Source organism: Ambystoma mexicanum, chromosome 3p (genome assembly GCF_040938575.1).
Source record: "Ambystoma mexicanum isolate Mex_15411 chromosome 3p, UKY_AmexF1_1, whole genome shotgun sequence".
Taxonomy (NCBI): Eukaryota; Metazoa; Chordata; class Amphibia; order Caudata; family Ambystomatidae; genus Ambystoma; species Ambystoma mexicanum.
In genome coordinates this window covers 294,609,858-294,681,946 of record NC_090925.1, presented here as the reverse complement: position 1 = coordinate 294,681,946, position 72,089 = coordinate 294,609,858, and positions in this window count along the sequence as shown.

The following is a 72,089-nucleotide window of genomic DNA, read 5'->3' as shown; positions in this document are numbered from 1 at the left end:
ATTGGCCAATGCATGGCACCATGATGAGCGGGAACTTGGTAAAAGTGTCTCTATTTACTGAAGGGATGGCACAGACCCCAAAATGCTAATGTGGGAGATGATTGGGAAAGGGGAAGATGGGCTCCAAACACTGCCATGACCCCATCCCCCGTTATCTTAACCATTTCATTGATGATGCATGTGCCCTTCCCAATGAGTGCAGCAGCGCTGCCACCCTGGACACCGGAAGAGTTGCAGTGCTCAATTGGGATCTGAATGTTGTCCATGTAAACTGGTGGTGCTGTGTGGGATAAAGAGAGGATTATCAGACCAAACGTTGGTAGATTTTAACTATCATCCACACATGTTCTCCTACCTTACTGAAGGAAGGGGCGAGAACCATCTAGTCACCCACATAAGGGTGGCAAAGGTTGCCTTGCTGTGAATCAGACCCAAAATTGGTGCCATGGTCTTTATCAAGGCATGAGAGTCCAATTTCTGACTGACAGACAAGTCCCTAAACTTTCAGCAATTCCCCTGTACATACAATAAAATGTACTGTGCATGTCCAAGGCCCGTAAAGAATCTCCCTTACTCACAAGATGGATAATACACTGCAATGGGGGTCATTACGACCCTGGCGCTAAGTGGTTAACGGCGCCGTAAAAGGCTGCAGCGCCGTTAACCACTTAGCGCCTTACTACGAGGTCCCTTTGCAGAACCTGACCTGAACGGCTGGTCTGGACCAGCCGTTAAAGTAGGGACCCGCAAAGGGACCTCGCAGGCAATTACGGTACCGCAATTTGCGGTACCGTAATTGCCGCTTTCCCCATTCCCATTGAGCCCTATGGGGCAAAAATGGGAATGGGGAAGGGCCATGTTGAAATGGGGAAATACAGCCCCGCCAACCTTGGAATGGGATGGTATTTCCCCATTTCACCATGGCGGACTCGTTAAAACACCGGCACCAACCATGGTGCTAATAGCGCCATGGTTTAGCGCCGGTGTTGTAATGAGGGCCAATGTCTCAACCCTGTTGGGCTGAATGAATACATTTCACATTTCAATCCTAGCACTCAATGCCAGTCTCTTGATTGTATCGAGTCCAGAAAAGAGGATACAATACAATCTCGTTGCATGCTAAGCTACTGCAATTGCGGTGATAACTCCCTTCATTAATGCCGGCTGCTTTCCTGTGAGTAGGGCGAGCAGCTCTCGTATTGCCTGTCATTAAGATTTGCTGCATTCCTATGAGAAGAACAGTTCTCTTAGCTCCCTTTATTAGCATCTGCAGCATTCCTGCGAGTAGAGAGCAGCCCTCTTGGTGTCCTTTGTTAATATCTGCTGCTTTCCTAGAAGAAGAGCAGCTCTCCTTGCTCCCTTTATTAGCATTTGCTAGATTGCTATGAGTAGAGCAACTCTCGTAGCTCCCTTTATTAGGATCTGCTGCATTCATATGAGTAGAGGGAGCAGCTCTTGTAGTTCCCTTTGTTAATATCTGCTGCATTCTTATAGGTAAAGCAGCTCTCCTTGCTCCCATTTAATATCTGTTGGTTTCCTATGAGTAGAGCAACTCTCTTTGCTCCCTTTTTAACTTGCTCTGTATTCCTCTGACTAGAGCAGCTCCTGTATCTCCCTTCATTAACCTTTGTGATCAACCAGAAGTAAGGGCATGTGCAGTCTTGAACTTCGTTGATGCAGAAAGGAGAAAATCAGAAGACAAGCCTTCTCTGTCTATCCCCCAGACTCTGGAACCTCCTCCTCATCAACACCAGACTCACATCCTTGCTTCTAGATTTCAAGATGGCGCTCAGGACCCTCCTTTTCAAGGAATGGCTCCTCCCTAAAACTTAGGTCCACACACTCTCCACTCCCCCACATAACCTGAGACTGAGTGATCTGCACCCCCCTTTTCCTCCCATGGATAATGGTAGATTCCTTGCTGCCAATTGTCTGCATTTCCCTCCCCGTTGTTAGCTCCCCACTCCCTTGTAATTCCCTCACTGTGTTCTCCCCCTTATGATTTTCAAAGCTCTCAGTTACAGAGTGTGACAGAGTGTCTGGTGTGCTGAAGGACCTGAAGATGCAGATGTTGTCGGTAGACTTGGAAGAGAAGTCTTTTTACCAGCTCTAATCCACTCTTGCTAATGCCCACATACTTAGCCATCTCGTACAGTGGAGCGGAGCGGAGTGTAACAGAGTATCTGGGTGCCTGGGATAAGCTCGCCAGCTTTTCCTAAAAAACATTGGATCTAAAGACTCAAGGAAGCACTGTGACGTCGGTGGCAGTAAGTGCTTTATACTTTCTGACTGTTTGGGAATTGACCATTGGAGTACACATAGCAGTACATTACTAACGTAACCCTGTTGGACACTCTTGGTGGGGCTGGCGGCTGATAACATTCCCCCCCTACAATTTCCTCACCTACGCTCTTGATGCCGAAGCGCCACACGACTACTGCTGTTGCGGCCGGCGATGGGAAGATGCTGCCAACGCACAGACCATTCCTGGTCTAGTCAGATTCCAGTGGACGGGGAGCTGGACACTAGGCCCATGGCTGAGGCCATAGATTACTCACGTACTCCAGTCACTAGGATGGGATCCCTGTGTAGTTCCGTGGCGGATCCCCCTGCTGGGGAGGGGCAGTCCTTATGTGCTCCCTCTTCCATCCAATCCCTGTGTGGATGCCCACAAAGAACTTTAAGACTAACAGAGCCCAATAAGTGAGGCAAAGTACCCAATAAATTTACAAACTATTATTTCTTGAAAACCTCTGAAAGCAAGGAGACAGCAAATGATTTATGTGCAGACCTGATGGAAGAACTGGGCGCCAAGTCTATTGAAATGCTGGTAAAAGCCATGATTACACCAGGTTCTGACTTACTTATGGAAATATCTGCTAACTCGCCCATTACAAGTGATGCTGCAAGCTCTTGTAACAGGAACATAGAAATGCTTGGAGGCGAATCTGAACAAATATCCATTGATTTGGCACCTGCTATACTAGATGAGTCTCTTTGGGCCAGCTGTGGATTGAGTTACAGTAATGCCAACACCAGCGACCTTACTAACCCTTTTCCAGACCTTTTGACGTCCAATCTGTCTGCCGTAGCCAGTGCTGTTGAGTAGCTAGCTGAAGACCGGAGCATTGTGTCACAAGATCTCGAGGCTAGTAGCTCATCTGTGGCTATGTTCTCTATTTTGGAATCTCTATTGACTGATATAACACAAATATGAAGTCACGGCTGAAAAATGGAATGTTGTATGTGACAACTTTGAAAAACGTGCTCACCCTCCTACCCAGTGACAAGAGGAGTGGCCTCAATGTGTTCATGTTAATGTTAAGGTATTTATAAAGCGCACCGTCACCAATGCAGTTGGTCCTCAGGCGCTGTGGCAGATCTTTAAAACAAGAAGGCGGACGGGTAGGGTTAGTCGGGTGAAGGGGGAGTAGGAGAGTGGGAGAAGTGGTGTGCTGTTGGCGGCTTCAGTTCGGTATATACAGTGCGCTGAGCTTTGGTGTGAGTATCGGACCGGGCAAGACCTTGAGTGCTGTTGGTGCTGTTTATGTTTTGTTTGTTTGTTGTTGATGCGGTATGGTAAAATGCGTGCGGTTTCCTTGGTGAGATGTGGTTGTGTGAATTTTCAGGTGGGTGAGGTATGCAGAGATTTGAAAGTTGGGTTAGTGGGGTGTGTATCCTGGTTCTAGTACAACTTATTCCATGTAAGTTGTATTTCTATGGGTGGGGTTTTGCTGATTTCCTTTGTTGGCCGTCTGACTGAGCAAAGAGCAATCAGCAGTCAAAATTATCCTTAATCTCATCCAAAATTACTCCTTCAGGAATTGTGTTCGGAACAAGGGAACAGCAGTGGCAGAAATGGAACCCTCTAGTGAAATTCCCAGTGAAGTAGACACGACCACTTGGTACAAACTGCCCAGAAAGAGGGTGGTGGTGAAACAGGCTCTGATGTACGAGCATCTTGCAGACAAAAAAAGAAAGACAGCAAAGTCTGGGGGTCCTGCGTTGGTGCCGAAGCAGCGCCCTGGGATGGCAACCAGTAGTCCCTCTGGCAGAGTAAATCCTGAAGTAAGCAACGGGAAGAGAGAACTTCAGTCATTGAAACTCTCCGATCCTGCCGCTATTATGTCACAAGAAGTGGAACAACTAGAGGAAGACACCACTGACGACCCTAGACAGGGGCCAGTTATGACTTACCCTAAAGGTTCCAAGGGAGAGGTCCAACCCCACATGCGTGGGAGAGTGGGCACACATCTGCAAGGGTCTGGAATCTCCTGGGGCTGGGCTATCCAGATGCCCAGAGCCCAGGGGAAGATGAAGGAGGACAAGGTGTACAACTTAGAAGGTCTCTATGAATCCAACTTGGGAGCAGTGCATGGAAGCTTGACTAGCACCATGACTCAAATGGTTCTTGGGGAATGGGGATGATACGCATCAACTGGCATTGTCAGCCGCTAATCAGCACACGCAAGCAACTACGGTGAAGGCCATGCAGTTGAAGTGTTTTTTCTGCAAGGGCAGCAGTTTCTTTTTGAATCGCTCACGAGTTTTGGCTCTATTAACAGTATAAATATCAAGTCTGTTGACATGTGCGAGTATCATAATTATGCCGCATCCATTGTACACTTTTTTTGATGAGAACATCTTGACGTATCATGGAACACAGAGATGCCATTTATAAGCCTGTTTATGACTGCTCCATCATCAACCTGGAGGGCTTATTGGGCCTAAAATGTCCTTGTTCTGGCAATGGTAAAAAACCTGCGTCTGAGCAGCCCAGAGTTAATACTGAGGGGCCCCAGGCCCTGACAGCTCCGCCTGAGCACTTGGCACAATTGATCCAAAGGCGACTTCTGGAGGGGGCGTGGAGAGGTGGGGGTGATGAATCTCACTGGGCATGATTGGCCACACTGGTAGCACCAAGTTTTTTTTTTACTCCCAACTATGGTTCTGATTCCTTCCATTTGATGTTGAGCGAGGGCCATGACCATTTATTCCAGGGGGACAGCCTATTCAATTATCTGGATGGACTTAATGTTGTTTCACTCCAAGAAACCTGGTTAACGTTCCCTCTGGTGTAGATGGTTGAAACATTATTACACGGAAGGCGAGCAAGAGGCCTAGAGGACCGGCCAAAGGAGACCTTGCTTTGGGAGTTAAGAGCCCCATGGGGATTGTGGAAGTACCTGTGCAATCAGTAAATATGCTTGTTGCCAAGGTAACTCCTCTGCAGAACCTGATCCCTTCATCTCCGCAGGACATATTGTGCATTCATATCTATGTACCTCCCTATGCTGGGGAGGTATTAGTAACATTAAGGGAAATGGAGGCCTTGCTGGGGGATTTGAAGTATGAAGGGCCCATACTATTGTGTGGAGATTTTAATGCCAGGATTCTCCTGCCACTTGGGCAGGTTGCAGGAGATGTAAACTGTATGAATTTGGTGGTGCAGCGGGGAGGCACAACCAAGGCCCACAAATGGGGGATGAGTTGGGCCTGCTTGCTGATATCATACGGGTTCTCTGCCATGAATGATGTGTATCCTTCTGACAACCCACCCAACTTTACCAGGGTGGGATCAGGGGGCAGCAGCATTTTAGACTTTATGTTTGTTGCAAACTACCCTGCTATGGTGGAGGCATGTGCATTTACCAGGATTCGGAGAGTGACCATTGCCCCGTACTGGTGGATATGAGGCTGCAGCCTACTTTCCCTGAGGTAAGCTATAATCCAGGGCTGAGCCACATTTCATGGAATTACTCAAACTTGGATGAAGTAGTGAGGGTGGCGAGCTCGGCTCTGGCTTTGTTTGTGGCATAGGCTATGGGGGCACTGGGCATGAAGCATAGTCATATCATATCCCAGTTTGAAGGCTGCATGGATTTGATTCAAAGTTGTTCCGTGATACCTCCTACCCTGGTGAGTAGAATGGCACTGGGATCAAGAATGCTCATCGGCATCACTATGACCATGAAATCAGGGATAGGAAGAGGCAGCTGAGGGGGGAACTACACGCAATAGCAGCTACAGAGCCTCAAGCTTTGCCTCATAGCGCAAAGGTTAAAAGGGCTAAACTAAAATATAGCAAATGGCTAAAGCAGCACAGGTACATGCTGGAGTGTTGTAGATGGTAGGAGCTGGCAGCCATGAATAAGGACTACACTGCATTCTGGAAGGTTGTTAATGGCAGAGAGCTAAGTACCAGAGATACAAACAGAGTACCCACGGCTGGATGGGTAGAATTCATCCAGCAGACCCTGGGAGGAAGCAGGGTGGCCATGTATAGCGGGAACCAGGTGGCGAATAACTGGGCATATGATCTATTGATGGTATCAAGGGAGATATTAGAGTCAGTAAAGCCTCCAGGGCTCCGGGTCCAGATGGGATTTGCAGTAATGTTGTCAAGGCTGATCCATCAGCCTGGGCAACTGATCTGAATCAACCTTTCAGGAGTATTGAAGCCTTTCAGTGCATACCGGCATCATGGCAAGATAGTATCATAGTGCAAGTCCTAAAGAAGGGCAAGCATGATGACCCAAAGTACTATTGCATGCTGGCTATGCTGGATGTTTCAGCTAGCATTTTTGCAAAAATCCTTTTTGATGAGATGTGTGAAGAAAAATGTAAAATCGTTCCCGTTCTCCAGATGGGGTTCCGCAAAGAATCCAGTACCAGTATCAGTACATTAGCCTTAATCACCACAATCCAACAAGCATGGATGGTGAGGAAAGCCTTGGTATACAAAGTGTTCATTGACTTAAGCGCTGCTTTTGATACCGTTGACCGTAAAAGGCATTGGAGCAAGCTGCAGGGGCTAAACATTCCCCCCAGACTACTTAGGATGATTGTCCTAGTGTATTCCCCCTCCCAGGGTCAGGGTTAGGGTTGATAAACATGGGGGATTTACTACTTGGATACCTACTTCTAAGGGTCTAAAACAAGGTTGTACCTTGGCCCGATGTAGTTCAACCTTTACTTGGCTGACTTGGAGGCGGCCTTGCATCATCCTGCTGCCATTCCTCCAAAGCTGTGATCTAAGCCTCTCCAGTGGTTAGGTTATACGGATCACTTGGTCATTCTGGACCTGACCCCTGGAAGGTTACAAACTACCTTGAATAAACAAAAATAATATGCTGATGACAACTCTTTGACCATTAATATCTCGAGAACTAAGATAATGGTCTTCAATCCTGCAAGGAAGAGGACTAAACTCAAACAGATCTGGGAACTAGAAGGAACTAGTCTGGAGGTAGTAAAATCGTATAAATACCTGGGTATCTATTTGTACGCCAGGTTAAGTGGCATGGACCATTTGGACTACGTCAAATTGAAATCTAGTGCCTTAGTTGGAGAAATGTGTGCCTTTGCGCAAAGAGGTGGAGGACAGTCGGTTGGCGCAATGTCACAGTTATACCGGGCCACGGTAGTACCTATGGTATGGAATCATGGACATTAGCCAGAATTTGCCAACTGGAATGAAGAATGATTAAGATCTTGTTGCGACTTCCAACTCACACAGCATTGAAGATGATCTTGCTGGAGTTTAATCTCCTCTCTATACATCGCAAGATGGATCTTGGAAATCTAAATTTGCATTGGAAGCTGAGCAATGCCCCAGAGGGATTCAATTATATTAATTCTATGGAATGTTTCTATTGCGCCAACACACCCAAAGGCCTCAGGGCACTCACAGGACATACAACAAAAACACAGGTAACCCTACAATAGAAATAGCCTTGGTGCATTTAGTCAGTTCTTTTGTCAAAAAGAGGGTATTTAAGCCTTTTTAAATTGTGAAATAGAGGGAATGGATCCAAGTTCACGTGATAGTGCATTCCAGGTAATGGGGCCCATGAATCAAAGCTGAATCCTCCAATCTGCTTCAGGGAAAAATGAGGTTGAGCCAACAGATTATCCTTATTTGAACACAACATGCGGCCAATGGGTGCTTTCGTAAATCCAAGAAAAGAGATAAGACAGGCAGTCATTAGACAGACATTTATAGACAAAGCTAGAGGTCTTAAATTGGATTCTCTGTGAGACGGGGAGCCAGTGCAAATTCCGACTGGCTGTAGAAACATGAGCCCTTTGATCAAGTCCACATACTGCACAAACTGCTCCGTTCTGCATCCCCTGCATCTTCTTTAAATTTGCTTGAGAAGTGCCCGCTAAAAGACTATTACAATAGTCAAGTTTAGTGTTTATTGTTGCTGCAGCAATAATGGCCCTGTTTTTCCCCAACAAATAAGGGTGAATTTGCCAAAGCAAATGCGTCATATAGGCGCATAAGGAATTCAGATATGCAACATTTTTTGTAAAGGTTAATTGCATGCCAAAAAAGACTCCAAGCATTTTGACATGTTCTGACACAGTGATATTATTGCCTTCAATCAGAAAGCTGTCATACTAGGGATTCTTTTTTTTTAGTTTTGCACCAGTATCGAGGATCAGGATTTCAGTTTTTTTATCGTTCAAGGCCGGTGAGTTTTTTCCCATCCATATCTTTATGGCACCCAAAACCTCTCTTACCCTAAATCTATAAAATAGTACCCGGATAATTCCAGGATGATCTGGGTGTCGTCCGCATAGTTTGCAAACTGCACACCCAGACCATCCAGGAGGTCAAATAAAAGTCTTGAGTAGATATTAAACAATAAAGATGTCAGGCACAAGCCCTGAGGAACCCCACAAATTAGAGGAGTCTGTTGTGATTGACATTCATCCATTGCTACTCGTGCCATCCTTGGGCTAAGAAAAGTTTTTAACCACTCTGCAGCTTTATTTGAACACATTCCCACTTTGAGCAGCCTATCTGTCATCAGTTCATGATTTACCAAATCAAACACGGTTGACAGGTCGTGTAGTAATAGTAATGCTTGACCATCCTTGTCAATGACTCCAGCAATCTTAGACTTCTAATCCAAGAGCTCTGTCTCAGTGCTGTGTTTCAAACGGAAACCTGATTGTCCTGTGGCAAGAATTCCCTGTTGTTCAACGAAATCCTGATATTGTTGGGCTGTAACTTGCAGGGTCACCAGGATCTAAGTTCTCCTTTTTCAACCAAGGCATAACCCATGCCTCTTTTAGACAGTCTGGTACCGGACCTTCAGAAAATTAATGATTTATAAAACATGTTACCCAGGAAACAAAGTGTAACGCTCACCTGATTCCCGCAGAGGCGCCGGTCTTGACTGGGCGACTACCGTATCTTCAAAGGTGATGTGCAGCACCCGGTTGGCTCTTTGGGCTGGACCTCTGTGCCCTGTATGCCTGACGTGCAGAGTAAGATGTCTGCAGATAGAAAATACGGGGTTAATGAACTGGGGTTATTGGGGTGTCCCTATCTCTTTCCTCTTCTCCTCTCCTGTAGACCCCCACAGGTTAACGCTCTCACCTTAGGTAAGTGAATGCCGAGCTCTCCATCTGCCTCGGGGCAGGGTGCTGTAACCAGTTTCTTCACCGGATAGGTAGCGCAGGCCTCTTGACTTCAGAGGACTGCTGTCCGTCGTTTACTGCACGAACGGTAAGTTTCGAGTAACTCAAATGTCTTTAAAGTCTTTAATAATGATGTCTCTTGTTTTGCAGGGTTCCGGCGATGGCGGATGACGGGCTGAAGTGCCTTGAAGATGGAGCCCGTGTGATGAATAGAAGCGCCTGGAAGCACGTAAGTAAGCGCTTGTTGCCAGCTTCACAATGCGCTCTAACTGTCTTTTTATTTTGCAGGTACAAGTTCGGAGTGGCTGCAGGGTGCCGGGATACCCACTGGGTTAGATGTGGAAAGGAGTAATGGCACGTGAGTATTAAAGTTCCCCAATGTCTTTAAACGCACCTTGTTTTGTCTTTCAGATGCGGGATGCAGTGCCGACGGCCTCCGGAGCGTGCGAAGAGTTGGTAAGCTTTTGTCTTTCAGATGCCGGAATACAGTGTGAAGACCTCCGGAGCGCACGAAGAGTAGGTAAGCCTTTGCCTTTCAGATGCCGGAATGCTAACCTGTTCTTTCTTGTCTTTATAGGTGTTGCTGAAGACTGGATTCAGGATGGTAAGCCTTTTTCCTTAGGCCCAGGATCAGATGCAGAAGACACGATGAGCGTTCTGCTGCAGAGGATGCAGAATAACGCAAAGCAAGATTCATCCACCGGGTGTGGTTTAAATAGCCTCCTGTAGTGCTTAGGTGTCTCCTTCCACAGCCACGCCTAAGTAAGAAAAGAGTTCCTGGTAAGAAAAGAGTTCCTGCCTTCCAGAAGAGTTCCAGTGTTCTGCATCTAGGGAGTGGCTCCAGCCCCACCCAACAGGAAAAGTAGTTCCAAACAGAAGAGGATCAGAGGCTCAACTGGCAGGCAAGTAAGCAGCATGGTCTGCTGCAGGTAAGTCCACCCAAGCATTATGAGCCCGGCGCTTCCAGCGCTGGGACTGGGCATATTTATGAGCCTGGTGCCACTGGCGCCAGGACTGGGTCCAAAAGGTCCCCATTGGGACTGGTTGGCACTCGGAACCTGGGTTATGGATCTGCTTCCAAGGGAGTTGGGAAAACCCTGACCTTTTGGAAGCAGAGATCATGACAGTACCCCCCCTCAAGGCCCCTCCCAAACCGGGCTTCTCCGGGGGTTTTGGCTTGTCAGGAAATGTTCGGTGAAATCTTTTGATTAGGCGAGGAGCGTGGACATATTCAGCAGGTTCCCAGGATCTCTCTTGGGGGCCGTAGCCTTTCCAGTCAATTAGGTAGAATAGTTTAGATTTGGAGATCTTGGAGTCCAGAATGCTTTTCACTTCAAACTCGAGTTCTCCATCAACTAGGATAGGTTTTGGAGATTTGGTTAGTCGGGTTTGAGGTTGCACGGGTTTTAATAGAGAGACGTGGAAGACTGGATGTATCTTCATGTGCGGGGGCAAGTCCAACTTGACCGCTACTGGGTTTACTATGGTAGTGATGGAATAGGGACCAAGGTATCTTGGGTTGAATGTGCGTGGCCCTTTTAGAGATAGATATTTGGTGGATAACCAGACTTGATCCCCTACTTGATAGTGAGGGGCTTCCTTCCGATGTTGATCTGCTCCTTTCTTGTATTGTTCTTTAGCCCTTTGAAGGTGAGAAACAGCTTCCTTAAAGGCTTGGGTGATTGTAGAATGCAGGTAGTCTACTGCTGGTGTTTCAAGATCTTGGAGGGGATCCAACTCCGAGGTTCGAGGGTGACTGCCGTACAAAAGAAAAAACGGGGTTTTCCCAGTTCCCGAATGGACAGAGTTATTGTAGGCATACTCGGCTATCCAAAGGATATCTTTCCAAGTTTTTTCAGTTTGTTGCAGCATGCAGCGTAAATACTGTTCCAGAGTTTGATTGGTCCTCTCGGTTTGTCCGTCGGTCTGAGGGTGGTGACTGGTCGATAGTCTCACATCAATTTGAGCCGACCGACAGCAACTTCGCCAAAAATGAGAAATAAATTGACTACCTCGATCCGAAATTAGAACCGAAGGAAAACCGTGCAGTCGGACGATGTTTTCGAGAAATTCTCGGGCCAGAGTTGCTGCTGTTGGCAAGCCTTTGAGCGGAATGAAATGCGCCATCTTGGAGAATAAGTCCACGATTACTAGAATCGTATTGTATCCGGAGCATGGAGGTAGATCGGTGATGAAGTCCATAGAAAGCGTATGCCAAGGGCGAGGTGGGATGTCAATAGGGCGTAAGAGGCCTGCTGGTCTTTCCTTTTGACTCTTGTTTTGGGCGCATACTCCACAGGACATTATAAAGTCTCTGATATCTTTTTTCCAAGACGGCCACCAGAAGTAGCGCTTGATCTTTTCTGAGGTCTTGGCTATACCGGGATGACCTTCCATTAAAGAGTCGTGATAACAAGAGATTACTTTTTTCTGTAAATCTGTGCTGGGTAGGTATAATCGTTCTTGGAAATACAATAAGTTGTCCTTTACTGCAAAGTCCTTTCCCTGCAGATGCCAATTCTGTATGTCTGCTGGAGTTACAAGTTGCCTGGCTTTATCCTTAACTTCCTCTATGGATTCTGTGGCGATTACACCCAGAATTCTTTGTTCGGGAATGATTGGTACAGGTTTAGGGTTGATCAAGTGTTCTTCCACTCCCATCCGAGAAAGGGCATCGGCTTTACCGTTTTTTGTACCAGGTCGATAGGTAATTATGAAGTCAAACTCGGCAAAGAATAATGCCCAACGGAGTTGTCTAGAGGATTGGGCTTTTGCGGTTTTCAAATATTGCAGGTTTCGGTGATCCGTAATCACAGTAACGGTGTGTCGGGCCCCCAGCAGATAATGCCGCCAAGCCTTAAAGGCAGACTTGATAGCCAGAAGTTCCTTGTCAGTAATCGTGTAATTGACTTCAGGAGGCGAGAATTTGCGGGACCAAAATGCCACGGGATGCAACTGATTGGTTACCGGGTCCTTTTGTGATAGAACTGCCCCCATGGCAAGGCTTGAAGCATCAGTTTCCACGATGTAGGGGAGTTCGGGGCGAGGGTGTTTTAAGATTGGTGCAGAGATAAATTTAGTCTTCAAATCCTGGAAAGCTTGTTCCGCCTCGGTAGACCATTCAAAACGTTTGTTTTTCTTTAACAAGGCAGTGATGGGCTGGACTATTCGAGAGAACTCGGGGATAAACCTGCGGTAAAAGTTAGCGAAGCCCAACATGCTTTGTACACCTTTTACGGAAGATGGTGATGGCCATTTGAGAACTGCATCGACCTTCTTTGAATCCATACGCACTCCGCCAGGCGATAATATGAATCCCAAGAATTCAACTTCAGTCACGTTGAAAACACATTTTTCCAACTTAGCGAAAAGTTTGTGTTGACGCAATCTTTCGAGGACCATTTTCACGTGTTTCCGATGTTCAGATTCCGATGAAGAATAAACGAGAATGTCGTCGATGTAAACAACAACACACACATCTATGAGCTCTCTGAGGACATCGTTCATAAAATATTGAAAGGCGGCCGGGGCATTGCAAAGTCCGAAGGGCATGACCTGATATTCAAATAGCCCATACTTGGTGCGGAAGGCCGTCTTCCATTCATCGCCCTCTTTTACTCGTACCAAGTGGTAAGCTCCTCTAAGATCCAGCTTTGTATATATGCATGCTTTTCTGACTTGGTCCAGGAGTTCAGGGATCAAAGGTAACGGATATCTATTCTTAACGGTGATCTGGTTCAGGGAGCGATAATCGATACAAGTTCTAAGGTCTCCTTCCTTTTTTGGAACGAAGAACAAAGCTGAAGAGGCAGGGGACTTGGAAGGACGAATAAACCCATTTGCCAGGTATTGATCCAGGTATTGTCGAAGGTGAAGGTTCTCAGGCTCGGTGAGGGCATAAATTCTACTACAAGGAGGAGTAGATCCAGGTATCAGGTCTATCTGGCAGTCATAAGACCTATGAGGAGGTAGAGAGTTAGCCTGCTCCTTCCGGAAAACATCTTGGTATTCTAGGTATTCGGGAGGTAACTGGGGAGTCTCTGAAGAAATTGCTGCTAGTGCAACACCAGGTGGAGGGTGACAAGTAGAGACACATTCTGGAAACTGGACCGTTCTTGCTCGCCAATCGATCAGAGGATTGTGTTTCTCTAACCAAGGTATTCCTAGAATAATCTGGAACTGAGGGGCCTTGATCACATCGAACACGATCTTCTCATGGTGTCCATCTTGACTTACTAGCGTCACCTCTTGAGTGGTATGCGTTACTGGCCCGGAGGCTATCTCCGTACCATCCACCGTAGTAATGACGTCCTTTACAGCCTTGGGACAAAGAGTTAGATTCATCCTCAAAACCATTTCATGATCCACATAATTGCCGATGGCACCGCTGTCGACGTAAGCTTCAATTGCATGTAATCGATCCGGATTATCAGGGCTAATGAGGACCATAGGTATCACGAAATGCGAGGTCACGGAACTGGTTTTCACGCTCGGCAAGAGGACCTCTATTCTTGTCGGGCGAGGTCGTTTCCCTGCTCAGAGTTTGTAACTGTGGTAACTGCAGCTCCTACTGCCTTCTTGGCAGGTTTCACCGGACAGTCTCGAAGAAAGTGCCCTGAGTTTCCGCAATATAGGCATAATTGCAACTGTTTTCTCCTTTCCCGCTCCCTTTGTGTTAGAGGACCTTTCAGACCCCCTATTTGCATGGGTTCCCCGGAGTCTACTCCTTTGGAAGGAGTTGGCGGTTTGGAAAATACTCGGGCATCAAACTTGGAATGATCGGCCTTCCTGTTCTGCAGTCTGTGATCTATTTGAACGACCAAGTCTATATAATCCGAACAGTCTTGTGGGGGATTCACTACTTGGGCTAAAACGTCTTTGAGCTCTCCACGTAGACCTCTATAAAACAGCGTAATCCTTTTGTCCTCAGGCCATTGAGTTTCCACTATTAGTCTATTGAAAGATGCAATATAAGCCAAAAGGTCTTGATTACCCTGTCGCAACGAAAGAAGCTCATTGTCCAAGGCCTGCCCCTGTGCATGTCTTGTGAACAGTTTTTCCATACTAAGCTGAAAGGCTTGAAAATCATGGAGAACCGGATCATCTTGATTAACTAGAGGGATCGACCAGTCTGCCGCATTGCCACTAAGGTACGAAAGTACAAAAGCTACTTTAGCTTGATCAGTTGGAAAGGCTGCTGGCCGGCATAAGAAGTGCAACCGGCACTGATTGATAAATACCGCAAACCTCTTTGGGTCACCAGAAAATCGTTCGGGCGGAGCCAGAGGTACATTCCCAGGTAGGTTGATCTGCACTGGATTCATAGAGGATGTTGAAGGAAGATTTGCCCCTGATGCGGTTAGCGGGGTCTGTCCGGCTTGTGACTGTAGCAATTGTCTAGCAAGATCATCTGTTCTCTCCTTGGAAATAATTAGTTCCCTTCTTAGAGCGTTCGTTTCCTGACGAGTTGCATGCACTTCTGCCCTTAGTTCCCCAAGTAACCGGGCTAGGTGGTCAGTATCCGAGGTTTCCATAGCGCCTGGGCGAGAGTTTTGCGGTAGGCTTTGCGTTCTGTAACGCTCACCTGATTCCCGCAGAGGCGCCGGTCTTGACTGGGCGACTACCGTATCTTCAAAGGTGATGTGCAGCACCCGGTTGGCTCTTTGGGCTGGACCTCTGTGCCCTGTATGCCTGACGTGCAGAGTAAGATGTATGCAGATAGAAAATACGGGGTTAATGAACTGGGGTTATTGGGGTGTCCCTATCTCTTTCCTCTTCTCCTCTCCTGTAGACCCCCACAGGTTAACGCTCTCACCTTAGGTAAGTGAATGCCGAGCTCTCCATCTGCCTCGGGGCAGGGTGCTGTAACCAGTTTCTTCACCGGATAGGTAGCGCAGGCCTCTTGACTTCAGAGGACTGCTGTCCGTCGTTTACTGCACGAACGGTAAGTTTCGAGTAACTCAAATGTCTTTAAAGTCTTTAATAATGATGTCTCTTGTTTTGCAGGGTTCCGGCGATGGCGGATGACGGGCTGAAGTGCCTTGAAGATGGAGCCCGTGTGATGAATAGAAGCGCCTGGAAGCACATAAGTAAGCGCTTGTTGCCAGCTTCACAATGCGCTCTAACTGTCTTTTTATTTTGCAGGTACAAGTTCGGAGCGGCTGCAGGGTGCCGGGATACCCACTGGGTTAGATGTGGAAAGGAGTAATGGCACGTGAGTATTAAAGTTCCCCAATGTCTTTAAACGCACCTTGTTTTGTCTTTCAGATGCGGGATGCAGCGCCGACGGCCTCCGGAGCGTGCAAAGAGTTGGTAAGCTTTTGTCTTTCAGATGCCGGAATACAGTGTGAAGACCTCCGGAGCGCACGAAGAGTAGGTAAGCCTTTGCCTTTCAGATGCCGGAATGCTAACCTGTTCTTTCTTCTCTTTATAGGTGTTGCTGAAGACTGGATTCAGGATGGTAAGCCTTTTTCCTTAGGCCCAGGATCAGATGCAGAAGACACGATGAGCGTTCTGCTGCAGAGGATGCAGAATAACGCAAAGCAAGATTCATCCACCGGGTGTGGTTTAAATAGCCTCCTGTAGTGCTTAGGTGTCTCCTTCCACAGCCACGCCTAAGTAAGAAAAGAGTTCCTGGTAAGAAAAGAGTTCCTGCCTTCCAGAAGAGTTCCAGTGTTCTGCATCTAGGGAGTGGCTCCAGCCCCACCCAACAGGAAAAGTAGTTCCAAACAGAAGAGGATCAGAGGCTCAACTGGCAGGCAAGTAAGCAGCATGGTCTGCTGCAGGTAAGTCCACCCAAGCATTATGAGCCCGGCGCTTCCAGCGCTGGGACTGGGCATATTTATGAGCCTGGTGCCACTGGCGCCAGGACTGGGTCCAAAAGGTCCCCATTGGGACTGGTTGGCACTCGGAACCTGGGTTATGGATCTGCTTCCAAGGGAGTTGGGAAAACCCTGACCTTTTGGAAGCAGAGATCATGACACAAAGGAGGGCAAACATTCTTTAAAAATGGAGGCTGGTTTCACCTCTGACCATGACCCACAGGCAGCCCACACCACAAGGGACCACCCAACACCCCTGACCATGGCCCACAGGCAGCCCACCACCACAGGGGACCACCCAACACCCCTGACCATGCCCGGCAGGCAGCCCATCCACCCTGACAATGACCCACAGGCAGCCCACATGGCACCATGCACATGCAAGCCCCAACTCATGTCCCCCCAACAGTGATGGACACCTGCCAGCAGGCCCTGACTCATGACGGGCACCTACCAGCAGGCTCGAACTCATGTCCCCCCACCAGTGATGGGCACCTGTTAGCAGGCCCTGACCCATGCCTCCCACCAGTGATGGCAGATGTCTCCCCACCAGTGATGGGCACCTGCCAGCAGGCCCCGACACATGTCCCCCCACCAGTGATGGGCACCTGCCAGCAGGTCACGACCCATGTCCCTCCACCAGTGATGGGCACCAGCCAGCAGGCCCAGACCCATGTCCCCCGACCAGTGATGGGCACCTGCCAGCAGGCCCCAACTCATGCCCCCCCCACCAGTGACGGGCACCTGCCAGCAGGCCCCGACCCATGCCCCCCCACCAGTGATGGCAGATGTCCCCTCACCAGTTATGGGCACCTGCCAGCAGGTCCCGACGCATGTCCCCCACCAGTGATGGCCACCTGCCAGCAGGCCCCGACCCATGTCCCTCCACCAGTGATGGGAACCTGCCAGCAGGCCCCGACTCATGTCCCCCACCAGTGATGGGCACCTGCCAGCAGGCCTTGACCCATGTCCCCCCACCAGTGAGGGCACCTGCCAGCAGACCCTGACCCATGTCCCGCCACCAGTGATGGGCACCTGCCAGCAGGCCCCGACTCATGTCCCCCCACCAGTGACAGCCACCTGCCAGCAGCCCCGACTCATGTCCACCCAACCAACACATTGTCAAAACATACATGTATGTAGCAAATGTCCACCCAAATGCCTTCCCCACGCTGCCCCCCCACAGTGCGACTCCACACCAATCCATTGGCCCCACTTCCCAGTACAGGCCCCATGGCATGTCATTCACAGAAGCACACATGCATGCACCCAAAGACATGCCCAACATGAGCACACAGCAGCGACACATGACTGAGGCAATGACTACTGACACATGCACCAAACTAATGAGAGCAGACAACACAAATGTGAACTGATGAAAATGTATTAAAAAATGAAATCAACCAAACAAATAGCAACCATGCCAAGGGAAAATAAATGAATGTGAACATAACTGAAATGCAAAATCCATAAAAACAGTGATCCCAAGAAAAAGCAAATCCTCAAAGTGGTCCATGTCCACAAAACAAACTAAAAATCGGAATCCAAAGGGTAAATAAAAAAAAAAAAACATTCCATCGTAGGTGTGAAAAACATAAAAGAAAAAAATCTGCAGTTCCAGTACTATTAACAATGAAAGTTATTAGGGTCCATGATCCCAAAACCAAATGAAACCTAGTAAAAACCCTACAAAATATGTACAAAAAGTGGATCAATGTCCATTGACTCCAAAATAAAAATAAAATGAAAGGAAACCTAAGCCCAATAAACTAAATAGAATGGTGACGGGCTAGTCCTACAGCTCACCATTCTCACCAAGAGTCTTGGCAAGGCATCATCGAACTCTGAGTCTATGTCCCGGAGGCGGGACTGGGCTCTTTCCTCGAGGGCTTGCAGGGACGCCGACATGCTCTTCACCAACTCCCTGCGAGTCTCTGAGAAACTGTGCCCGGCTCAATGCCCGCCACATGGAGTTCTCCGCCCTGAACATGGTTGAGCCGTGCCCTCTCTGCCCGCCACCGCTCTGCATCCATTTGCTGGCCCATCCGCTGCCACACGGAAGACACACATAGTCCAGGGTCCACCCTACCCTTCGGCCGATGCCTGCCCCCGCGATGTTGTATGCCCCGAGTCCAGACACCTCCTACATCGAGCCTGGTGCTGCTACCTTGATGTCATCTGCCTATGCCACCACGACTGTCTCCGGGATGCTGACGATCCCCGTGGCTGTCGTGGACGTGCCCTGCTGGAAGTTGCCTACACAGCCTCCATTGCCAGGGATCCTGTTGCTTGGGTGACTACCTCTGCGGAACCTCTGACTCCCGGCTGTGGCAGGGATGTGATCTTCACCAGCCTGGCCGCAGTGGATGAGGCAGGTCCACAGGGTGCCCTGGTGGCATCTGGGCCAGAAGACGGCATGGTGGACAACTGGCGCATAGTGGGTGCAGAGGGGGAGAGAGTCGCAAGAGCGGCCAGCACATGGAGGAACCCTGCGACAATGAGCCGTCCTAGCCAGTTCAAGGTTCAAGATGGCACTCAGTTGATCGTGATGATGTGCGTTGTCCTTCCTGGAATCACGCACATCATCACGAATCACACGTGTGCGCATCGAGACACCGACTAGGACGGGCTCAACCCTGTCACGGATTGCCTCGTCCGCAGGTAGAGGAAGGTCATTTGATGTGGACACATCCTCTACCTGCGGACGGGCCTGGAATGAGGCATCCCTGCTGGTGCAGAGAGATGCAGTCGCAGAATCAGGGACAGGATTACGCACATGCACCTCTGCGGCAACCTGTGCTGCCTACTTCCCCTGCCCCTGGACTGCACCACTTGCACCAGTGGAATCACCCCCACCAGGCACCACGTGTGGATCTAATGCGGCCTCCTCCTCACTCACCACCGACCTGGATGCCTCTGCACCGTCTTCCGCATTGTCCTGTCCCTGTGGGTTCTCACCTGCCCCTTCCGCTCCTGAAGAGCCCACTTCCAACCTTGGCCTCTTGGGCCTCCCATCAGCAGCTGCGGCCGTAGTGGCAGACGCGGCACTGGTCCCCTCGCTCCCGGAAGATGCCATAACCCGGGAGGGTGACTGGGCCTTGTGTCTCTGGCCATTGGAGGCATCCCCGCCGCTCTGCCCCACAGCGCCACCTCCGTCCTCTTCTTCACTCGCCGCTGTGGAAAGGGAGACATTGAACACAAGCATCAGGTTACTGAACATAGTCTGCTAGACACAAAGCAAATGCACATGAGTGGCACTGTTGTATGTCATAGCCATCATCACCTTCCACAACTCACGGGTCCTTGCAAGCAACACACATGCACATACACCACCACACAGTCATGCATCCGTCTGTGTCCAACTCCCATTGCAGTGCAATCATGGACCGCTAGGCCACAAGAGTGAAAGCACACATCGAGATGTGCATGTGTCATGCATCCATGGCGTTTCCCTGTCACACACTCACCACTCAGTAACACGCACATGTACACCATGCATGTCCATGAGGGTGACATCAGCATCCATGATTCACACAACAGACATGGCCAAGTACAGACACAGGCATGCAATCATGTGTGCATCGTCATATGCAGATGCACATCATGCATAGCTACATACACACCATTGTCGTTGCACATGCTTGAAAGGACTCACATGCTTCACTGTCAGGTCCCTGCACACAGACATCCATACATGGGGCATGCCAGACATACTTCCAAGGTGTACGCACCAGACACACCTCAACATGCACTACGCCGGAGATGAGCACATGGACACTACCACTCGACTCCGGACGAGTCTGCATCTCGAGGACTTGGTGGTGAAGCGTTGGGTTAATGCGCTCCAGGACCCTCATCTGGATGTTGGTCAGCTGGTCCCGGCACCCCACTTCTCCAGGAGCATCAACGAGGAGCCGGGCCTTCGTGAGGGCCCTGGACCTGAAGTCCTCCCAGAGCTTCAGGACACGGTCATAGTCGCGGGATGCCACCCCTCCGCATTGATGGCATCCACAATGTCCTTCCAGATCCTCCTCCGTCCATCCCTGACGAGGTACGAACTTGAGAAGAGGGCATCATAATTCCCCAGGACTCGCTCCACCAGGATGCCACCTTCATTTTCAGTGAAGCTGGCAGCCCTCTGCCTCTCTGACTGGGGGTTGCCACTGGCCCCAGATGGTGTTGAGTCGGACATGGCAACCCCAGAGGCAGGTGTGGGTGGGTAACTTGGTCCTAGGGCTGGGCTGTGGAGTGATGGTACACTAGTCGGGAGTCGTCTGGGTCAGCAGAGGTGGTCTCAGATACAGGATCCCTGGCTATGGCTTCTGTGCAGGCACCAAATATCAGGGCGCGTTGGCAGCAGGCAAGCTGGCAGAAGCAGATGGCTTGTAGGAGGCTGCTCGGGGCTCTGGGGGCAGGTAAATGGCCTTCTGGGCAGGAGCGTGGTCTTCCGTGTTTTGTCAAAGCTCAATGCAGAGTGATTTAGCACATAAAAAACAGCAGATCAGCGTGTAATCTGAGGAAAGGGCCTTGGAGCATAAGCACGTAAGTGACGTGACACGCACGGCCATTTCCCTCGGTATGGGTTAAAAGTGAGCGCAGCGACACATGTGTTGCTACTTCTTGTTGTTTCACGTGCCATCACTTCACAGCGGTTTGAGGACGTACCTCTTCTTTTGGTGGGGGTCTTGCCTACGCGTGTTTTTCTTTCCCACGCTAGTCAGACGGTGAGTCACTCATGCTATTTTTCCCACTGTGGGTCCCCCTGTGTATCGCATACCCATGTTTGAGGTCATAGTAGCCTGTGTGTCCCATTCACATTTTATCTCCCTGGGTGCCACCGCGTACTGCGGGAGGTTAATTCCACACACGTGGGCTACCAGGGGTTGCGTGCACGGTTTTATTGCAGATTTGGGGTGCCTGAGCATTGTGTGACCTTTCATTTTCTCACCAGGGTCACATACAGCCTTGCAGGAACACAGGCGTGCTATTTACATCACGTACCCTGCCCCCTTTACCCCAATTGCCCAGGACAATTGTTGTGTACACCTCCCATTGGCACTAGTACATCCGTGCCATGGTGGGGAGGCCACGAAAGGTGTGGAGTCCCTCAGTGGGCATGGACAGGGATGTGGCCAGGGAGACCAGGGAGTACGGGGAGTCCAGGGTGGCCAGGGTGGCTGCAGAGGGGAAGAGGCAGGGGTGCGCCACTTGGGCAGGATGTTCTGCCACGTGTTGGTGCAGTCATGCCACCACCCCCTGTGGCTCCGGGAGATGCAGCTCTTGCGTCTGACACTGGTGCCCATGTAACCCGGCAGTCAGTTTCATCTACTGTCACGGTCCCAACAGTAGTGGTAGCTGCAGGTGCAGCTGTGGCGACCACCACCCAGGCTCAGGGTCGGCCAGCGCATGTTGTGTTGGCACCTGAGGACTCCCAGGCTGAATTCCAGGTGGTCAGGAGGTACAAGCAATGTGCACGCAGGGATGCTCTGACTGAGGCACATGTCACTGGGGCAGTGTTGTCATCTGCTGCCCCAAGCAGCCAGGTGTTGGCAACTGCATGGCCAGATGCAGCCAACACCACCCCAGCTATGAGTCTGCCAGCCAAGACTGTGTCGGTCACAGACCTTGGCACAGCAGCTGTTGCTGTGCTGGGTCCTGTCAAGAGCACCCAGCAGCCTCTGACGCAAGTCAGGGCTTTCGTCCCGGTTCCACCTGCCACTCCCTGGGTCCAGTCCGCCAGCACCACTGCCCCTACTGATCAGGGCAGCATTTGCCAGTCAGGGTCTGTACCACTGCCCAAGAGGAGGAAGGTTGCTCCTGCGCAAGTAGCTGGGACCCCAGACACGGCTCCGGCCTCCGGCACGTCGAGGACGAAGCCTTTCAACAAGCAGGAACTAGATTTCCTTGTGGGCTACGTGTCAGAACATGAACGCAATATACTAGTGGGCCCACATTGCCATACTACACCAGCATTGGGCACACTCGCAGCATGATGCAGATGGTGTTAATGCATTCGGATATCAGGTGCGCACAGCTCAGGACTGCAAAAAGCATTGGGATGACCTCTGACGCTGTGCTAAGCAAAAGTGTGTCTCCAATTATACCATCACTCAGGTGACTGGCAGTGGGCCACCACCTGAGAAGGAAGAACTCACTCTGCACGGGGAGATCGCTGCAGAGTTCATCCCGGAACAATTGGTCGAAGGAGTGGGAGAGCTGCAGGATTATGATGCTACGTCCGGTGAGTGTTTGTCCAGCCCATGTGTTGTTTGCTTGTGTGATGTGTTGTGCTTGACTGCCACTACATGCTTTGTGTACATGATTCTCATGTGCGAGTCATGCAAGGCTTCACTAATGCGTGCCTGTTGTGATGCATGCTGGACATTTGAAGCAGATGGGGACTGTCCTCATCACCACACATGCACCCTACTCACATGCTAGTCACCCGGCTGCCCCTCCGGTCCATGTTCCAGCTCACTGACCTGTTTGCATGTAGCCTGTGGTGTCTTTCCACTCATCACACAGACTATGTCATCGCATGACTGATGTGCATGTCTGTTCAGCCTGCATGTGTGTACATCACGCGGGCATGCTTCCTTGCCCCTCTACCCCCCTGCACCTCAATTTCACCATGGCACTGGTGGGTAACATGTTGGACTATTGCAATGGCCTGTTCCACGCTCCTGTGTACATGCCCCCTTCCCCCTGCGAACCTGCCAGACACATACTGTGGGCTACATCCTTTGTCCTTGATGCAGGGTGTCTCACTCGGATTGTGCAGATGGCAGATGCACCCCGGGGACAAGAGTGCCCATTCATGCTCCATGTCCATTCCATGCACGCCCCTATGTCTCCTTGGCAGGATGATCATTGTAGTATGTGTCCAGGATTACATACGTATCAAGGCATTTGGTCATCCATTCCTTGCTCACTCGGGCTCAGTCCTGCACCACGCGCATGTTTAGGGTGTCATTGTCTGTGTGGGGAACAGGCCTCCCCCTGTTGTAGGCCCCCTGACTCTGTTCAACTGGTGTAGTGGCTTCTGCACACATGGGTGTACTACTGACGGTTCATCATGTGTCCTGCTTACTGTCCCATCCTCATCTTCTGTGGTGTCAGTTGACTGTGATGATGCAATCGACGCTAGCCAACGCTGTCTGCCAATACACAGTTCTCTGGTCAACCTTTCATTCCCATGCAATTCCTCCCTGCATTTTCACTAAGGGGGGTGGGGGAGTTAACTGTAGCCATGCAACCCAGTGCATGCACATTGCACATGATGGATGAACTTGCCCTTAAACTGCCATCATGTTAAGTGTTTGACATCAAAACGTAGTTGTTGATGTAGATTGTTGGTAAAGTGCACATGTACTGCACTGCACCCACCCACTTGTGAGCCATGTTACACCGTTCTACATGCCTACTCACTGCTGCAATGTCAAAGTTGTATGTTCAGATGTTCATCCCTTCACTGTTATGAAACGCACTAGCACAAGTGCATCCTGTGTCACATGTACTGTGTACTGGAACACCGTACCGGGTGTTCAGCAAATTTGTCAATCTGCAGGCAATACTAACTGGTATATCCCACTGATTGATTATAGCCCATAAAAAACGTGTGTATGTGTACACTTTCACATACATTAAAGCAAGCAGCATTGAAGCTGCTTGCTTCGCTGTATAGGATGATGTTCATATACACCATACGGGTGTATAGGAACATGGGTGTATTTGCCCACTTTCACATACACATATGCAAGCAGCTTCAACGTTGTGCAATACAACATTGCAGCTACTTAGGCGTGTGTGAAAGTGTTTATTTACACATGTGTTCTCAGCAGCATTTTTGTTAAATAACTAATATGTTGTTATTTTACAGAAATGCTGCTGACATCTCAGCATTGCGCCCGTTATGTTAAACTTGGCACAATCCTGAACGTGTATTGTTGTGCACTACGAGTATGCCCATGCCCACTTAGCAATACATGTGGAGCCTGGGTGTGGTGATTTGACACACTGAATCATGTTTTCTGGCACATTCAATGCACAAAATGTTGAATCAGGCCCTGAAGGGTGTTCTAGAAGCTTCATGGACCGAAAGCTCGGACCGTACTGGGCGTTATGGTCCCTCATACCTCGTTGAAGGAACCTCGCTTTGCTCGGGACATTCACTATGTCTTCAGGGCCCATGACGCCTGGTATAGGCCGAGCGGCATATGGATGAAGCTATATTGGTGATGATGATTTAGTGATGCATGTGTGCATGCATATTACGTGTGTCATGGTGTGTTTTGATTCACTTGCCGCTGTGGCCATTTGTCTGTACAAACAAGCATATGCTATGTGCCATCTCTTTGTTGCCATCTGTCATTTCTGCCTGTGATATGTGCCTGCCAGAGATGGTGTGTAATGGAGGTGGTATACTACATTCAGTACATGTGTAAGCTTCGCAATTTACAAGCATCCATTTCTGCTTTCGGGATGCCATTGCATATCAATGCCACTGGATGCATGCCGGAATTTGAGTTGTGTGTGACATATCTGCTTCATGTGTTGGCTGTCGATGTAGTGATGTCTATGTGTGCATGGGTTATGTGCTGCTGACATGTGTACTCATGTTTGTTATGTTCACATTACAGGTGATGACGCAATGGAGCCAGAAGATGGTGATGTCATTCCAGGCACGAGGTTGCTTTTACATCAGCAACCCGGCACAAGTGGGGGTCGTGGGGTGGTAGGCCACGAGAACGCATTTGTGCTCCAGACCATCCTGTCCAGGGCTGGCAATCAGTCAAGCTCTGATGAACATTCTGAGCACAATGTTGAGTTGGATGTGCCCGTGAGTGATCCTGATGTGGATGATCTTCTGTCTGCGACACCAGCGCTGAGGGGCCAGGCAGTGTTGGAACGTCCACCTGTGGGGGTTCTGGATGCACGGTCACACTCCACACCAGTTGCTGATGTGCCTGGGGCATCATAGAGGGATGTAGTCCAATCCATCAAGGACCACGGCTCCTTGGGTTCTGCAGGTGTAATGTCCAGCAACGCAGTGGCTGTGCGCCACCGGGGAATACTGAGTGGGAGCAATCCATGTATGCCAGTTCATTGCAACAGGGGGCAGCTATTGAGAAGATTGCTCAAGGCATGGTAAGTGTGGCCCAATACATGCTCCCCCCTGATAGGCAGCTGGCGCTCCAGCAGCAGGCAGCGCAGTCCACATGCTGCTCACTCAGGCTGGGCATGGCGGCCTCAAACAGGGCACGCTGGGCTGAAATGGTGTCTCTGCATGAAGCACTTGCTGCTCAGGCAGAGGCACACGGGGAGCCCCTGAGGGATGAACACCAATCCCTCAGATCTACTCTGGGTGTGCTCAACATGTCCCAGAGGCAGCGGTCAGAAGTGAGGTTGGAGCAGCTTGAGAACGCCATCTCGGCTGAGCTACGTGCATGCCGGGAGGTGATCAAGATGTCATGTGAGGCCATGCAGGCAGAACTCTGTGTTACATGTGCTACCTTGCAAGAGGAAGCACACATATCACTTGAGGTGCTGCATGCTGACCTACATGCCATTGCCACACAGGACCAGGCTTACAAGACCTGCATGCTTGCTGCTGTGGAGGGCCAAGCTGCGGATAGGTGTGGTCAGGTAACTGTGCCACGTCCACCTTCTGATTTCCATCCAGAGGGTGAGTAGGACGACCACTTATCTTCAACACAGGTCGGGCCGTGCAGGCTTTGAGCCCATGGAGGTTTTTTTTAATCTCAACATCATCGCATGTGGGTGTTGATGTGCACCCTGTACCTCCCCCCTCCTGGGTACACCCCTTCCCCAGGTCGTATGTGGCCATTTTTATTTTTTTAAATAATATTGTTTGTCTATTGTGCATTCATGTGACGGTGTGGTGTGTTATGGTTTTTGAAAGCATCCACTGTGTGTTCCAGCTAGTCCCATACAAGCTTGTCTCGTGTATGTGTTTGTGGCTTGGGGTCCTGACACATATGCCACTCCTGCTTCCCCTTTCCATGGGCTTGCAAGGATGGTTCAGTGTGACAGCAAATCACACAGGGGCATTGGACTTTTGTCATATCTGTGGCCAGTCTGCAGTCCTACTTGTGTATACACCCCTAGTGGGGATTATGGATGTTTTCTCCACGGCATGTCTGCAATCAATTTTAGTGAGTACATTTTTGAACTGTGCTTTTATTGAAGTTCATTGTGATGCTTTTTCATTTCTTGCCTGAATACGTGCTTGATGCACTGCATGCTGTAGACGGTAGCATGCACCCTTTAGCTGTCAAAGCCACACTGATGGTGGGAGGGGGCCGGGTGATGACAACATCAAGTTGGTACGTGTTAGGTTCACCCCCTGGTAATTGTGACAAAGGTGGAAACATTAGGAATGTGACCGAAGAACCACAACTCATAGTCAAGTCCTCACCTGCGATGGTCGCCTAGACTACTTCTACATTCCGTTTTCTTTGGATGGCACATTGTATATGTCTTCCCTCTTGGACTTCTCTGCTGTGTTACGGCGCAGTTTTCCTACTGGACTCCAGCTCTTTTACTCGTTTTTCACAACCTGGTGACTTTGGCCCTGTTTTTCTTCCTTCTACTGTCCTTGTTGCAGATCTGTCCACCCGTCTCTCAGGCAGTTCTTTACGCGTACTTGTACGCTGCCTCGGTTAGCCTCGGTATACTTCTGTACCACAGCATCTCTCTCTCTCGCTCTCTCTCTCGCTTCTCCTATCTTTCATCTAATACATCCATACCTTTATGTTGACTTCGGCCTTTTACCAAAGCTACTCAACTGTTCTGGCTCTTAACTTGCTGTCAACTGTTTCTGGCGATATCGCGTTCACTCTGCCTTTCCGGACTTGTGCTGTCTCTGCCTTTCTCCGTTCACGCTATCAAGGATTGATTGGGTTTCAGCTCAACCATCCAGTTGTGCCAGCCTCCTTGGTTATTTCTACTCAAGTTTCAGCTCTACCCATCAGTTGTGGCATCCTCATTGATTATTGTCTACTCAAGTTCCTACCCATCCTGTTGAACCATTTTACAACTGTGGAACCTTGGAAGTTATTCTATCATTGAACTTGGACATTTACTTGCCCATATTCCACAACTTCAACTCATCTACTAGAGACTCTTCCAGGGTTTTTTGGTGACTTGAGGCTTTTTCCCTGGTTCGGGGGTTTGGCTCCTTGGAGTTCTCTGCGAATTGGTATTTTTACCGGTCAAGGTGGCCGCTGAGGGAGCTAGACCCTATTTGCATGAAAGAAAGAATAAGAAAACCAAGGAGAAGGGGGATCCCGAAGCCAGGTAGAATAGAAGGAAGAAGCCGACGGACCCCAGAGACAGTTCTTCTGAAGGACAATGTGAGGAAGAAATGAGGGAGGCGCTTCTGTTGTCTGACAGTACACTTGGGCCACAGTGATTGGTCACTGTCTGACATTGTCAATGTGGGGTACTATGTACATGATGTGTTCTGCTGGTCAATGGATGTTCCTGTGTTGGGTTTGCTTTTCAGGTGTCACAGGATTAGTGTGGTTTGACACACTTGGGTGTCCACATGGGCAATTTTCACATGTGATGTGTGCAGGACACTGAGGGTCACTTCATTTCACATGCATGTATGTATTGAGTGCATGTCCCTACTGACACACACACTTACACAACCCACCACCACACATTCAACCACCCATCCATTCCCACACATGCACACAGATTGCCTTCTCTGCCATGCTGTGTCCCTGCAGCGCATGATCACTTACAATTTTCAGATTGTGCACATGCCTAACTGGGTCATTTTTGTTGCTGGTCCTTTTTTATATGATGCTCGAGGTGTATCCCCAACACAATGGCCGCTCACTGTGCTGTGTTCTGAGCAGTGTGTTGCAGGGGACACACACAGCACACGGTACCGCTGGTGGCCTGCCTTTGTGTATGGCTTTGTATGTGTGGGAGGTTGTTGGTCAGTCATTTCATCTGATTCCATGTCAGGTGTGATTGTCTCAGGCCTGTTCCCATTTTTCATGTGCCACTTTGTGACTAATTTGTCGTGTGTTGTGCATTTGGTTTGCTCTTGTGCTGTTGCATGCCATGTCATGGTGTGGCCGACGAAGGTAATGGGGGATGGGAGGTTTTGGATGACATACAAGTGGTTTTCATGACCTGTTTTGCAGGGGGTGGTGGGATATGCACCTTGCATGTGTTCCTTTTGGTCACACCTGAGTGGTTATGTTTAAGTAGCAAGGGATGCACACACTGTAGCACTTCCATGGAAACATTTGCAGAGTGGTAAGGTTGTGACAGTTGACTGTCTCTTTGTCATCATTGATTGTCACCTGGTATGTGCCAGGCCTGTGTGCACTCCGCAGGGGTGGGGGTTTAGGTGAAAAATGTGGTCACAAGCTGAGTCCGGGCTGCCTCGCCATGTACCCTTTCTCCTCCCATGTGCAGCGCCTGTGCATGTGGTTGGGGATGTGGGGGCACCACCATGTGCACCGGTACGCCCTGCTGTGTTGCAACATTGTTCAGGACACATGCTGCCACAATGATCCTGCACACTGCTGGGGGTGCAGATAGTAGCTGCCCGCCAGAGAGGTCAAGGGAGCGGAAGATTGACTTGATCACTCCGAATGTTCGCTGCACTATGACCATGGTTGCAATATGGCCTGCCTTGTATCTTACCTGGGGTGCTGTGGTGGGGTTCCGTATTGGCGTCATCATGTGGGTGCTCAGAGCGTAGGCACTGTCCCCTGGGGAGGTGATGATGGTTGTCATAAGTTGGGTTTGTGTATTTGTCTGTGTGTGACATGCATGCATGTGCACAGACATTTGTACTCACCAATGAGCCATGTGTTGCCATGCTTCCCAGCTTCCAGGGCCCGGCTCAGGGCGGACATTCTGTATATGAAACTGTCATGGGTAGACCCAGGACAGTTTGCATAGATAGAGGTGATGATTCCATGGGCATCGCATGCAACCTGTACGTTGATGGAATGCCAGTGCTTGCGGTTATGGTAGATGTTCTCAGTGGCCGAAGGTGGACGTAGGGACACATGGGTGCAATCTATGGCACTGAGCACTTTGGGGAAGTGTGCCACCCTGTAAAGGTCCTGGACCACAGCCTGCCTTTCTACGGGTGTTCTGGGCATGTATATGTGCCTGCGGACTGAGTGGAACGCAGTCATGATTGCCAACACCTGGTGTAGGCAGCATGACTGCGTAGGCTGTGAGACTCCCCCCAACTACGGCAGTTGTCCACTGAAATTACCCAGTGGCCAAAAACTGCAGGACATTGAGCACCTTTTCCAAGAGGCTCAGTGCTTGGGAGTGTTGGGGATAAGCTGGACCCCCACCAGGGCAGTGGGGGGCCAGCAGCCATACCCTCACCAGCTATGGGAGACCCCAACACCTCCCATATGGCCCCCAGAAATGCAACAGAGTCCCAAGCAGGCAGCAGCATGTTCCAAACTGTGTTTATTTCTGGGCAGCAAAAAAGAAAAAAAACATGCAGCGCATCGTGCACATCGAGAGTTCAGGCGCCGTCTCCCCCGGGGCTGGCTTGCAAGCCAGCTTTATAATCACACTGCAGGCTGACCTCACAGAATTGGATCAGTTCCCAGAAACCTATCTCCTCCTGCTATTGGCTGCTAAGTGATAGGTTATCTATGTAGCCCTTATAGAGAGCCTGACAATTTGATGTTAGCCTTTTGCGTCAGTGGGTTGGTTTAGCTGTGCCAGCCCCCCATTACCTAATTCTAACTTGTTACATTATGACTTTGTTCCCATAACTTTTTAGCTGAAGCAAGCAGTTTGCACTTGAGCTCTGAGCGCTGATTGGCTGGGCTGAGCCATTCTTGTTACAATTATGTTTCAAATGTTGTGCGAGTCCTTGAGAAAATGTCTTTCTTTCCCAGAAAGAAAAAAAACACACTGGGTTGCCGTGGTTTATTCGCATTTGTGGAGAATTAAAAATGTTTGTCTGCAGAAAGCAATCTTATCTTGAATGTGCGACCTTGGCAGCTCGGGGGTTTTGCGAGGAACATTGCTGAAGGCTTCTGCAGCCAGTGTTCAGTGAGAGAAATGAACTTGGCTGTAATTTAACATGGCTTTACACTGTGCAATTAGACCATGTTAATTCATATAGGCATTTGCAAGCCTTTAAACAGGGATTTTTGTGTTTGTAGATTCTGATATTGCAGCATTGATTCTAATGTAGCATGGAAGTTGCACTGTTGGTGAAGTGGGTGTGTTTCAGCATATTTGTCCCCCATGGGTGCGCTGGGGCCTGGTTCAAATGATAAGTGCGCTCCTTGTTCTTCCTGCTGTTCTTCTGTATATTCGCCTGGGGTGAGGGGGCGTGGGTTTGATCTCGATTTTCCCTCTTCAGGAGCATAAGGTGGGTGATGTGAGGTCATCCTCCCACTCAGTGACCAGGTCTAGGATGATATGAGGTGCAAAACTATACCTGCCATATACCTCGTCATCAGGCATCCCAAAAAGGCTGGTCCTGGGCAAAAGAATGCGGGGCCTGGCTATTCTCCTCCTCCTGCGGTGTCCCATGATCACTGCTGTGATAAATGGGACATTCATCCAAGCTGTATATGTGTGTTTGTTGTTTGCGCACGGGGGCGCTTCTGCCTGCCTTCGTGTGGCGGACGTGTTTACGCCTGGGCGTGTCTTTTAGTGTGCGCGGGTTTCCCCTATTCGATTCCATGAATACGTGTTGTTCGTGTGCATGTGGGTGTTCCATGTATTTCCCAGCAGTACTTCCCAGTTATGCCCTCATTTTCACACATTGTTCCCCATTCCGCGAGTTCCGCCCCCTTTTTGTTGTGTGTGCTACACATTGTGCGCTTTCGCTGTGCGCGTCGCGCACGCCGTTTGGGATGTCGTAGTGACGTGTAAGTTAAGCGCGAATTTGGCACAGCTCCCAGGAAAAACACGCACACAGACTTCCATTAATCGCTTGCGTTCAAATCGCACGCGTGCGCTGGATTTTTCGCTTGCGCCACCGATTTTGGCGCACAATTATTCCATGAATTGGCCCCTTTGGTCCCTTTAGCTTTATAAATAGCTTCCTTAAAACGTTTTGCTGCAGACTTATAGACTCCCAACGTGGCGTCTGTTTTTTTCTCTCCAGCTACTTTCAGCCATTTGTTTTATTTTCCTTGCTTCCAACACCTCATCTGAAAAGCAATGATTATAGTTTGTTTTCTTATTGTGCATATGTGCAAGCATGCCGCGGTGTTAAAGACATCATTGATAATGGACCTAAAAGAGTTTACCACTTGATCAAGGGTTAGATTATTGTATAAAAATGATAACAGAGGGACCACTATGGCCTCAAAAGCCTCCCAAGTACCGTTGCAACTGCTCCTTGATAAAATTGGTTTCACCCCTAACTGGCCATTTTTAATTGGTCGATCTGCTAATGGGATATCAAACTCTAGCAAAAAATTATCCGATCAAATGCATTTTAATAATTCTATAGGTGATAGATCCTGGTTTTTAGTCAAAATCCAATCTAGGATATTCCCCCCCCCCAGGGTGTGTGGTCGTTTTCACATGTTGTTTAAAAACAAGAACCTCTAGAATATTCAACAATGAGAAAGCTGCTTGATCCAGGCGATCATGGGCCCATAAATTAAAATCTCCAAGAAACAGGAAAGGAGAGGAAGGTTTATTGATATATCCCAAAAGTGCTAATAGTTGTTCTTCAAATACAGGAGTTAAAATAGGGGGTTGATAAATTATCAAAATATTAAATGTAGTTGTTGGATTTAAGACTAGGTTAACGAAAATAGAATTGAAACTCTCTAAGATAGGAGTGCTGGATATGAAAATCATTTTAAATTTGCTAGAAATCACTGCAACACCCCCAATTCTTGTACCGATATGATTAGAATGCAGGATTGTATATCCTGCAGGTGTTGCTATCTGGTCCCCATGTAAACTAGTATCCTGTAGCCATGTATCAATCAAGAAAATCACATCTACCTTGGATTCAACTTTGAAATCAGCTAACTCGGCTGCAAGACATATTAACAAGCGTGTATTCAGAAGTGCTGCATTTACTGTTGGCCAGGGGTGTGATATGGCTGGCTGTTTCTGTGAAAAGTCCACCTTTTCCCCAAGCTTGTGAAGATAATTTAGATTAGGTATATTGGCCATTGGCTAACAGCCACCGGACTTGCTGCCTGACTAATTTACGAGACTAGCTGGTTTTGAATTACTCCCCAAATCTGCGTCATTTTATCTCCGGCGTTCTGATCATATGAGGCAGCAGCTAATCTTGCCTGCCTATTATTTTGAATCTGAGTGATAAGATCTACATGAGACACCATTGTGATAAAGTAGGGGGGACTTAACAATATAGTACATAATGCTCCTGTACACCTAGAAGAACAGATTACTCACCAAATTACACCAGACACAAACCAGCACAAACCGCAGGAACGACAAAGAGCTTGGGAAATGTAGTTCAATGCGACAGATTTTACAAGTTTAACTGTCACATAACAGCGTATCCCAGTGACTATTCTTGGCACGATCAGTTTATCAACAGATAATGATAATATCCAAGCAAGGTAAAGCTAAGAAATTCGGATGTAATCTGTAAAACGAGAATTTTCTCAAAACGTTCTAAAATGTATTTTTAAAACTTCTACTACTCAACTAGCTGTGAAAAATAACTACATTCAATTATTGAGGCACATAGGTTAAAAGCCGCACTCCTGCCAGGTAGCACCCTTTACAAAGTATGTGAAGTGGCTGTGAAATGGATAAGGTTTGCCCCGGGGAACATTGGGGGCTCTTCCCTGAGGCAATACAAACAAGCCTCAAGCATCAAGGCCTTGAGCAGGCACTGGTTAACTTAGCCACGAGTAACCAGGCTGCTGAATTCAGCAAAGGATTAGTAAGGATTTTTGGTAATTTCCTGATTTGGGACTTCCTAAAGCTAAAGTGTGATGTGGTGATAACAAGGGAAATTGAGCGGGCCTGGCTTCAGGTGTCCAGAGCAAATAGAGTCTGCCCCCTCTGCGGGGAGGGACTATTGGAATCAGTTAAACATCTATTGTGACAGTGTGTAGCACTGGGGGCTCTGACATTAGCAGCAGGCACATCAGTAGGTTGGGGGAAGTTTGTGTCTGGGCAATGGGTGTGGGGTGAGATCATGATGGGGAACAGCCACGATTGCATTGTTTTTTTTCAGCTTGCTTTGGAGGAAATGTGCAAACATCCTGGAAATGTTATCTTGGGTGGGGGATGTGAGGGGGGTTGAGGATGGCTTCTCATTCTTCTTTCTTCCCTGAATTGTATCGATGGAGGTATTTTTTTCTATCGTTTCTATCTTGTCTATTGATGTTTTGGTGTAACAATGTGTGAAAAGTTGAATAAATTAAATCACAATTTAAAAAGCAAAGCTTTCTGTTACTTCTGTAAGCTGGGTCTGCGCTCCAAAAATACCCTAATAATAATAACAAAAATAATTTGCTGCATTCCTATAAATAGTGCATTTCTCTTAGTCATACTAAGAAGAGACAGAATTGACTGGATCCTGGACTCAAGGGAATAGACTGAAATCTTGAGGTGCTGTAACATCCTGAAGATGTTTTCATGTCAAATGTGTGCAGTCCTGTTATTGTCTTTACTTCTGGGACTTGTAGTTCAAGAATCATAATGGAAAAAAATAACTACATGCCCCAGAATGCAAAGAAAAAGAACTGGGTTGGATTCTCATTTCTGACAATGGCAGAGTGCTGTACTGGGTAGTTCTCCATGACAACAACACGTCTGAAAAGGATTACGGTGAGATGCAAGGGAAGCGTTACATTAGGTCACCCCTGATTCTGAACTGCAGCGCAGGCTTTGGCTGGAGCTAACAGCAGCCACCCTGCAATGCTAGTAGCAGATTAAAAAGGGGGGGTCAAAGAGCTGAGGCGAGAAACAGAAAGACCAGCACACATAGGTGACCATCGAGGGTAATCCATGTCAGCTTCCAAGAAATGTCTGATTCAGGCGAGTGATTGGTGTTTGTGCTTTATGTGACATACAGTAATCCCGTGTGTCGGCATTATGTAACTATGTAAGTGTGTGTACTGGTATATGCATGTTTTTTTGGTGTTTCTCTGTTTGCTAGGTATGATTTGTGTATCTTTATCTGTTTGTGTGTGTATGTTGTGTGTGTTTTAGGTGTGTTGTCACTTGTTCTTGTGTATTTTATAGAATGTGTTTATGTTTGTATTTTAATGTGTGTATGCTTTGTTTGGGGTATGTTTTTATGAGTTTATTTGAATGTCTCACTATTTGCACCCGTGAGTGTGTTTATGTTTGACATATTTTATGTTTCAATGTTAAATGTATTTATTTCGGATGCTCTGGATGTATTTGTTATTTGGGACTGTGGGTGCGTGCTGTGCTACCATTTTGTCCGTATTTATATATGTTTCTGTGTGTGTGTGTACGTGTGTGAGTGTGTGTGCATTTTATAGGCGTGTTTCATGTTTGCAGTTTGATGCACTTGGTTTTTGTGTGGAGCGCGGCTTTTGTGTGTGTTTTGTAAATGCGGGTGTTCGTGTGGTGCTACTGTCTCATATGTCCATATGTTATTTTGTCTCTGTACACTAATTTGACTGTGTGTTTGAAGTGTTTCTGCGGCTATGTTCTTGTGTGTGTGTTTTTCTGTTTCTATTTTTCAAAAGCGCATATTTATGTATAGGGATGTTACCTACTTGGGGGGGTGCGGGGGGCGGGGGGGTTTTGTGTGTGTGTGTGTGTGTGTGTGTGTGTGTGTGTGTGTGGGTGTGTGTGTGGCATATGAGTTTTGTGGATGCTTGCTTATGTGTTTGTGCCTTTGTATGGGTTTTTTTAATCGATGATCATTACTAAATCCTTGCTACCAATGTTTTGCTCTATGACCTATGCAGAACTTGGTTGCTCCAGAGCAAGCTTTGCGCTATTGAATTGGTTCTGCCCATATTAGACATATGTGCTGGCCAAATCCCTGGTCCGCCAGCTTGTCTGCACAGCGATCACTAGATGAGCAAATGGGTAGTCCACTTTCTTTATCCAGTGTCCGCAGCGCGGGGCCAGGAAGTGGAGCGGGGAATGATGTGGAAGAGGACAAGGAGATTGGGGTGGGGGTGCAGGGGATCGATGGCATTGAGCAGGGTTAGAGGCCCTAAGAGTGGGCAGGAGGCATTGCGTGGGCTGGCTCTGAGGGTCGAGGGCTTGGGGCGGATCCCCCTTTATGCGCATGGGGGTGGCAAAAAAGGGCATGAGGGAAAACCCCCCATTAACAAGGACAGCAGAGGGTAGGGGGGTAAGGGATTCGATGACATAGGTTTCAATGGGTGAACACCAGAGAGGGGTTCAGTGAGTGGGATTCAGTATGTTAGGAAACAAGGATCTGCGATTCAACCCGTTTTTATTTGGTTGACTCACAGATCCATACAAGTAAATAATAGTAATAATAATAATAATAATAATAATAATAATAAGCAAGAAATGTATTTGGAAAGTAGAAGCGTGAATTGGACAGAAGGATGGAAGGATGGATAGATGGATGGAAGGAAGGAAGGAAGGAAGGATGGATGGATGGATGGAAGGAAGGAAGGAAGGAAGGATGGATGGATGGATGGATGGATGGATGGATGGATGGATGGATGGATGGATGGATGGATGGATGGATGGATGGATGGATGGATGGATGGATGGATGGATGGATGGATGGATGGATGGATGGATGGATGGATGGATGGATGGATGGAAGGAAGGAAGGAAGGAAGGATGGATGGATGGATGGAAGGTTGGATGGATGGATGGATGGATGGATGGATGGATGGATGGATGGATGATGGAAGGAAGGAAGGAAGGATGGATGGATGGATGGATGGATGGATGGATGGATGGATGGATGGATGGATGGAAGGATGGATGGATGCATGGATGGAAGGATGGAAGGATGGAAGGATGGATGGATGCATGGATGGAAGGATGGAAGGATGGAAGGATGGATGGATGGATGGATGGATGGATGGATGGAGAGGGATTATGATATGATATGCCATTTATAACGCGCCTATACACAGGTGTTTCAAGGCGCGATTGAGCAAGTGAACGAGCCAGGAGACAGTAAGTGTGAGATTGAAGTGTGGTGAGCAAGTGCAAGTGCGAGAAGAAATTACTGAAAAGGTGAATGAGTCTGACAGAATCCTACAATATGACCGTGCTCAGTTGCAAACCACCCCCGCCCCATCCTCCACTCCACCTGCTTTTCTGCAGGGATAGGTACGGCTTCATTTCTTTCAGCATGAAAATAATGTCAGTTGTTGGGTCCACATGCACAGAAGGGCATCTCTAGACGATATAACGCCCAGTACAAAACATGGCAATGGACCCCTCGCTCCCGCAAAATCTGCACTGCAGCCCTGCCCCATCCTGATAAAATCATTGCACTATAAACACAAGCTGGACTCATTAACTTGTAATTAAAATATTTGAAACTTATAGGTAGACACAGTAAAAGACAACAATTTTACATATTGTATAAAGTGCACTATCCTATATTTGGCTACTTCAAAAGTGTTTATTGCTGCTTCATAATCTACCGCTTTGATCGTCTTGCTCCCCAATGAAAGTATGCCTAGAGCCAAGGTCCTCTCTTCGTAAACATGTTTCATCGGTATTCATCTGCTGAGACAATCAGCAACAGCACCTGCAACTAAGATCCTCAAGGGAAGCCACACCTTTGGAAACAAAACAGTATTTGGACGGGTGATCTATTGCTTCAAAGAATATATTTGCAGTATCCAATGAGAAAAAGACGTATCCATCATACAGGTAACGGGTGCTTTCCACCTGCACTCATGGGCACCAAGGCATGTCAGCTCATGGCCTACTCCTCTAACCCTCAAACACTACCTCCTGCACCCCATTACTTGCATGTGCAGACGAAGACTACTTATACAAGACCACTTCTCTTACCTTCCCAGAAGCCATAATTGTTGGCTTTGACAATTCCGAACTACAGTCTAGCAAAAAACGAGCAATGATGTTTGTTTGTTAATAGCATCCACTGAAACATTTTGGCCAATAAAGTAAAACAAGATTACATGATTTGCCCGGAGTCACACACTGGTTTTGAGCTGAAATCCCGATTTAAGCCCAGTCTTCAATTTAGAAACTTGCTCACATATCTTTCCAGCTCCGGTGGATACACTTATAGGTTAAGATTTGGCATCCCAGGACTAAAATACGATTTTGCTTAATGGGGGCCTTGTGAAAAGCACTAAAACTACAGGATAAACCAACTCGACAACATATAAACTATTTTGGGAACATAGTGAAAAAAAAAACAGTAGTAATTGTGTGTTTATTTTCCCCACCCTTAATGAAAGACTAAAATCACTGATATGAAAACAAATGGAAGGCAAACAAATTCTCCTCTGGGTTTTATAACTGCAGTATGGAGACTTAAAGATACACAAAGACAGAAAATACAAGATAACGTCACCTGCTACAAGTCATTGGCCCTCATTCCGAGTATGGTGGTAGCCATGGAGCAATTAGCTCCATGGCTGCCTCCCATACCGGTACCGGCTCCGGTGTTGTCCAATGGGGACTTACCGGTCCATTCCGACCCTGGAGGGACCGGTAAATCCCTATTGTACAAACCATTCCCCATTCCCATTTGAGCCCCCATAGGGCTCAATGGGAATGGGAGGGGGCAAATATCGGGCTCGCGAATGGCAAGCCCGTTATTTGCGCCCTGGTCCCCTAACGGGACCCGTAAGGTACGTTTGGTCCGACCAAACGTACCTTACGGGTCCCGTTAGGGGACCTCGGAATAGGGCGGTAGGGGATTACCAGCACCGGTCTCCTTACCGGTGCCCGGTATGCCCTACCGCCAAACTCGGAATGAGGCAAATTGTCCCATAAAGCATGGAACTAATTACACAGCCCTCCCATTTCTAATCATCCAACATTTACACATCCTAAGGGATGCCCCACTCACAATAGAAACTCCCAGTTACCCACTCACAGGGGTACAAAGGTCATTCAACGCCTGTTTTTCTTTTCCATGGAGTTTTTTCGGCCGAACACTTTGGCAAATATGGGGGTGGGTAAGGGCATATAAGGGGTAAGAGCGGTGGGAGGATAGAGAATAAATAAAAGGGAAGCTGCAGTTTGGGGAGGTAACCCCCCCCCCCCAATAAAAAATAAAAAATGCAATGAGTTTTTTCGGCGAAACAATTTCGGCAAAAAACTCCGTGGAAACAATTCTTGGAATGAATGGACATAGAACCGATCGAAACATATTTGACAGACTCTCTGGTACGAAGTGTAATCCTTTGTTCTTGAAATTCAAAGTGAACAAAACAGGAAAACATGAAAAGCGCTCTTCCATTCAGAACTTGGATAAAAGTCTAGTCGATTAAGAGAGACAATGGATGGGAGAGGTGAATTGATTAGAGGGATGTGAGCAGAGGGTGCGTTGAAGTAGTCTCTAGGGTAATGGTGCCATCATTTATTATGACCGTTTTCCGTACTTAGGCAGCAAAAAGTTGGGGGAGTAAACTTGTCTGCTAATGAGACAGAAATGATGCAGGGAAAAGTGATCCGTGCACATTTAAGGAGATCGTAGGAAAACACTGACCTCTAGTGGCCATGGGGGTTCTTCTCTGTTGCTAAAAAGAGATGCTCAAAAGTCAAACCCCACAAAAATACAGGCAGTGGAATTCAGTTGTCCGCCACCTTTCAAGAGTTACGTCACGTGTTATTCTTTCGAAAGATCACGTTAAGTGGGGTCCGGGGAAGGGAATTAGTATTAAAGGCGGACCGTCGGTCGTAGCCTCAAAAGCAAAGTAACGCTATATGGTGACAAAAGCGTACAAGCAATTGAAATAGTAAAATAATTGATAGCAAGTTTCGCACCTAGTAATCCTTCTGAAGGCCCATATCCCTGTCATGTTATTAGAGGCGGACAGTCTCTAGCTGGGCAAGGCCCACTCCTAGCCCATATCTGAACTTGACTGGCACCCTGCACATGGTAGCTCTGGAATGCCACTGCTGCGGAAAACAGATCTGATCTGGCCTGCCTACATAATTGTTGTTTGTGGGTCGACAAGGGTGCCATCTGGTTCCGCTAGCAACTTCTTTGTTTCCCTTGCCACTGCCCTTGCGACCCTTGGCTCAGGGATCGCAGGGCTGGCGCAGAAGTAAACAGGCCTCTAATGAGAGCCGTGTTTTATTTTTGCAGTTCACAACCCTTTTCTTTTCTGCAGCCACTGCTATTGGCTGCTGATTGGCCAGGATTGTGACAAGGGGTGGAACTTCCTTTCCCCCACTCTCAGCATTTCAACAGAACATGCATGCGCTCATGGTGCGAGTGGAAATAAGGAAATCCGGTGCATCCTGTAGGTTGGGTCATTAGCAGTGTACATCTTCAGAGGCGGGAACACAAGCTGTGGATGCCTCCTCAATCTGTACCTGAGATATCATTGCACAGTTCTGGACAACATCAACACATGTTTTACCAACTATGCTGCTGATACTCAGCTGGTGATTGAACTAAGCGGAGACTACCAGAATGACAATGAGCGACTATCCATGAACACTGTAGAACAGTGGATGGGCACAAATTGGATGTGCCTTAATGGCAAAAAAAACGAGTTAATGGTCTTTGGATCACACTAAGCCAGAGCGAAGCTCCATATATCCTATAGCGCTTTTGTGATAAAGGACACCCAAATTCAAGTCTTGGGTAAGGTCAAAATCTTTGGCATGATGGTTAAAAGTTGAAGAAAGCGTCCATTTTAAGTCTTTGACATTGGTGCAAAGATTCATCCATGGAAAAGCCCCAGCATACCTTAAATCCAAACTCACACTATATGTGCCCAACAGAAAGCTGAGATTGACCGATCAAGGCATGATTGCAGTGGCTACCCACAAGCGCACAAATGGAGCAGGAAAGTCCTTCCCTGTTACAGTGGCTGGCCTCTGGAACAATCTTGAGGCTCAATTAAGAATGGAAACAAACTACTTGCGTTTTGGAAAATTATTGAAAACCCACATCTTCAAATAAAAGTCATGTTCTGACTCACTGCCTGTCCACCTGTCGTCTACTGTCTTGTGCCTAGTTGTTCTAACACCTGTCTCACCATGTTCTTGACTCTGTGGCCCGAAGCTTGCGAGCTACTGGCGCAATACAAATTAATAAACAAATAAATAATAAATAAATAGGTAGGGACCACCAAGTCTGGTAAAAGATGGGGGCTTCAGGTGCATGATATGTTTGGGCATATGGGTTGAGGGATATGTGGGCTGGTAGGTGGGGGTGTTCGGGTTGGCAGATGAGTGGGTTGCAGCTATCGCGGGGGGCATGGGACTGTTAAGCGAGCCTGGGAAAAACCCCAAATTACGAAGAGGATCCAGAGCCAGCAAAAATTTACTCAATAATGGAAATAGACACAGTGCTGGGCAACACCCAGCTTTTTTACATCCAACTAAAGCAGGGACAGCATACAAGCGTCGACATCTCGAGAGTCTCAGCCTGCTTATCAAAAACAAGCATTTTTATGCTACAAATGTTTCATCAACAATGTCATCATACGGTCACAGTTACCAAAACCAACAGGATGAGGAGATTGGTTAAACTTCTGATTGAGTAACAACAATCTGATGGCCCCTCTGGAGACCATCTCTAAATTGATAATAATAAATATCCATCATCTATACAATATATATTGGTTAGCCCAATACATACTGGGGAGCCTAACATTGGGAGTTTTGATTGGTTGGCTTGCTCCTGATGAACCTTGGCAACTAACAGGTCGTCACGGCATGAGCTAAACATGAGTAGGGGGGGAGAGGTCCATGGACAGTGAAATGAGGGGAGTGTACTTGATGAGGTAAGTTGGAGACACGCTTTATTGTCCATGGTCTGCCACACGCTGAGGATTCATAGGACAGTAGGAAGAGAGGGTCACAAAGACATCACATACATAAGTATGAGAAAGATGTGAAAAACCGGACTTCCCCACACCCATCAGCCAGGCACTATCACAACCACTGACCAATGGTCCCTATTAGAACCTAAATGACACCATATTTCAGGCTCTGACATCATACAAGTCGGACACATTACTACACTTCTCCCTTGCTTATAAATTACACAAAACTAGGAACACAGTGATAACAGTGACCGGCATAGTTAACACTGCCTACTCACACATGACAGCACCCTACCCTTTCCCACAAAACGTCTGACAATGTGAGAAAAAACCAGGGTAAAAATGGGTGAACAAAAGGTAAGAAGAACCTTACACCAGACCAAACTGGGACCAACAAAATTCTAGGTGCCACGCCAAGTATGCTGTCATGGAGTTGGAGTCATGGACCAAAACTCCAAACTTATCCTCCTTACACACCATAACCTAGAAGCAATGCCCACCAAAGTGGAAAAGGGACATTGAAGCTCCTCACACAATCAACCAAACTGAAAGGAAAACCATTGAGGACCAAAATCAAAACAAAAAACTGTACTACCACCTGCCCTGAGCTGTCCCTTAGGACCCCATGTCTGTCCCCCAGGCCTCAGGCCTGCCACACCTGAGCGCAGAACGGCTCAACTGCGAGCAAACTACACTGCACCAAACATCCAGTCTTACGATCACCAGAAACCTCCTGCACCAACACTGCATACTACAATACCTACTCACCACAACACCAAAATAATACTCACTGACATCTTGCACCCTAGCTCAAGAAAACAATAGTTACACCCACGAAACACCAAACCGCCAAAACCTTACACCATGACCCTAACTCACAACACAGCACCAACATAGCACCATAAAGTTGGGGTATTATCCGAAACCTATTTACTAACTCTCACCAACAACATGCCTCCAAAGAAAATCTGCCAAATAGGCAAAACAACAGCCTTATGCACGACATACCCCTAATACCCAGGGAAAATATCCTAACCCTCACTAATGTGGGCCTCAACACCGAAACCTTACAAAACATATTGATACAGTCCCATCACACACCTACTGCTAACTCGAAATGCATGAAATCTCGTGAAACTTTCAGGAATTCCCTTTTTGTTGCAGGGCAAATCACACAACTCTCCTTGCTCTGCGCACTCTCCTGGCTCTGCTCACCTTCAATGTCAACCTTATAAGGTTGATTGTCCCGATGTCTATGTAACTAGTCCAAAGTGCTCTGAAATGACTCAAAATTGCAACAAACATGTTCTTCCTGGATGCAGCTTTGATGAAAATGCATACCAAAACTACATGAAACTCTCCTGACATAGTTCACTTCTTTACATAAAGGCATGACCTCCAGGACGCTGTTCGCGGACAAGATCCGCAGGCGCACCAACGGCCATTTACGTGACCTGGAGACAGCAATGTTTCCTTCACTGACATCACCATATGTTGGGAAATTTCATGAATGTGCAAGGTTTCTCTGGAGCTACGAGTCAAGTTCCTTTTACTGATGAATTACCAGTCTGGAGACTATGGAAGGAGAGTGTGACATGTCTGCTCCATTATTGTTTTCAAGGCAGAGACTGGTTAACATTCTAGGACGAGAATTAATGACAAAGCTTAATATGACGATTTCTTTTACTGATAAAGGCACAATGTGTTCTACTCCAGGGATACATTATATGAATGTGGGCAAATTTATATTGGTGTTTATAGGGCAAATGGCTCTGTGAGGAATGCATCTACAGCCAGAAGTTTTTCTTCATGGGGTATGCATTCTGCTGACGTGGCTACACGGCTTAGTGGGAAAGATTATGAGAATACATGATGAGTTTTTGTTCAGGCTCAAATACCTATGGACGAAGAAGGGCGGACAGATTATTCCCCTGGAATTAAATGCAACCATAGTGCGAGGGGAGATGGCCATGCTCAAAGGAACCGATGATGAAGGCAGGCCATGGAGGACAGTGATTGCCATGGGGGCATATGTTCAGAGATGTCCCAGCAGATGATGAGGTAATATTCGAGATGAGTATTACATATTGGATCAGAATAGAAAAAAGGGAGATACTGCAGAGAATGGTAATAGTGCGGCAGCATCTAGCATATTTCGATGAAGACTTAGAAACAGTATCAAACTCTTTATGGACTACAGGCCCTTATGATGTAGGCCTATCTTAGGGGTAGGAGAGGTTAAGATTAAGTTGAAGCCAGGAGCAATTTTACCTCGAGCAAGACAGTACTCGAGTGGCAGATTAGGGTATTTTTAAGACAATTTCAGCCCTGGTGGAACAAGGTATCTTAGTGTTGTCAGAGTCACCATGTAATACCGCGGTGTATCCAATAAATAAATAGGAGGGAGGGTTGTGGAGATTCATACAAGATATGAGACCGATTAACCAGATTGTAGCGGCTGAGTTTCCTTTAGTTCCGAATCCGATAACAATATTGTGGCAATAAGACCGGAGGCGGCGGGCCAATAAAGCCCCAGGAAATGCCCCCGGGGCCGTAGTTACAGGCCCGAGCATAGTGAGGGCCTTAACCAAGTCCCGGGGGCATTACCATGGGCGGTATTGGCCCACCGTCGCGGGTCTTATAGTCATTAGTACCTCCACCCGTTAGACTGGGGTACTAATGGCATTTTTTTCTGTTTTGAAAGGCTGCCATGTTTTGAAACAGAAAAAAAAGTGAAAAAAAATGGCCACCGTGAGGGGAAAACCTAGTCCGTTTTCCTTTCCATGGCGGCCATCGGGAGCGGATGTGCTGGGAACAGAAGTGTTTCCAGCGTGTTCGCTCCCAAGAAAAGAAGAAAAAAGAAGGTAAGCGGGGTTGGGAGGGAGGGGAAGGGATAGTTTGCAGGGGAGTGGGGTAGAGGAAAAAACACTTACCTGAGTCCCCGGTAGGGGACAAAGGCAGCCTCCAGCTATGGGGAGGCTAGGAGCGGGGATTGCCCCATTTCGAGACTCCTCATTTGCTAAGGGGCTGCCACGCCCCCTTCCGGGAACCAAAGGCACGTACAGCATGCAAGGGATTCCCGGCTGGGTAATGCCCCGGCGAGGGCCAATCTGAATGCATGTTGCATTCTGGTTGACCCTCGCCGGGTACTAATGTGTAGTAGTTCACGGTGATTGACTTGAAAAATGCGTTTTTTTCAATCTCGTCGCATAAGAACTCCTAAGACCTTATGTCATTTACGTTTTGCCAAACTAAACTGAAGAGCACTTGTTTTCCCCAAGGGTACTGTGAGTCTCCATCGATCTTTAATAGGGTTCTCCAGATGGTCTTAGGCAATATAGATTTGAAAAGCGTTGTGCTACAATACATAGATGATATTTTGGTGTGTAGTACAATAGAAGACAAGTGACTATTCTGGCAGACAAGGGATATAAAGTAGAAAAAGAGAAGTTGCAATATTGTCAAGAAGAAGTGTTATCTATAGGCCAGTTGATTTCACATGAGGAGAAAAGAGTCTCACCTGAAAGAGCTGAGGCGATTATGAAAACAGCAAAACCGCACATGATAAAACACATGCAACAGTTTTGGGGATTATGCAACTATGTTAGAGCGTTGGTGTTGATTATAGTTCATACACCAGACCCCTTTAGCAGGCTCTGAAAAAAGCACAAGAATAAGGAAAAAATAGAATGGACTGAGGAAATGGAGGGAGGGTTTGAAGAACTGAAGAAAGCAATTTGTACAGCTCCAGTTTTAAGAATTCCCAACTATGACAAAGTTCTTTTTATTTTTGCACACAAATGGGACAGTCCTGACAGCAGTGCTTACACAGAGGACTACACTGGAGTACAAACAACTGGCATACTACAGTGGGATTTTAGATCTAGTTATGAGCGAACAATCGCTGGCAGCTGCCACATTCGCAATGGAGAAGTCTACTATTATCGTGATGGCAGTGTTCTATGACATTGTTTGTTGAGCATGCTTTCTTTGCCATTTTGGAAAAACCTAAGGGTACATTGACATCTCAGAGAGCTTCTGCAAATGAGGTGGTTATATTGAATCCAGCAATCAAAATAGTCAGGTATAAAATAGTGAACCATGCCTCATTTGTAGCTGATGTAGCCATCTGTGGCAAAGGGCAAGCATGTGCATGATTACGCTAACTATGAGGAATTCTATTATGACATCCCGCGCGTAAAGGAAAATGGGTTAGCAAGGGGGAGATTGTTTTTGTTGATGGTTCTTTGAAAATCGATCAACCTAGTGGGGAAAGGCATTCAGGTTCAGCCATGGTGAGGCATAGAGCAAACAGGGAATTTGAGGTTGTAACAAGTGCAAGACTACCGTCTAACTGTTCAGCACAAGCAACAAAATTGGTGGCACTTATTGTTGAGGTCAAAATCATGCAAGGTAGGAAGTAATGGTGTACAGTGACTCCGCCTATGTGACGTCAACCGTGTGCGCAGGGCTGGCACGTTGGAAAAGGAGGGGCTACCACCGAGCGGATGGTATTCCAGTGGAACACGCAGTGTTATTGGATAGGCTTATTAAGGTACTACAACTCCCAGAAGCCATAGCGATAGTTAAATGTGCAGCACATACTAAACAAACTGACTTAATCTGTCGCGGGAACAAAGCAGCAGACGAAGATGCCGAAGGGGTTGCATAGTCGCCAGATATTTCAAATTTTGATACTCCAGATGTAAAGGAGAAAGTAGTCACGATTATGATAGTAAACAAAGGGTTTAATCATTTATCGAGAACACAGTTGATAGAGGCTCAGGGTAGAGCACCACAGGAAGAGCAGGCATTGTGGAAACAAAGGGGGTGTTCTTTATCCCCCTCTGAAGCATTATGGCAACAGGACAGCACTGGAAAGCCGGTGATGTCAGTAGCATTTTTAAAGGCAGTGCTTGAACAGCTGCACTACCCTGCACATCTAACTCGGGAAAGCCTTGCAGCAGCTATTGCAGAAGACTGATTTGTACCGGACATGTTTGAACATGCTGCATTTATGTAGTAAATTGCATCATATGTCAAAGGTTTACCGCTGGGCATACACTGCGAATGATCAGAGGAGTGATTGCTTGAGTGAACGGTCCTTTTCAGCATTTACATATTGATTATGTTGATATGCTGCAAGTATGTTTTGGATACAGGTATATGATACTGGTGGTGTGTCCCTTTTTGAGGTAGATCACAGCAGGTCCTTGCAAACACCATGATGCCACTTGCACTGCAAAGTTTTTAGACCGAGAAGTCTTTCTGAGATGGGAAGTGTGTGAGGTGTTGAGATCGAACAATGGGCCCCATTTTGTTAATGAAGTATTTGAACAGATTAGCCTATTACTAAGTATTAACTTAGTTTTCTTCTGCTTATCACCCGCAAGCTAACGGAATTTGTGAGAGACTCAATTGTCTCCTTAAAGAGAGAATTGTGAAACTGAAATTGACACTGAAGAAGGGATGGCTGTGTTGTCTGCCCCTTGCATTATATGCATTGCGGAATCAGCCTGGGTCGACCACCACCTCACACCCCATGAGCTAGTAACAGCGAGGCGAATGAGAACGCCTTTGTCTCCTCCATCGAGGAATTGGAGAAGGTTTTAGCGATGGGCTAAGCTACTAAACACACAACCGGTGGCCAGGGTGAAATTGGGGAGATGAGTATCAAGAGCGTTAGACATACAATGAGAATCTTGACTGGGGTGTCCGCTGTCGCCCATGCTTTATATATTAGCATTGGAACCACTTGTGGTATTCCTGTGCCAGGAATTTTCTGAGGCCGGGGTGGAAGGGGAGGGTCTACTCATCTTATCTCTCTGTATGCAGACGATGGCCTCCTGCAATTGTGCGAGCCCAGCACAACCTGTCCATTATCCTGGCGGTATAAAATGACTTCAGTAAGCTGTCTGGGATTTCATTTAGCAGACAGAAATCGTGCCTCTTTCCCCTGGCGGGAATGCAACCATATGGTGCACAGGATCTGCCAGATCGGGGGCTAAAGTGGCAGGTCAGCTCATTCAGATACCTGGGAATATATATAGCCCACACCCCAGATGAAATGCACATTAAAAACACGGTCAAGGCAGTGGAAGGGATGAGGATTTCCATGGCATTCTGGGGTAAGCTGCTGTTGTCTCTTATAGACCGGATTGAAATAGTGAAAATGATAATATTGCCACATCTGCTGTACTCCTTTGCTAATGTGAATTATTAGATTGTAGCAGGTTTTTTTTCACAGGCTAGAAACCATCCTCCGAGTATTCTTGTGGTGCCAGAGCAGACAGACAATGGCCCTGAATGCCCTAAGCATGGCTCATAAGGATAGGGGTGCAGCTCCTTTGGCTCGAACTTTATTATCTGGCTGCGCTACTTCAATACGTGACGAACTGGCTGTCAGAAGAGCCTACTGTGGACTCCAGGCTGTTACGGGAAATGCTGCACCTGTTGGTGCTGAAGGAAGCCCTGTGGGTAGCAGATTGCTGTTTAGGCCAAATGTCACTGTTGGTTAAGCTTGGTCGGAAAGTTTGGAAGAGAGTGGTGAAGGTACTAGGGTTGTGTAGCCCATACTCGCTGAATGTCCCCATGACGTCGGATGCATGCTCAGAGCTAGGCGATCTGGCGGTGGCCAGGAAGTGGGATGATCTGGGTCTCAATACAAGAGGGACAATTATAAAGACACAATGTTTAGGGATCTCAGCAAGTTGATGCAAAATTAAGGTCTCCCCAAAGGCCATCTCTTACGATACCAAAAGCTTGTGGCAACAGCTAAGAGGAAATGGGTGACCTGGCCGGGAGAACCAGAACCCAATGCTCTACTAATGCTTCTGTATGAGTTGGAGGATGGCTGAGGACCGGTATCTCGGGTGTATGGATACTTACTGAGTGCAGTTAGTGTGCAGAATATGAGATTGAAAGCATTGTGGGAGGTGGATTGGGGGCCGGAGTTAAGTGACACCCAATGGGATGTGGCATTGTTTTTTGTTAAGAAGGTTTCACATATTGCAAGGTTCCACCTCTTGCAATTTAATGTACTTCATAGAAGATATATGACAGCCGGGCGTGTGGCTAAATTTGACCCTACTGTGCCACCTGTCAGCCCGTGGTGTAGCATGGATGAAGCAGACATTATTCATATGTTTTGGTTCTGTGCGCAGGTGCAGGCTTTCTGGCACCAGATAAAGACCAAATGTGTTAAAGCTGGGGTCACACACTACTGCTGGGATCCCGTGGAATGCCTGCTAGGCGCATACCCGAGACCGGGAAAGTATAGATTTGTGATTAAATTCATGGACTTGCCATGTGTTTTAGCTAAACGACGCATAGCAATGGCCTGGAATTTGAAGGGCGGGGGGGCACAATATTGTCTATGGTACAAAGATCTTGCAAGGTGGAGTGTAGCAGATACCACTGCCTGGTATAGGGCTTTGAGAGTTGAACAGCGGGAGCTCACGGACAATATAGAGGCATGGAACTCTCTTCTCCTGGAGCCCACGGCCCATATGGAGTCATGGAACCTTCTTCTCCTGGTGATATTCCACCCATCAGATGACAAACCCCTGTGATCATCTGATTGTTGGTTTTTTTTGTCTGATCATGTATTTAACTGGACTCATGCCTATACGTGATGCTCTTGATTCCTTCCACCCCACCTGCTCAAACTGTTTTTTTCTGCTAAAATGGCCCCAAGATTAAGGATTCACCATAGGCGTGAACCCTCCCCCATCCGACAACTAGACCAAGAACTCTAGGAGGCCCTGTTTTTGTTTTTTCTAAGTTATCTTCTTTGTTCATTGTTATAATTTGGTTCTCATGTGCTATGTAATCAGTGGTGTCTCTGTTTTTGTTGATTATAAGATGCAGACTATGGCTAATGTACTGAGATTACATATACCAATAAACAGAGTTTAAAATGAAAAAATAGGGATTATCAAAGCCAGAAAATATAAATGATCAGAGAACGGCAATGGCAGAAAAACCCTTGCCCATATACCCTAAGTACATATAAGGAATCTGTTCACTTATATAGGTGAGCCATTCTAGCAGCTGAATAAGCCAGTTGTAACAGAATCTGCCATGCCAAATCCAGCTCAAGGGAGCTATTTTCCATGTTCCAAGAGTTGTAGGGAAAAGATCAGAGGCCCATAATTGTGAAAAGTGATGGTGTTAAGCAATTCAGGACAAACTGATAAAAATGTATCAGGTCATCAGCAATCTTTAAAAGCATGTCAACTGAACTCAGAGTGCCCTCCTTCCTAACACCAGTTATACGACCAAGCCAATCTCTAGAAGACCAGCCGCTGTCTTCTTCTCTCAGGTGTCTGAGAGTGAGGGTCAGACTATGCTACGCTAGCCGGCATAACATCTAACTCTTGCCTGGGTGACACCTGCCCAGCCTATATGATCAGGCAGTCCCTCATACCATGGATCTCTATGATAATTCTTCCTTTGGGGAATCCCATGTCCCAGCTACACTGAAGGAGGCCTGGATCACCCTGCCCCAAATAAGGATGAGCTAGACCCTGCGGCTGCCACTAATTATAGGCCAATCACTAATGTCCCCTTCCTTCTTAAAATCCTCAACAAAATGGCCTTTATGCAGCTGCAGGAGATTCACCAAACAGGTGATCTTTTGGGCATCCACCAATCAGGTTTTCGGCCAAATACTGGATGGAGACAGCACTTCTGGACTTAAGTTCAACATATCGAGCATAATTTACGGTGGGCGAATTGCACTTCTAGTGCTCCTAGATTTGTCACCCGCTTTCGATCTCATAGACCAGTCTCTGCTCATCAGAAGGCTGATCGAGTTTGGTCACTTTTCTGAAAGTGCTTCTTCCTAGATTGAGGGGGTCATTCCGAGTTTGGAGGCAGCCATGGTGCTATTAGCACCATGGCTGCCTCCAAAATCGGTCTGGGTCCTGTTTCCTTGAATGGGGACTTACCGGGTCATTCCAACCTAGGAAGACTCAGTAAGTCCCCATTCAAAAAACCAATCCCCATTCCCATAGGGCTCAATGGAAATAGGGAGGGAGTTAATAGCGGGCCCGCTAATAGCGGGCCCGTTATTTGCTCCCTGGTACCTTAGCGGCTCCCACTAAGGGTGACTGGTAAAAACAGCTGTCCTTAGAGGGACCCGCTAAGGGACCTCGTAATAGGGCAGTAGAGAGTTAACGGCACCGGCATCCTTACCGGTGCTGTTAACCCCCTACCACCAGGGTCGGAATGACCCCCTGGGTCTTTTTTTGGCCTCCTGCATGATCAAGGTTTCTGTCTAAGATTTTCAAGCATCCCTTGTCCTTCAGACCTACGGTGTACCGCAGGGAGCATGTCTCTCCCCTACCCTGTTTAATCTTTACACAACGCCCTTTTTAGACTTATTGGACTCTGTGGGTGTCAGCTACGTGAACTGCACGGATGACACCCATCTCTTGATAGAACTCTCGGGTGACTACATCAAGGAATCTCAGATGGTGAATTACATTTTCGCCTCTATCCAATCCTGGATGTTAACAAACTCACTGGCACTTAACAATAACAAGACCAAGCTGCTTAACTTAGGCTCAGGACCAAGGTTAAAGAAGTTGGATTCCTCATACAACAGTTTCTGCATTGCTGGCTGTTCAATTCCAATAGCCCCTCACGTTAAAACCTTGGGTGTATTCCTCGACTCTTTTGTCATCCCCAGCTCCTTCTCTTACCCCCAGTCACTTTTCTCACCACAGCCCCTTTCCTTACCCGTTAACTTTCTCCCTTCTCTCTCCCCTAGTAAAAAAGAAATCCACTTTTTGGATTGTTTTGGGATTGCTTCTGGATTGTTTTCAAGCTGGAGATTTTTTTGGGAGTTATTTTGGATTTTTTGGGGATTTATTCAACCAAGGATTTATTTGTCTTGGGTTGGAGGATTTATTTTGGATTTTTACTGACTTCTTTCTTAGTAAAAACAATCCACTAACACTAATTGGCAGGATGGCATTTCAATAGGATTTATTTTGGAGTTTTACTGACTTGTTTCTCAGTAAAAACAATCCACTAACACTAATTGGCAGGAAGGCATTTCAACAGGATTTATTTTGGAGTTTTACTGACTTGTTTCTCAGTAAAAACAATCCAGTAACACTAATTGGCAGGAAGGCATTTCTACAGGATTTATTTTGGAGTTTTACTGACTTGTTTCTCAGTAAAAACAATCCACTAACACTGATTGGCAGGCAGGCATTTCTGCAGGATTTATTTAGGAGTTTTACTGACTTGTTTCTAAGTAAAAACAATCCACTAACACGAATTGGCAGGCAGCATTTTTACAGGATTTATTTGGGATTTTTTGAAGCAAGGATTGCTTGCTATTAAAGTGGTGGATTTTCTTTTATTTTTTTTCACTTGTTTCTCAATAAAACCAATCCAGCAACACTACACATTTTTACTGCATTTGTTTTAGATTATTTTACAAGCAAGTATACATTGTAAGATTTATTTTTGATTTTTTCCAAATTGTATCTCTGTAAAAACAATCCAGTACAGTAGGCACACATTTCTACTGCATTTAAATGTTGGCAACATAATGCAGGGATCACACAAAACAGTAATCCAACCCCCGGGCTATGTGAGGCGGAGGCTCCCCCTCACTGCCAGGGGGCTGGATTACCTTCAGTTTCACGTCGGCATGCGTAATGCACGTCGGCGTGAAACTGAAAGTAATTTTCACCGCAGCAGCCATTTCGGGCTGCTGCAGTGAAAATGTAAGGTGAGTCTTAACCTTTCTCCCCCTCGATCTCCGGCTGTACTTCAAGCTGGAGATTGAGGTGGGTATCGTTGGAAAGGGGAGATGCTCCACTTTCCAATGATACCCTGTGTGACAGCATTGCTGCCCGCGGATCCAAAAAAAAGGTAGGCCATTTGGTGTTGGCGGTGTGTTTCGGTGGGTGGCCCGAGCGAAATGTCTGTGATTTGTCTTCATTTCCAGCAAATTTCAGAGACATTTCCCTGTGTCCACTCACCGAAACACATCGCCAACAACAGATGTCATACCTTCTCGCGTTCCCACAGGTGTCCCGACAAAAAAGGTACCTCACATGTGTGGGTGCACCTACTGGGGGCACAAAAGGAAAAGGGTAACCCGCTGGTAACTCCAAGCCTTTCGCCACAGCACAATTTGTTCATGTGGGCAACCTACAGATTTGGGCCAAGGGTGTCGAAGCCAGCAAGGAAACAGGGTTCACAATTCTATCCAAGTGTGGGACATGCTAGCATGTTGACAATCCCATCTAAGTGTGGCACATGCAGACATTTACAATCCTATCTATGCTGGGGTGGTATTGGTTGGTGGGGCACTGGGGTTAGGTGCTGAGGAGTTTGTGTGATGTAGCACTGGAGTGAGGTTCTTGCGGAGGTTGGTGGTGAGGCTCTGGGGGGATTGTCAGGTTTCGGAGCCAGGCCCATGCCGATGGGATTTAATTTTACTCTACATAAAGCTGTTGCGCCACTGCGTGGGCTTGATTTGTAAGAATATCTTGCCTGAATAGGCTTGGTCTGCCGGGATCGCCCAGCTCTAGTATCCCCACCTAATAAAACACTCCTTTTTGCTTTAGCTTTAAAAATGCAATGTCACATTGCGAAAAATGTCCAAACTGGATGCGCAATGTAGGCCAGTCTAGACATGTGATAACACTTATCATCAGGCATGGCTGAAGAGGTATGGGGGCCTATCTCAACATTATTGTTGGGGGACCGCTTGCTTACAGTGGAAAACAGTCTGAGGCACCTGTGGGGTACCTACATTATAATGGAGAGAAAGAAAGCCAGGGGTTAATAGCCACTGATTTTCGCCATAGGGAGTTGACAGTGGCGTAACGGGGGCCCATGCAACCCCTGCGGTGCGGGGGGCCCCTCTAGCACATGGCTTGGAGGGGGCCCCACTTTGTTAAAAAAAAGAAAAAAAAATCCTTTTTTTTGTTTTTACATTTTCTTTTTGAATACTAACAGTGAAATGCTTTAAGTTAGTAATTGCTGAGCCCTTGTTAACAGCGAAAACCAGGTGCCGTTTAACATCTGTGCCCTGTTCTGTCCGGCAGCTGCTCTGAAGGTCAGCCAGGTTGAGTCAACATAGCCCAAAATTTCAGGGGGGCTTGGGTAGTGCTGAAGCCCAGTCAACCCAATGGTGTTATTCCACTACTTGTGTTTAATGCCTTGATTACTTAATGGTAATTGGCATTACTCCTAGCCCTATTCCTCCTCGTCCCTGTACTTGTGTATGAGGCAGTACTTGTGTATGAGGCACTCTGCCTCATACACAAGTACTGGGATGAGGTAGAGGTACATGGAGGTAATGCCTGACTTAGCTACCTGTAAACATCATTACTCCTAGTCCCACTCTTCCTCATCCCAGTGCTTACCTATGAGGCAAGGAGCCTCCTGGACCGTTGGTGTGCCCGGTAAAGCCCTGCTGCTGTGCTGATGCTCCGAATTCGCCCCGACTAGAGAAGACCTGCAAAGGAGGACTCCTCCCCTTGGGTTGTTGGGACCAATCAACCCCAAGACAAGCTCATCTGAACATCCTCTCAGTGCTGGCTAAACTTCCATTGCTGCTGCAGGAACCGAGTGCCAGGGAGAGGAACACCGGAATCTAGTGAGTGTCTTTAAGTTTAACACAAGCTCCAGGAAGATCCTCCGGACTCCCAGGAAGCAGGACTGACCAGGCCTGAGCCACCTCAACAGAGGTGATGGACCCCAGATGCGAGGAAAGTCCAGGGTGGTATGCGAGAACCGCGGTGGTGCTATTTGCAAAAGAAGCCAGGAGCCGAAACCACGAATTGCCACTGATCTGAAGTTTGCCCATTGCTGCTGCTGACCTTTCATTCATAGTGCAGGAGCCCCCAGACATCCTCCCTCTTTTCTGCACGATTGAGGCCCAGGAACACCAGGATCTGCAGATCTGCACCGGAACAGAAGCCAGCTGGAACCACTTTCTTCTAACCAAAGGTACTGTAAACTATGGGGTTGCTTACTTGTCATGCAGCCGTGTAGGAGTCTCGAGAGGATAGCTCAGGGGGCAACGTGCCCGCCTTGGAAGCAAGATGACACAGAGCAACACAAGTTCGATCCCCGGGTCCTTGCTTAGAAACCTCTGGGTATTAAGAGCATTATAAATAACCTATCATATCATACATAATCTCTGGGACAAGGAAGAGGGACGTGAAGGTAATTCTGGGCCCAATAACTGATTTTGGAGTTTGGGGTAGGTGGTAGGAGGGAGAGGGGATCTGTGGGGGGCAGGATTGTGCGATAAACCATAATGGTTGTCCATGTCCAGGCTAACCAGGCATGATATGTGTTATTAGTGGCTAGAGAGGCATGTTGGTGCAGCCAGTCTAGTCATTCCTCAGGTGAAAGCGTGATTACAGAAATTGGCCAAGGCTGGAGCGAGGGTGTCAATATGGTCCTTGATGGTTTTGGAGGAGCAGGGAAGCACTTGTTTTAACGACACTTTCATAGATCAGACTTGTTTAGAAACCTTGTCAGGTGTTGTCAGAGAGAAAGTGGAGAAAGGAGGAGGAGAAGTACAGATGGCCAAAGGGGGGCCGGGAGTTGAAGAGGAAGAGGAGATAGAGGACATAATGTCCTGAGTTTTAGCAGAGAAGTGAGTGGCAGAGCCATACAGAAGGCCTGGGAGGGCACAGGAGAGGTAGAGACGGCAACAGGATTGACCAGTTCCTTGCCGATTTTAAAGAGTTTGGCCATGTTGTTAGAGGCTGCAGAGACCCGGGCTTGAATGTGTGCTCTTCTTGATGAGTGTTATTGCTTTGACTGGCATTTTGGTGCAACCAGTCTAGGTATGTCTAAATGTGACCTGCCATGCTTTACTGCAATGTTATTACGTGTCTACACTGGTCTACATTGTGCAGCCAGTGGGACATGTTTTCAATGTGGAATGGCATTTTTAATAGCAAGGCATTAATGTTCCTGTGCAGTATTGGTGACTTACATGTATTGGATTGGTGTTACCCTAAAAAACAATTGCAAACACTCTGGCTCTCAGAAAGTGTGCTGTATATTGCATTTAAACACTTATTTATATCTTGCTCTCAGTAAAGTGTGCGGTTTACCCCTTCAGCAGCACGTTTGTGCGTATTGTGCAAGCGTGATAATCTAGGCCGGCCCAGAGTGCGGCACGACCCATGATTTTTTGCCGAGTTGGAGGGGGCCCCCTCAGCATGGCTCGCAGCGGGGCCCCCACATTTTGTGTTATACCACTGGGAGTTGAAACACTGAATCCGCACTGAACAGCTACAAATCCTACTTTGTTAGCAAGTGGCTGATGTGGAGACACCTGTGTTAAAGGGCAACAAGCTAATAATAACACTTTTGTATACCCCAAGGGAAGTGACGGACAGAAGGGTTCGAGCAAACGCAGCTTGTAAGGCAAGTGCTGAGAAGCATACATTTAAAGCCCCAGATTGAAAGTAATATAGAAATGAATATATTTCTAGGAACAGAAGTGAAGGACCACAAGCTAATGATGTGAACATTCTAATTGTCAGAAAAATAAAAATGCAATTTAAAAAAATATATTTTTTATTGTAACATATGTGTGTGTTTTTTCTGTGTTTATGGTATTGTACGTATGTGTTCTTGCTTTTGAGACCTATCCACAGCGTTCGCTTTCTTTTTTCGGCTTATTTGGATGGGAGGTAGCTTCTTTTGGGCTTTTTTCTGGAGGACATGGAGCTTGTTTTTTCCCCTTCCAAGCTGCCTGCAACACTGGACACGAACCAGCAACAATGGCGACGAAGAATCGAGGTCTGGCCCTGAGGGATAGAAAGACCAACGCCAGATTAATCAGGTAAGGAGGTGGGTGGGCCACACAGTGTGTTTGTGTTTATTTAAATGTAAGAGCGGTGAGTTTGAAGCGAATGTTGGAAATCTGCAGAACCCTTCTCGGGCCGCAATTTCGTAGCTTTCGATCAGGCAGGATCAGCTCCAGACTCCCTCTCCCCCTGCCTGCACGTCCTTCCAAAGCCCCCCCTCTCCGTGTCCCCTCGAAACCAGGACATCGCCCCTCGCCCCAGGGCATTCCCTGGCAGCCCAACCTGTCTGCATTTTCTGGGTCCGGTTCAGCGGTGGAGTGTGGCCTGAACAGGGACTGGTTATTGCTCTTCCTGGCCCCTCCCGTGAGAGCTGATACCCGTGTGGACCCCGCCGGAGGATGCCCTCATTTAGGGAAAGCATAATATAGATGGCATGACCCTGGCAAGTCTTCCATGATTATGAAATATGGAAAGTCTACAGCGAAGCACATTCGAAAGGGAAAACGGACCTTTCACACATAATGTGGCATTCCTGGTGATTTAGCCTACAACTCCCATGATCCTTCACCGCTGACTGCACTGGCTAAGGCTTCTGGGATTTGAAGTCCGAAATATCGGGTTTGCAACGTAATGAGTGACCATGGTCTAGCAAAAGGTCAGATCAGCACTGCACACAATCACACATCAAATAGAGCATGTCTATAGGTTGTGCATGCAGCTTTGCTATGCATTTTCGAATAGAAGAGTGTTGGAGGCTCTGCAGAGAGTGACGCAGGAAGAGCTGCAGGGAACCCTACAGGCAGTGGAGTAACTTTGCTGAAAATGTTGGGGGGGACATGCCATCTGAAGAAAAGGTGCCCCAGCCAAATGAATGGGGACAAAATGGTGTGCCATGAAAGTTGGGGGGACAAACACCCCTGTCCCCCCTAAAATTACTCCCATGCCTGCGGGAGTGCAAAGGGTGCTGCAGGAAATGGCACAAGAAAATAGACGGCTCTACAGGGAATTAAACAAGAGCCACTTCATGGTGTATGGAACAGTCATCCTTGTGTGGGGTGGGGGGGCTTCCTGCTGGGAATTCGGAGACGGGTGACACAGGGGCGAGCCTTGGGGCAGGGAGTTCTGCTGCGTGCAGAGCTCGGCTCTCTTTGTAGGTGACCCCTAGATGTTAGAAACAACCCCTAACACCTCCCTGGTTGGGCTTATTCCACAAAAGCACAGTGATCCCTCTCCTTCAGTTCATGGTGTAACTCAAAGAGAAAGTCACCAAGTAACCTTAGTTCTACAAATCTGAAGAGTGTTCCACAGTGGATGCAAAGCTACCTCGCACAATATAAATGTGCTTTTCAAATGTATATAATGTATATCCGACAACCAACGCTAAAAGCAGGGCTCGGAAGTTGCCATTGGCCATGTGTAAGAAGGCATACCAATCCTGTTTTTCCCCTTGAATTCTGGGACTTGTAGTTTTATTTTCTAATTTAGGAAAACTTCCAAGTCCTAGAACTCTAAGCAAAATCGGGAATGGATGCCCGTCTCACGCATGGTCAGGGGAATCATTTCCAGGCTTTTTGCAAAAGGAAAATATGTGCAAGGCTGTTCTGTGTCTTATTGTTTAGGCCTTCTAGATTTTAGTACCATCAGAACACTTTTTGGCTTCTCCTTGTAACGTGGGGATGTGGAAAGGCAGAGTGCCCCTTAAACGGGAATCCTAAACCATCTATTGGAGTCAGAAAACTCAATGGGGGTGAGATTCACATCATTTATACCAGGGTTGTCACTCCAGAAAAAGTAATGTTTTACATGTGTACATTACACCAGAGTCACAAACGCGGATCTCAAGTCCCCCCTGCCATGCCTGAGCCCACCCAGTCCAAAAAAAATAGGAGTGAAGGACTGTTCTCACACATGGCACGGGAAACTAAAGTCCTGTGTAGGAGTGCTGAACAGCCATACATTCCCACCATGGGTCAGATGACAGAAACTTTTCACCGGTACAAGTGCAATGTTGCACGGTATTAGCACTAGGATTAGAAGATTAGATTAGATTAAGGAATTAGTTAAATGGGCATGACGGTTCATTTAGTGGATAAGAGGGCAGGTCTGCAACGGCAGCCTGCAAGTGAGATAGGGATGTTACCAAGGATATAGAAGCCTAGAAGCGCACAGTTTAATTTTTTAACAACATCTTAAAGCTACTGTCTGTTTATCAAGCATTCTCGCGTGACGTAAGCGCCGTGCTTTATTGTAATGGGGGCATGTAGGTGATGTGCCCACATATGGACAGTGTTGTAGGGTGGAGGGACAAGTGAAAATTATGGGCAGTTCTTTCACACCTTTGTCATGATTTATGGTCTTGAAAACAGAAGGATTCCAACACGACATATTGCTTTCCCGGGAAGCATTTTATGCTATAGGTGGCATGGTATATAATCTTCAAGTTAGTTCTCCTGGCGGGGGAAAGTGTGTTTGAACATGTGTTCATGGAGAGCAACTAATTAATAACGGAGCCAATCGTCCTGTAGTTGTGGGGCAGCAGAGTTATAGTGCTCATGAAATGTGTGCCATATGCTACAAGCATGGATGCGTACCATGCGTGTTGTGGGGTGAAGTAAGGCAGCTCATTGAGATGGGCACTTTCTCAAACAGTTGTGCATGATCTGCAAACACAGGTTCGAGCTTAGAGCAAACCCATACTTGTATCAGTCCAATGTTAATAAATGATGTACATGTACATCTGATGATAATAATAATCAGGTGTTATAGAGTAAAGGTAACTTGGGTGGGAAGTGAGCTGGGCGCTTATGTGTCATGTGTGTAGATAGAAATCCATTTCCTGACTGTTTTCTCACATGGAACACTAGAGATTGATCTTGCTGGTGTGCACATTGCTTCACAATTCATCTCTTGGGCCCCCCTCTTCTCTCCTCCCTCTCCCCTGTCACACCTGATGAAGTCTCTAGACCACTCCTGGTACCTGCTCACTGTGCCACCCACCCGGCCTCAGGGCAACCCCTTGCACTGGGGTCTATATCTGTACCCATACAGTCCCCCCCTCCCTTTATCTTTGTGCACTTATCAGACACACCCTGTCTGCTGCCTTATCTCAGCACTTGCCACTTGTTGGCTGCACTACCATTGTTTGTTGCCTTCGTTATTTATTTATTTTCTATTTATCCGTTTCTCCTCTGCTCCGCACTTCCCACCCCCCTTTCCATGCACTTGTCCCCTTCCCTCGGCCCCTGCGCGATCTCAATGTCACCTGGCCTAGTAGTCTGTCTTCCCTCCGTTTCCCCTCCCTTGCCTCGTCGTGCCTTGAAACACTTGTGTATAGGCGCGTTATAAATGCCATATCATATCTATGTCTTAGCACTATCTGAAATGTCGTCAGGCCGAGTACGATAGTTAATTTCACATCCTTACTGTGCTGGTCTGTAAGAATGTCATTGTATTTTCCCTTGTTCCCTCCCTTGCCTTGCAGCGCTGTGAAACACATTGTGTATCAACGCTATATAAATAAACGATCATATCATGAACCGCTTTGCTCACATAGCCTGCATTACTAGTTGCTATATTTCATAAAGTTTATATCGGCGACTAGTTGTACTTTGCTTGCTCTTTTCAAACTTTTTACACAAATCTTTTTTTGCATTTCAGAATTTATCCATGTAAAGCCAGGGAAATGGGCTTTCCAGTATTCTCTGCATCCGAGTACAGAAAAGCCCTTCAAAATAAAATTGGGAACTACCGGATGAAGAAGGAGCCAGACCTGGTCTTTTCTACACCAGTGTAGTTGGGCATTCCCTTGCTCCCTGGGCTGGACCCCACCGGACTCGCTTGCTCCCCGGGCTGGGCCTGGATTCTCGTGTGACTTCCTGGACTGGTTCTGTGTCCCCTCTCAACCTTGCTCCCTGGGCTAGGCACTGATACTCGTGTGACTCTCTGGACTGGTTCTGGGTCCCCTCTCACCCTTGCTCCCTGGGCTGGACCCCACAGGTCTCGCTTGCTCCTTCGGCTGTGCCTGGATACTCGTGTGACTCCCTGGACTGGTTCTGGGTCCCCTCTCACCCTTGCTCGACCCCACCGGACTCGCTTGCTCCCTGGGCTGGGCCTGGACTGGTTCTGGGTCCCCTCTCACCCTTGCTCTCTGGTCTGGACCCCACTGGACTCGCTTGCTCCCTGGGCTGGGCCTGGATACTCGTGTGACTTTCTGGACTGGTCTGGGTCCCCTCACCCTTGCTCCCTGGGCTGGGCCCCGCCGGGTTCACTTGCTCCCTGGGCTGGGCCCCGCCGGACTCACTTGCTCCCTGGGCTGGGCCCCGCCGGACTCACTTGCTCCCTGGGCTGGGCCCCGCCGGACTCACTTGCTCCCTGGGCTGGGCCCCGCCGGACTCACTTGCTCCCTGGGCTGGGCCCCGCCGGACTCACTTGCTCCCTGGGCTGGGCCCCACCGGACTCACTTTCTACCTGGGCTGGGCCCCACCGGACTCACTTTCTCCCTGGGCTGGGCCACACTGGACTCACTTTCTCCCTGGGCTGGGCCTGGATACTCGTGTGACTCCCTGGACTGGTTCTGGGTCCCCTCTCACCCTTGCTGCCTGGGCTGGACCCCACCGGACTCGCTTGCTCCTTCGGCTGGGCATGGATACTCGTGTGACTCCCTGGACTGGTTCTGGGTCCCCTCTCACCCTTGCTCTCTGGACTGGACTCCACTGGACTCGCTTGCTCCTTCGGCTGGGCCTGGATACTGGTGTGACTCCCTGGACTGGTTCTGGGTCCCCTCTCACCTTTGCTCTCTGGACTGGACTCGCTTGCTCCTTTGGCTGGGCCTGGATACTCGTGTGACTCCCTGGACTGGTTCTGGGTCACCTCTCACCCTTGCTTGACCCCACCGGACTCGCTTGCTCACTGGGCTGGGCCTGGATACTGGTGACTCCCTGGACTGGTTCTTTGTCCCCTCTCAACCTTGATCCCTGGGCTGGACCCCACCGGACTCGCTTGCTCCCTGGGCTGGGCCTGGATACTCGTGTGACTTTCTGGACTGGTTCTGGGTCCTCTCACCCATTTTTTAATTGTAAAGCACCCATGTTTGTGATTGCTACAGTCGTGTTTTTGTGCTATGCACACAGTGTCCGATTGAATCTCTGCCTCGTTTTAATAAATATAGTGGGGGAAAAAAAATGTGTCGCTTCTTTTTAAATATAGTTAATATGCCATTACATGGTCATGACTTTCACGCCCATTTTACCTAAATGACTGACCTAATAAGCCATCACTATAGTTCTAAAAACAATTCAAAATGCAACTCTCTAAAATGGGCAGCAGTTAAGCCACAGTGAGGCTTTTAAAGCCCAATTCAACAAGGTGTGCCAAATGTGTTTTTTAAGCGTTTCCTTTCAGGATTATAGTAAACATTATTTTTGTTAAACTCCAAAATGTATTTCCAGCTCATAAACCGAAACAATGCCTATATTGTTAAAGGATATTTTTGGGATTGCTTTGTTTTTTTGATTTGTAAAGTATTATTTGGTGACTACATTAATTGCTTTTGGATTTCAAAAGGTTTATTTGGGGATTGCATTGCATTGCTTTTGGATCTCTACGAGGGTGCATTAAGCCAAAAGGAAGCCAGATGTAATCAGTTGCTTTTGTATTTATTTAGGGATGGCACTGCTTTAGGATTTTTATAGGATTGTTTGGGGATTGCATTGTTTTGGGATTTTTGCTGGATTGTTTGAGGATTGGATTGCTTTTGGATTTTTATACGATTGTTTGGGGATTGGATTGCTTTTGGATTTTTATAGGATTGTTTGGGGAGTGGATTTTTAGTGGATTGGATTGCTTGTGGATTGGATTGTTTTTGGATTTTTAGTGGATTGTTTGGGGATTGGATTGTTTTTGGATTTTTAGTGGATTGTTTGGGGATTGGATTGTTTTTGGATTTTTAGTGGATTGTTTGGGGATTGGATTGTTTTTGGATTTTTAGTGGATTGTTTGGGGATTGGATTGTTTTTGGATTTTTAGTGGATTGTTTGGGGATTGGATTGTTTTTGGATTTTTAGTGGATTGTTTGAGGATTGGATTGCTTGGATTGTTTTGGGATTACATTCCACTGAGGATTGCTAATTAACATATTTCAGGGTGCATGAAGCCAAAAAGAAGCCAAAAGCAATCTTCTGAGTACAATGGGAGTTTCTGGAGTTAAAGAGGATTTAAAGAGGATTTAAATGTTTGGGAAAATCCAGTAGCAATCCACTTTCAATCCAGATTTTTTTGGTAGGGTCCTCTACCCCCTTTTTATAGCCCCTTTCTTTGCTTGTCTTGCGCCAGACCCTGTTCTTCCCTTTTTCCGCAGTCCCTTTCTCCCATTTTCTCACCCGCAGCCCCATCTCTCCCTTTTTCTCTCTCTCAGCCCTTTTTTCACCCAGCTCGATACCTGACGACATTTGCTAAAGAAAAACATGGAGGATGATGTCATCGGACGCCCCAGCCCTCTTTTCCCCAAGACTCTGCCCATCTGAAGGTTGTAACTTAATGGAGAGCCATGCATAGTTCCAGCAAACGAAACGATACAGTGCGAAAAGCCAGCTTGTGCAGAGAGGGCAAAGCAAACTCCTAATATTAGACATGGCAACGTGTGGCAGCTCGAATAATGTCACAATGGCAGCTGTTTACCTGGAGTTTGGATACCACAGGCATGTGCAACCAGTCAACCTCAGCCACAATGGGTTGGCTGCTGCCTGACCGCAAGCTGCAGGTCCGGCCTACCACGATAGCACCACTTGTGCATTGGGAGGATAGCTCAGCGGCAACGTTCTCGCTTTGGAGCAACACAGGTTCGATCCCCAGGTCCACGCTTAGAAACCTCTGGCTATTAAGCGCATTATAAATAACCTATCATATCACCATTTGCTGCATAGTCGCGGCATTGTACATGCTCAGTACATGGGTGTTTTAACTCAGGCCAGCCAGACAGGGCTGGAAATCCCAGGGACTACGCAGTCTTCCCCAGAGACCGAGTAGAGTGTACAAACCTGGACGGATAAAGCTGGAGACTAGGCGGAAATGCCCAGTCCCTTTTCTTGCCGTGTCTCCCCTGTTCTCGCCCCCTTCTCCCCCTTTTGTCTCCCACCCCCTTTTCTCTGCACCAGAAACTTTTCTCACCCCCAACACCCCTTTTCTCGCGCCATCCACTTTCCTATGCCCTCCCCAGTTCCTGACTTAGACCCCCATAGCCTCTTTTTCACTGCCTTTTGCCTGTCTCGGCTCGCGTTTGGTCCTAAGAGCCAGTCCAAGCCCCCTGCTTCTCCCGTGGTTCGGCCCTAGCCATGACATCCCTCGCTCCCAGCCCTAGTGATAATACAATCCATTGCTGTGTGAGGTGGCAGGAATACGTGATGGCGTGCTAAAAAAAAGTTACATTATTTTCCAATATTTATGGATGAATATTGCTTGGAACAAAGTGTAAAGTTTTGCTCAAGTCCACATCCAAGTTATGTGGTGTCTCCAGCTACACTATATGTGTGGTATTTTCTGTCGATAACTGTGTTGGAGTGCGGGGAAAAAGCAAAATGGCGTCCCCCTTGTGACCAACACTTTCCATACACACTAATTATACAAGTATCAGTGACTCATTTCTCTTTGCCGGTCAGGCTCTGGGGCACCAGGCCTTGTGGCCCGATGGAGGGGTTAATTGCCATTAGTTGGCAGCATGGCATCACGTTTCGGATAGCTCCCTCGGTAGGCGGCCTCTCCGACTCTGACATTTAATTAAGACGAACCCACAGGCGCTCGTCTCAGCGCGGCGGGTGCCAGTGGGAGATGCGCGGATGAAAGCAGGGATGCGCGCAATAAAAAGAATGACTCTTTCATTTCTTGGGCCTGTTTTTATAATCGTGTTTATTCTTTTTACCCACTTAACCTTTCGGTGGTGATAGACCCTCTCTCGGGACTTTGACGCTATCAGGGGTCGGGTTTCTAAGAAAAAGGGCACTCCCCGAACTTTAATTGAAGCATTAAAAGCAAACAAGTGTAAGCAGCAGCTAATATCTCCCATGGCTGCAAGTGCTGCCGTGTCCAGCTTTACACCTGCAGCCATTGCTTGTCTTTAGTCCAACAGCATGTTGCATGCCGGGGCTTAAGAGGCTCATACTTACAAATCAGAGCTCTCACGTTTCCCAATTCCGTCGAATTCTCGGACTTCTAGTTACATTTGTTTCCATTTTAAATTTAGGACTACAAATCCCAGCATTCCAATGAAAAAAACGGGACTGTGTCTATATCTCATATTGTGGGCTTGGAAGCTTGAGATCTGGCAATTGGAGATATTCCTGTTAGTGAGAGGCCGGATAAAGCGTTGGATGTGGTTGGATTTTACTTTCCACTGCCTTTGTTTGAAATTTGAGGAACTGGGCCAGGCAGGGGCGCCGAGTACATGGGTACTCTGGGTCGTGGGCACCCCCCAGGAAAAGGCATCTGCACTAAAAGTCCCTATACTTTCAATGGGAATCCTAAAAATCTGTCAACTGGCACACCTTGGGAAAATCAAAAGTGTGCTTCTTTGGGGCCAGGCTTTCCTAAAGTTTTGGAAACTATATAACTAACTTAGGCGTATGGTTTCTACATTGAGTGTTGCTGTTGTGGTTTTCCACAGTTTCATTTTTCTTTAGAACGGGTTTATGTTAATAAATAATCTATTTGACTTTTCCCAGACTTGATTGGGAGATAATTTGTGTTGCTTTACGTCTCCTCCAGGGGTCACGTGTCTAGCCAGCAGAGATGCAGCCCTTACAGTAGAGGAAGGTATCTATGCACTTGTAGGTCGATGGTGATAGAGGAGAGGTTTAACTACAAGCAAAGTGCTGTGGTATAAAAGATAGGCCTGGATCTGGTCAATGTGCTTGTTGTGGTATTGGGCGAGTCGTCAACTGTAAACTCTGAACCTGATGGACAGAAACGAAAAGAGTTCACAGCTTGAGAATAGCATCATTTGAAAGTCATTCAATTATCCTAGGGGATTAATGTTTGGTGTAGGTCACCCAGAACAATGCATTTCATCCATAGTAGAAAATATGTCGGTATACTGTACGCAGAAGAGAATTGAATACATCTAGCATTTACCAGAGCTCTTAAGATTCCCATGGCCATGCGTGAGAAGGTCATTCAGTACTGCTTTTCTTACTCCTTTGGATTCTGGGACGAATAGTTTTTCTTTCTTATTTGAAATGATGGAAAACTACAAGTCCCAGAATTCCAAGCAAAAGCAGGCCTTCCCATGCATGGCCATGGGAAACCTGAGAGCTCTGCATGCATCCAAAAGTACTTTAGCACAACATCCACTCCCATATTCGCTCACCATTCACGATACTGAAAAGGTCTGGTGGGAGGGGTAGCGCAAAACATCTGGAGAGCCAAAGGTTGCCGACCCTGAACAAGAGTAGCAATCAGAATGACATGGTTGGGCTTCTTAAATGCTCTTGACATTGGGTTGAGTAAGTCTATGAATGAAATTACATTTACTAAAAACATAGCTGTCTACATAATACACTACACATGCCAAAGGATATCATATCACCACAATTTATAGGGTCAACACCAGTCCCTCTTTGCCATTACTGCAACTCCCATAATTCATTAAGTAAACATAAAGACTCCAGTAACATGGTGTTGTGCTCCGTTCATTCATGCATACCCAAGCCTCAAGAATGACACGGAGCCAATGCTGCAGTGAACCATCTTTATTCACTCCCTGACACCAACTGCCGTTTCCTTCCCCGGCCCCCTCCTTTTCCCTTTCTCTCCCGCTCCTTCTCTGTTGCCGCTCTTAAAGGGGTAGTGTCCCTTTATTCATGTACAACACCTCCCCCGTACTTAACATGAGAGTCCAGTTACATCTGCTCGATGAGCCTCACTGGCTTCTTTATTGTCCTAGGGGTCTCCCTGGTGATTCTCGGCTTTCGCCGGTCAATTCCACTGGGGGTTCTGTTTCTTCTTCCTCGCTGGTGTTCTCGTCGGGTGTTTCTTGTGTTTCATGTTCCTCCAGATATAACTCCCTGAGGAATGAGGAGTTGTGGGTAATGTCTCCTAGTTCTCCGGTTTCTGTGATCATGGGCCTCTTGATGGCTGTGATTGTTCGTGGCTCTGGGCTGTATCGAGTGTCCGTTTTCTTGCGTTGTGTTTGTCGCACCAGGACTGTTTGCTCGATCTCTAGTCGTTGTTCTTTCGCTCTCCTTTTTGTGTCAGCCCATTGCTTGGCCTTCCTCTTCCTCTCGGTGTCTCGTTCTCTGACGGTTAGGTCTTCTTCAGGTGTGTGGTCCTTCCATCTGGGAATGCGTGTTCTGGGTTGATCTCTCACCATGAGTTCAGCTGGTGGCCTGTCATTTGACGACAGGTGCAAGATTTTTTTAGTGACCTCATGTGCCCGGGTGTCAACTTTGTCCAGTAGGGGGTGTCTGGATGGATAGTCCGCTGGGTCTGCGTCTCCTCCTGGTTTGTGGACAATAGTATAATCGTCCTCTTGCAGTCTTATTCCCCCTCGTTCTATGCGGGGTGGCATTTTCATTTTGGTGTTCCCACAGGTTGGTGTTAGGGCTTTGTCATGTTGCTCTTGATCCCTTCCAGGTATTGAGATGTCGTTGAGAAGAAGAAGTTGGATTTCTTTTGATACCTGTTCTTGGAGGTGGAAACCCACTTTCCGTGGGTGTTGTGGAACTGGCCTGACGTTTTTGTCTATATGTAGATTGATGCATGGCCCTTTTAGCATCCCTACCCCTTCGAACAGTTTGGGGAAAGTGTTCTTGAGTTCTCTTTTTGCCAGTAGTCTGTCTATGATTGCCCTGACGGGTTCGCATGGTAGTGGTAGTCCTTCAATGACCTCCGACTGGTCATAGTGTAGGTCAATCAGGGCAAGTGCGTTAGCTGTCCTGTAACTGAGAAGGCAGCGGCCAATAGCTGGGCTTCTTATCACATGTATCGTGGCGGTTACTGTGATGCCTCTGTGTCGTAGGTCGCATTGAAATTTCCCTTTTGATGTCATGGGTTGGGTTGCTCCCCATTGGAAGATGTGTGTCCTAGACTCTTGGATGGGGTATGTTGAGGCTATTTCACGATAGATGTCTTCATTCATGACGTTGACCGTCGCTCCTGTATCAACAATAAATCTGTTTTGGGTTCTTCCCATCTGAATTGTTACTCTGGGAGCCGCGGTGTCCTCCTCCTCTACGCTGAGAAGGCATACATACTCTCGGTCGTAGCCGTCCTGTAGGTATGGAGGCTGTTCGTTTCCACTTGGTGGATAGTGTGGTGGGGGGTAAGGGTATGGCTCCCTGTCACGTTCCCGGTTGTCTGGTGCTTCCACTCTGCGGGTGTCTTCGCGTTCCAGTTCCTGCATGAAGTCATCCTGATAGGCATCGTATAATTCGTGGTCTTTCCTGTCTGGTTCGATCTGAAGTCCTTCCAAGGCTCTCACTGTGTTTGGGCGTTGATATGATGGCGCGAGAGGTGCATTCCTGTCCACATGGTGATGCTGTTCTTTATGTGCGTCCATCGTGCGAGGGGCAGATTGTGGGCGTGCTGATCCTCCTTCCGGTAGTAGTTCTTTGCACATCACTTGGAAGTGGTTCTCCATTCCGCATCTCATGCATCGTTGCCCAATGGCGGGGCACGGTCCTCTGTGTGGATATTCGAATCCGCAGCGATAGCATTGGCGGTCACCCTGTGCTCGTTGTGTCGGGTACCTCTGGTTGGTCCTTGGTTGGGTGTTTGGCTGGCGGGCGTAGGGATGTATTGCGGCTATGGTTTCTCCCTTTTTTGGGTTCTCAATGGCTGCTGCTTGAATGTCCACTCTTTCGTATACCCTGGCTAGGTCTAGCACCTCTTTTAGGGATAGGGGTTTCTTGAGGAGGTGCTTCCGGAACATCGAGGATGCACACCCTTCTATGATGCGTAATCTAATGGCTTCTTCGTCATTAAAGTTAGCAAAGTCACATTTGGATATTTTCCTCTGAAGACGTATTACGAACTCCCCTATTGATTCGTGAGGTAGCTGGCCACATTGGTTGAAAGTGTACCTTTCATAGTCCCGGTTGGGTGAGATGACCAGTTTTTCGTGAATGGCTTGCAGGAGTCTTGCATATGTGGTGCGATCTTGTGGAGGGATCGTGCGTATAATATTTTTGATTTCTCTCCCTGCGACATTTGCAAATATGCTCAGTATGTTGGGAGGTTCTTGTGTGCCGATGGCACCCACGAAGTCGTCAAATTCCTCCATCCATTCTTCCCATCTCTGCCCCTGGTCATGGTGTGGGTTTAGCGTGAACGGGGCAGGTCTCCTCATTAGGCTTGCGTGAGAGGAGGGAGCTCCTGGTGGTGGTGGTGGTGCATTAGGGTCTGCCGCGTCTGCAGATGACATGGCGGTATCCTGGTGTGTAGCGTGGAGTGCTGCGTCGCGGATGCTCGGGGTGCTCTGGTAGGCTTTTGCACCGTGGTTCTCTTGAACTGCTGCGGTGTATGTTCGTCCACTGGGGCACGTTGTTCACCCTCTACTTTTTGTGTGACAATGTCACCTTCGGGTTCTTGCAAAATTTTGTTTTCCAGGTGTTTCCACCGATGTCACGTAGGTGGGAGACTCGGGGTTCCCCTTTGCAAATGTTACCTTTGGGTGTGTCTGCTGGTGTGTCACGTGGGTGGGAGACTCGGGGTTCCCTTTTGCAGGTGTCACCTTCGGGTGATTTCACTGGTTCCCTGATGTGTCACGTGGGTGGGAGACTCGGGGTTCCCTTTGCAGGTGTCACCTTCGGGTGATTTTGCAAAATTTTGTTTTCCAGGCGTTTCCACCGATGTCACGTAGGTGGGAGACTCGGGGTTCCCCTTTGAAAATGTTACCTTTGGGTGTGTCTGCTGGTGTGTCACGTGGGTGGGAGACTCGGGGTTCCCTTTTGCAGGTGTCACCTTCGGGTGATTTCACTGGTTCCCTGATGTGTCACGTGGGTGGGAGACTCGGGGTTCCCTTTGCAGGTGTCACCTTCGGGTGATTTCACTGGTTCCCTGATGTGTCACGTGGGTGGGAGACTCGGGGTTCCCTTTTCGCTACCCCTTTCCGACTCCTTACTTGAGGGTGGATGCCGCGAGCCTGCGGGTCTCCTCTTCCGTGACGTGTGGGCCTGCTGAGTTCCCTCGTGGTCTCCTTCCTCTTGTGGGCCTCTTCTGGTCCGCGGGCTCCGCTCGTTGTTGGCGTCCGCGGTCCTCTTCTTGTCGAGGAGCCCGGGACCTCCTCTGCTGGGCGCTGCGGTCCTGGTCGGCTGGGCTGTTGTCGGCGGGCTTCCGTCGCCGGGCACTTCGGTCTCGGGCGCACGGGCCCCTCGATCACCTGGTCGGCTGGGCCAGCTGCCGGTGGGCCTCCGCTGCTGGGCTCTTCGCTGCTGGGCTCTGCAGTTGGGGCGCACGGACCTCTCGATCTTCCGGTCGGCTGGTTAGCTGGCAGTCCTCCGCTGTCGGGTTCCTCGCCACCGGGCTCTCCAGTCTTGGGCGCACGGTCCTCCCCGATCTTCTGGTCGGCTGGTCTGCTGCTGGCAGGCCACCGCTGCTGGGCTCCACTCTGCTGGGCTCTCCGGTCCTGATACGCTGTAGGGCACACGGGCCTACCTGGTCTGCTGGGCTCACGAGCCCTCCTTAACTGCTGGGCACACGGGCCCTCCCTGAACGCTGCTGGGCTCGCAGGCCCTCCTCACACTGCTGGGCTCACGGGCCCTTCAAGCTGCTGGGCACACGGGCCCTCCCTGGACGCTGCTGGGCACACGGGCCCTCCAATCACTGCTGGGCTCACGGGCCCTTCAAGCTGCTGGGCACACGGGCCCTCCACTCACTGCTGGGCTCACAGGCCCTCCTCACACTGCTGGGCTCACGGGCCCTTCAAGCTGCTGGGCACACGGGCCCTCCCCGGACGCTGCTGGGCACACGGGCCCTCCAATCACTGCTGGGCTCACGGGCCCTTCAAGCTGCTGGGCACACGGGCCCTCCACTCACTGCTGCCGGCACCCACGGGTTCGCATCGGCTTCGTCGCCAGTGTTGTGCTCCGTTCATTCATGCATACCCAAGCCTCAAGAATGACACGGAGCCAATGCTGCAGTGAACCATCTTTATTCACTCCCTGACACCAACTGCCGTTTCCTTCCCCGGCCCCCTCCTTTTCCCTTTCTCTCCCGCTCCTTCTCTGTTGCCGCTCTTAAAGGGGTAGTGTCCCTTTATTCATGTTCAACACATGGACTCTCGTGTTGCCCTAAACAAGTCAGGTCAAAACATAAAGAGACATGGTGCTCAGGTAGTTGCATCGCTGCCCAGTGGAAGTATGCAATGTGGAAGCCATTTGCCAGGCCCAGCTTCTCAGCCAGCAGCACATTGCGCTGTAGGGCTTGGAGTTTAATGTATCTGGACATGCAAGGCCCAGCATGAAAAGTGCTGTTGGTTCAAAAGTATCATGCACCACCTGAGCGCACCAAACAGCGCTGGTGCTACTCTGCAGGGTGTCCTTTATCCGGTTCTGTGTGAAAATGCCTTTTTTTAAAGGTCTCAAGAGAAAAAGACTGACATACTTTGACCGATTTTCTTTTGATCTGAAAACCGGCATTGTAAAGGTCTTTTTCTCTTGAGACCTTTACAATGCGGTTTGCTTTTTGAATTTTTTTTTTTTACATATGTGGTCACAGAGCGGTCTTTCTAAATCGGTCTTTAAGTGGAACGGTCTTTCTTTTCACATAAGATCCTTGCCTGAGCTGACAGGAACATAGGCTGTCCACTACTCAAGAAGCAACTCAAACACCACCTTTCCTAGAAATGCTGTCACCGGTAGACCACCAGTCTACCCCACAGCTGCTTTTCAATTGTATTTAACCTCCCACCAATCTTGCGGTCTACTGTCTTGTGTGCAGAGGTTATCTGGCAGCATGTGTTGCTATAAAAATGAAATACAAATGTACAATAACAAAGGTATGTGGAGTAGAAATGAGACATGCTGCATGGAACCTGCACATCAACCGCCCCCACCCCTGCTGCCCTTCCAGGGAGCTGTGATCTGGAGATGAGCACAGGGGTGAACCCTTTCTTCTGCCAAGCACAGTAATGGGAAGGTGGCAATCAGGGGAAGGTCTTGGTAGGAGGAAATTCGTGACAGGAGAGGCAGTCAGGGCTCTGATGTATTCATTTATTTATTTATTTATTTGTATTTGTAGAGCGCGCTACAGCCCGCAGGCATCGAAGCGCTAAATCAGAGCTTAAGGAGGCTTACTTAAGGGTTACAAAGAAGCCGCCCCAAAAAGAACTTGTTCACAATAGGTAGTTATATGGTACAGAATATTACAGGTTGAAACAAATCAAACAAAGAGGTTGGTCTTGATGGCTTTACGGAAGACAGAGTGGGAGTCAATAGCTCTGAGGTGGGGAGGTAATGCATTCCAGAGGCTGGGGGCAACTGAAGGGAAGCTGGAGCCGCCCGCACAAACATTGCGAGTTCTGGCAACAGACAGTAGGTTTGAGTACTGGGATCTGGATGGTTTGTGGGTGGAGAGTTTGGTAATCCTTTGAGCTAGGTAGGGAGGAGCAAGGTCATGGAGCATTTGTGAGTCAGAGCCAGGGCTTTAAAGATGATCCTTTGTTTAACTGGAAGCCAGTGGACTTGTCTTCTAAGTTCAGAGATGTGTTCTTTGCGTGAGAGACCTGTAGCGGCTCTGAGTGCGTTATTTTGGACAACTTGGAGTTTAGCAATATTCTTGGCAGAGGTGCCAATGAATAAGGCATTGCAGTAATCGAGCAAAGAGCCAATAATGGCCCTGGTGATGGTGAGGCAGTTTTGTTGGGACAAGAAGGGTCAGATTGCATTGATAAGTTTGGAATAATAAGCAGACGCAGAGGCGATGGCATTAACCTGTCTGTTCATGGTCACATCAGGTTCTAGAAAGACACCTAGGGTTTTGATGGAGGGTGACACAGCAATAGGAATATTGTCAATGACAAAGGAGGAATATTGGTTGCTCAACTTAGCAGAAGCTCAGTTTTGTCACTATTAAGG